General features: G+C 45.2%; 2 protein-coding genes across 2 annotated transcripts in view; both read left to right on the forward strand.

The window, feature by feature from the left end:
* Nucleotides 1–16,756: 16,756 nt before the first annotated feature.
* On the forward strand, nucleotides 16,757–45,094 carry gfap (glial fibrillary acidic protein). Its single transcript, XM_059955600.1, has 10 exons — nucleotides 16,757–16,854; nucleotides 30,837–31,235; nucleotides 31,751–31,811; nucleotides 33,922–34,017; nucleotides 34,142–34,303; nucleotides 37,566–37,691; nucleotides 41,084–41,304; nucleotides 42,440–42,483; nucleotides 44,159–44,244; nucleotides 45,007–45,094. The coding sequence occupies exons 1-10, from the start codon at nucleotides 16,757–16,759 to the stop codon at nucleotides 45,046–45,048; spliced, it is 1,335 nt and encodes a 444-aa protein (XP_059811583.1). The 3' UTR covers nucleotides 45,049–45,094.
* Nucleotides 45,095–64,097: 19,003 nt separating this feature from the next.
* kcnh6a (potassium voltage-gated channel, subfamily H (eag-related), member 6a) overlaps nucleotides 64,098–72,089 on the forward strand; it is a 162,238-nt gene continuing 154,246 nt past the window's right edge. The window contains exon 1 of the mRNA XM_059956717.1: nucleotides 64,098–64,527. Within this exon, the coding sequence (XP_059812700.1) occupies nucleotides 64,452–64,527 (76 nt within the window). The 5' untranslated portion in view covers nucleotides 64,098–64,451. The remainder of the gene's footprint in view (nucleotides 64,528–72,089) is intronic.

Genomic DNA, 72,089 nt, shown 5'->3' on the forward strand with positions numbered 1-72,089 from the left:
CCTCACTCTCAACAATTTCTCCTCCAGCTCCTTTTACTTTCTCCAAACTCAGGGGGTAGCCATGGGCACCCACACGGGTGCTGCATTTTCATTGCTTATGTAGAACAGTCGGTGTTCCAAGTCTTCCCTGGTTAAACTCCCCAACTCTTCCTGCACTACATTGACAACTGCATTTGTGCTTCTTCATGCACCCACGCTGAGCTCGTCAATTTTGTCAACTTTGCTTCCAACTTCCACCCTGCCCTTAAATTCACTTGGTCCACTTCTGACACCTTTCTCCCCCTTTCTCATTCTTTGTCTCCATCTCTGGAGATAAGCTGTCCACTGATATCTTGTGTAAACCTACTGATTCCCATGGCTATCTTGACTATACGTCTTCCCACCCTGTCTCCAGTAACCCAGGGACCCTTTTCTTGGTCCCTTTGTCTCTGCTGCATCTGGTTCCAGGATAAGGCTTCCTTTCAGGACATCAGAGATGTCCTCCTTCAGAGAATGGTGTTTCCCTTCCTCCACCATTGATGCTGCCATCCCCTGCATCTCCTCCATTTCCCTGACATCCGCACTCAGTCCATTTTCCTACTGCCTTAACAGGAATAGAGTTCCTCATCCTCACCTACCGCCCCATGACCCTCCACAACACATCATCCTCCACACCTTCCACCATCTTCAATGGGACCCTACCACAAAACACATCTTTATTCTCCCCCTCCCCCGCTGTTGGCCTTCTGCAAGCATCGATGCCTCCATGATTTCCTTGTCCATTCATCCCTCCCCACTAACCTCCTTCCTGGCAAGTGGCAGAAGCTCTACACCTACCCTTTCACCTCCTCCCTCATCTCCATTCAGAGCCCCAAACATTCTTTCCAGGTGAGGCAACACTTCACCTGTGAATCTGTTGGGGTCATCTGTTGTGCCCGGTGCTCCCAATGTGGCCTCCTCTACATTGGTGAGATCTGTTGTATATTGGAGGACCGCTTTGTCAAATGCCTCCACTCCATCTGCCAAAAGTAGTGTTTCCCGATAGCCAACTATTTAAGTTCCTATCCCCATTCCTGTGCCAACATGTCTGTCCATGGCCTCCTCTTCTGCCACAATGAGGCCACTCTCAGGGTGGAGGGACAACACCTCATATTCCGGCTAGGTAGCTTCCCACCAGATGGCATGAACATCAATTTCTCCTCCCCCTTTCCTCTTCTTCTATTCCACACTCTGGTCTCTTACCTCTTCTCATCACTTGCCTATCACCTCCTCCTGGGTCCCCTTCTCCTCTGGTCTGCTCATCTCCTATCAGATTCCTTCCTCTCTAGCCCTTGATCTTTCCCACCCACTTGCCTTTGCCTATTACCTTCTTGATAATCTTCCTACTCCTCCCTCCACCCACACCTTTTCATTCTGGTGTCTTCCCCCTTCCTTTCCAGTCCTGAAGAAGAGACTTGGCCCAAAACATCAACTGTTTATTTATTTCTATAGAGGTTGCCTGACCTGATGAGTTCCTCCAGCATTTTGTATATATCGCTCTGGATTTCCAGCATCTGCAGAATCTCTTGTGTTTATGATCTGAAATATTTTGTTTTGTGGCAGCAGTACTTTGCAAAGTCATAAAAATACTACAATTACAAAAGCAATTAATAGTGCAAAACAAAGGGAATATTGATGTAGTATTCATGGGACCATTCAAAAATCAGATGGCAGAGGGAAAGAAGCTGTTCCTGAATCACTGAGTGTGGGTCTTCAGGCTCCTGTACCTCCTCCCTGATGGTAGTAACAAGGAAGCAAGGACGTTGAGGATGGTGAGGATTGTTAATGATGGATGCCACCTTCTTGAGGCACTTGACGGTGGGGAGGGTGATGTCTGTGCTGGAGCTGGCCAAGTCTACAACCCTCTGCAGCCTGTTGTGATCCCATGCATTGGAGCCTCCATACCAGATGGTGATACAACCAGTCAAAATGCTCTCCATCATACATCTGCAGAAATTAACCTGCTCTCAGATAGATGCAAATCTCCTAATCTTTCCCCTCTCCTGGACCCAGAATGGCCTGATGTACCAACCCGTCCAATCTACCTATGATAATCCAAGAATACAATTCCTGGATAATCTCGGGTATCAGTCCTGCCCTGCTCTTGCCTAAAATACAAAGTCCTCCACAGAAGTAAATAGAGACTGAATGGAAACTTGACCAGCCTTCCACCAGGCCCTGGAATATCAACTTGTCTCCTGTAGTAGTAAACATGTCACTGCTCCAGGCAGCCTGGACAAGAACCACTGAAACTTTCTTAAATTAGAAGGCTGTAACTAAAGTCTGCTTGGCTCACAGAACTTGTTGCAAGTAGTTAGTAACTAACAAGAAAGCTTTTAGGTTGCAAAATGTAGAGTTGTAAGACAAATTAAGCCTGTTATTTTGTTGCTAAAATCAGTGGTGGCAGAAGCTTAAAGGTTTCTACACAGGCAACTTGGAACGGCAAAGGAATTCAGTCAGCATGGGAACATTGGCATGGACCAATCAGGGAACACCGGAAGAGACTGCCAGTTTCAGGGATACAAAGTCAGACTTGTCTTATTGACAATGGCATGGTTTTGAAGAAAGAATCACAGTCCATTTCTGCCAAAAAGAAAGGAACAAAAACTTCCATGAACTCAGGACAACATAAGCAGTTCAAAACTAATAGAAATTGCACTATGGGGATAATGGCGATGTTTTAGTGATGTTGGTTGAAGAATACACACCTTCCAGGGATTCAGGAGGAATTGCTTTGAATAGCAATGTAAGGATTTTTATACTCAAATGAGAGATTAAACTTGGATGAACAATTCTTCTAACAGTGCAGCACTCCCACTGTATCATTTAGTGTCTCTGAGTCAGGAGTGGAGCTTAGGCTTACCAGAGTGGACCACCAACGATACCACATCAACAGTTCATTATTTACCAGGGAGGCAAATGGCAGGTGAATGCTTTGGCAAAGCAACTGTTCCTTTTTGAGAGGGGATGTGCTGATCTCAAAGTAATTTTATAATGTACAAGGACAAAATGGCATTTAATATGTGGGTTCTCTGACTATGAAAGCAACAAAATTATTCTGAATTTGTTAAAAGCAGAGCTGAGGCAACAGTTGAGGTTTAAGTGTACGTCAGCATGGGAAGGAGGTCGGGGGCCTGGGAAGAAACTTCACTAGGTTGACGCCAGTAGTGAATGGTTAGAGTTACAAAAAATGTTCGAACGTTCAGACTTTTCTCATTGAGAAGGAAGGTTAAGAGGATGTTTTAGAAGTGTCAGTATTCTTGAGAGGGTGTATTTCATTGATAGCTTTATCACCTCTGAGACAGAAGCTTGGGCTTGAGTAATCTAGGTTAACCATTAAATGCTCCTGTTTACCTGGTCTGTCTGTTCACATTGGATACGAAGCATTTCATACAATCATAGATTGTCAAGAGTGCTGAGTTCTTGGATACCTCCTCATACCTACCCTTTGACCATGAGCCCACAAATAATTATTAGTAATATTATTACTGTCTCCCTTCCCATCACGCACCTCGTCACTTCAGGAGATCTTCCCTCCACAGCCTCACAGTTCCCAACCCCTTAGAGTCTGTTTCTCCTCAACTCCGAATAAAGGTTCTCAATCCAAATGTCAGCTGAAATTTTCTCTCCACGGATGCCGAGTCCCTCCAGTGGAATTTTTAATTAATATTTTAATAATTAAGTTTTTTGCTTAATATTCCTCACTGATTCCTTAAATATAGGTATTTCTACAGGGCCATTCTCCGAGCTCACCAACAGATCTCAGGTGACTGGCCTCTGAATTGCCATTTCACTGCATAATTCCTCCCTTTTATGTGCACGCTGCCTCATACGTCATTCCTGCTGCTACAATGTGTGGTAGGGAGTGCTCTCCTGTCTAGTCAGATTGCAAGCCCGCAATTATGAGCTGAATATGAAGTCCTAATAAGTGTGCCTAGTTGTGGGTGTAAGATGCACAAGAACCCAGTTGTTAGGGTTACTTTGAGATGGTAAAAGCTTCCGTCATCACAGAGGGCTGCATAGAGATGAGCTGCTCAGGAGATCACCATGACAACAATCTTTATCTTGCCAAATGATTAAGAGTGCTCAGAATTGTAGACTGGTGGCAGTGCATACCTAAACAGTTGGTAGGTGTTGGAGCAACAAACAAGGCACTCAGCAGGTCAGGCAGCATTATGGAGGCAAACGGACAGTTGAGGTTTTGAGTCAAGACCCTCCATTTGGACTGGGGTTGTCTATATAGTTTATCTATCTATTTTCAAACATCTATTAATATGTTTTCACTATTCTTAGTACCAAGAGGAAAATAATATCTCAAAAGAATGTCATCAGATTCTGTGATGGGGTCAGAGGGCATCGTCTGGTTCTGTGTTGGAGGTCAGAGGACACATCTCCAGTTCTGTGATGACACCAAATCCTGAACCATTTGGGGCAGAGGTGTAATTAGCTGATGTGAGATGCAGCAACAATGAGGATGGTAAAGTTGGGCTTGTCTTTCTTGTGATATGGCACAGGAAGCTGTGAACTGTGCAGGGAAGGGACATAGTGAATCCTTGTCGAGTTCAGAGTTCCAGTGAAGCCTCTCTGGGATTGTCTTACTGTAAGAATGTCAATGCTTCAGCTGGGGTCTGTCATTTTCCTGACCAGCAGGTAAGGGCAACTTATTTACTCTGGGGTTCTCCTGTCCACTGCTACCAACCTCATAGTTCATTCACCCTGCACCTCCCATTTCTACCTCCTACCCAAGGTCCATAAACCTGCCTGTCCAGATAGACCCATTGTTTCTGTCCTACTGAACTTATATCTGCATCCCTCGACTTAGTTTTATCCCCCCTGGTTCAGTCCCTTCCTACCTACATCCGTGACACTTCACACACTCTGAATCTTTTCAATGACTTCAGGTTCCCTGGTCCTCAATCATCTCATTTTCACTCTGGATGTCCAGCCCCCTTCAGGAGGGCCTTAAAGCTCTCTGCTGCTTTCTAGATAACAGACCCACGCAACCTGTTCCCCTCCTCCACCACTCTCATCTGTCTGGCAAAACTTGTCCTCACCCTTAATAATTTCTTCTTTTGCTCCTCCCACTTCCTCCAAACAAAAGGTGTAGCCATGGGCACTCGCATGGGTCCCAGCTATGCCTGCCTTTTTGTTGGCCATGTGGAACAGTCCACGTTCCAAGCCTACACTGGTGTCACTGCCCAACTTCGCTACGGTACATCGACGACTGCATCGGTCTGCTTCCTGCACCTATGCCGAGCTTGTCGATTTCATCAACCTTGCCTCCAACATCCACCCTGCCCTCAAATTTACCCAGTCCATTTCCGACACCTCCCTCCCCTTTCTCGATATCTCTGCAGGCAACTTATGTACTAAATCTTTTACAAACCCACTGATTTTTACAGCTACCTGGAGTATGTTTCTTTCCACCCTGTCACTTGTAAAAATGCCATCCCCTTCTCTCAGTTCCTCCGTCTCTGCCACATCTGCTCTCAGGATGAGGCTTTCCATTCTAGAACGAAGGAGATGTCCTCCTTTCTTCAAAGAAAGGGGCTTTCCTTCCTCCACTATCAATGCTGCCCTCACCCACAACTCTTCCATTTCACACACACCTGTCTTCATCCCATCCTCCCGCCACCCTACCAGAAATAGGATTCTTCTTGTCCTCACCTACCACCCCAGAGCCTCTGCAACCAGCACATAATTCTCCAAAGCTTCCACCATCTCCAACAGGATCCCACCACTAAGTACATTTTTCCCTCCCCCCACTTTCCTTTGTGCAGGGATCGCTCCCTACACAACTCCCCTGTCTATTCAGCCCCCCCCCCCCATTGATATCCCTCTTGGTACTTATACTTGCAAGCAGAACAAGTGCTATACCTGCCCCTGCAGATTTCCAGTGTCTGCACACTTGTACACCTTGTTCATGCAAATATCTAATCAGCTGGTCATGTGGTAGCAACTCAATGCATGCAGACATGGTCAACAGCTTCATCTGTTGTTCAGATCAAACATCAGAAAGGGGAAGAAATGTGATCTGAGTGACTTTGACTATAGAATGATTGTTGTTGCCAGACAGGGTGGTTTGAGTATCTTAGAAGCTGCCGATCTCCTGGGATTTTCACGCACAACAGTCTCTAGAGTTTACAGAGAATGGTACGAGAAACCAAAAAAAAATCCAGTAAGTGGCAGTTCTGAGGGTGAAAACCCCTTGTTAATGAGAGAGGTCAGAGGAGAATGGCCTGACTGGTCCATAAGACAGAATTAGGAGCCGAATTAGGCCATTCTGCCCATCGAGTCTGCTCCACCATTCCATCATGGCTGATTTATTATCCTTCTCAACCTCTTTCTCCTGCCTCCTCCCCATACCTTTGACAGAACCTATCAACCTCAGCTTGAAATACACCCAATAACTTGGCCTCCACAGCTATCTGTGGTAGTGAATTGCACAGATTCACCATCCTCTGGGTACACCCAATAACTTTGTTTTAAAGGGATGCCCTTGTATTCTGATGTTGTGCCCTCTGGTCCTGGACTCCCCCACAACAAAAAACATCGATTCCACATCCACTTTCAACATTCGATAGGTTACAGTGGGATCCCTACTCATTCTTCTAAACTGTATCAAGTACAGGCCCAGAGCCATCAAATGCTCCTCATATGTTAACCCCTTCATTCCTGGGATCAATGTTGTGAACTTCCACTGGACCCACTTTAATGCCTGCACATCCTTTCTTAAGTAAGGGCCACAAAACTGCTCACAATACTCCACATGGGTCTGACCAATGCCTTACAAAGCCTCAGCATTACATCCTTGCTTTTATATTCTAGTCCTCTCAAAACGATTGCTAACATTGCATTTTCAACCTGACAGGAAGGTGACAATAATTCAACTAACCATGCATTAAACCATGCTGTAAACACACAACACATCAAACCTTGAAATGGATGGGCTACAGCAGTAGAAAACCATGAACATACACTCAGAGGCTACTCCTGTACCTAATAAAGTGGCCACTGAGTGTTCTGTATACACCACACAACAGTTCCCAGCATTGATTTCTGCACAACATCACTATTGACAGATCTCCAGCCAAAATAACACGAATCTGAATGATGCACAAGATCGTTCTGAATTCAATAAACCAAGTCACCATGGTAAATCTTAATCTTAATCTTCCTGATCAACCTACCATGAGGAACCTTGTCAAATGCCTTACTAGAGTCTGTGTAAATGACATTTACTGCCATATCCTTGTCAAACTGAGCAGTTTGCCAGCTTGGAATCTGTTACCAAGCTCCTCACAACTTCCCTAAATTTTCTGAATTTTACCATTGTGACGGAGAGCACTCAGTAAATTCACTCCTTACTCTCTCTCTCTCACACACACACACACACACACACACACACACACACACACACACACACACACACTCACACTCACACACACACACACAAGCCCTTTTTGCACTGAGTACACACACTTCATTGTCTTCCCTGGTATCTTCTCATAATGGGTCCTAAACCGAGGGTTGGCTTTATGGTGCCTTTACAGCCATACGCGGCACAATATTCCTTTTCTTTAGTAATGGAGATGTGTAACCTTGAATAATGTTGTTTGCATACTGTATTGAAGGCAGATACTTCTGTTTATTTTGTAATATTATTGTAACTACATTGTGGGATGCATCATATTCTGATTCATGTGCAGTCTTAAGTTAACTTTGCAGATATTTAAAGATGGTATGTCCTGGTGCTGAATAAAAGGGAGCTGATCACCTTCAGTAGGGGAGAGAGATGAGGGCTGCGAGGAGTTCACATTGGACAAAAATAGTATGGAGTTATTATTGTATTTTGTAAATATTGGCAGTTTTCTTTTCACTGATATTTTTATGTTTAATTTTGACATACCTAATAAACACCCTTGCATTAAAGTGTTAAGCGATTCCAGCCATTTTTCCTTTGATCATAACCCACATATCTAACAACCATTATTTTAAAATGTAAAGACTACTCTTTGTGAGTAAGTCCAAATCATTGAAATTTATCAAAATAGCCATGGTGCAAATACCAGTTTCTAGAAAGACACTTCAGTCCACACTGATCACTGCCACACTCTGCTCTTCAATCGTCAGCCAATGATAAATCCACATTGTTTTTCTCTTTTGCTGTTAGTTGATCATGCATTACTTTCTCAGACCCCTTTTGTGACAGTCCGTATGTCCAAATACACCCATCAACCTGGCTTCATCAAAGTGCACAAGCAAGTCAGTAAAACTTGAACTCTCTTTTCTCAAATCCAGCTGAGCTGAGATTTATTAAGCCAAAGCCTTGTAATGGCCAATTAATTTTGTCTCAGATTATTGTCTCAAAAAGTTTCCCACCACTGGTTTTGACTGAACACTGTGGCTGGCAGGTTTACCTCTTCCCTTATAATGGGATAGAGCATTTCTAATCCTCTTGTGGACTGGCACTGCTCCCATTTCCAAGAATGACAGTAAAAGAGTGACCTAGGATCGCCGTACGTCAAAATAAACAATGACTTGCATTGATAGTTCACTGGAGCCTCTTTAAACTCCAATTAGATCATATCAGCTAGAATTTGTCAGGGATTCATTGAACAGGGAAAGGCTACTCGGCCCATCATGACTGTCGAGGACACGATCCCTGACCTAACTCCACCTCCCAGATCTAGCCCTGTAGCTTTGTGGGTCATGCTCTTCAAGTAGTGTTTAAGTGTGGTGAGGTGTTAGGCAGTGAGTCCCAGACACTCACTTCCACTGGGTTAAGAATCCTCTTCTTCTCTCCAATTTTCTCTACCAATCACTAGCTTCTGAACCTTCCACTGAGGGATACTATTTCAACAACCAAAGCCCCTCATAGTTTTAGATCGCTCTCATCCTCCTCTAAAGAAAGCAACCCCAGCCCATCCAATCTTCCCACTCAGCTATAACCATCCCATTGGTGCATATCCTCTGCATCTTCTCCAATTCAGCCACATCCCTAATATTGTGACCAGGGCAAAGTACAGCAGTCAGACCATGTCCTAGATAATAATGTACACAGTTCTTGTAAAAACCATACTTTTTCTATGCTGTGCTCCTGTGGCCATGGAAAGCATCCCACAAATTTGCAAAGCTGCACAGAAGAGGCCAAGGTTGGAACTTGATATTAGCCTGCTAGGGAGTTAGCAAAAATATAACGGGCCAAATGTTCTATAACCAAGCTTTGAGTCTGGGTGGCATCCCTGATGGCCCTCTGCCTGAACCTTGAATAGGCACTTGGCCAGGCCCAAATTCAGACCAACGAGAAGGTGCACCAGCCACACCAGATGCCCAAAGATCAAGAGCATGGGGTGAAGTGCAGCCGAGTAGGGATCAGCCCAGTCAGAATCACCCCACATTTATGTACCCTCTCAACACTCATTGCGACAGGTCGGCTGGAGGCTTCAGCTCCTCCACCGTCTGATCTGTCCCTTTATCCAGCCACTCTTTCAGACAGAACAATTCCCTCCACTGGTGGGGGAGCACTCTGACTAGAGCCAAACACGTCCCAGGCTCTGAGAAGCTCCCAGTTAAATACAGGTAACTCCCACAGAGCAGGGTGCTCACCAGGACAATGGCATCATCCTGAAGACAGTGCTCCAGGAGAACCAGGGAAGCCTGTCTGCTAGGATACTCAATGTACAGGTGTCTCTGAAGGGTCTGCTAGGACCAAGGTCCAGACACCTACCAGTGACTGGCCTTCTTCCTCAATCAGGAGACTCAGAACCACAACTCGGTGCTCCCATGTGGAAGTTGTGGCCAGCAGATACCAGCTGGCATGCATTCATCCTCTGCAGGAGAACAGTCTCTGTGTCTCCACCTGTTGTCAACGGCTGGAGCAGACAGTGGAGGGAAGAGCAGAAGCTGTGGTGGGGTAGAATGCCTGACTCTACAGGGAGTTTCCATTGTTGAGCTGGTTCAGCCCCTCCCCACTCCTAGTGCTTGGTGCAGATCCACAGGAGCTGCCTGACAGAAGAACGTTTCACACCTCAGACTTCAGTAAGGGCAGCCCCTCTGTTGACCTGGGTGAAGATACTTCTCACTGCCAAACAACCAGCCACAACATGGTGTTTTACCATCAGAAGCAGGGTCATCATCCTTGGTTTTTCCCTCCCTACCCCTACCCTTAAATTTTCCCGCTTCCTATAAGCTAGGTTGGGTGTGGCCCTATGATCCCACCCAGGAGCACTCTCTCATCACTGGTGGGGTCTCCCACAGTGCCACTGCTCTGGCAGTCGTGGCCACTCCTGTGGCCCTCCCATTCTTTAGACGATGAATGGGGTGAGGGCTTCTGTTCATCCTGGTATTGGAGGCCTATATCTGTCTCGGAGCAGAGCCTTCACTGTGGTGTGGATAGAGGGATGGGGTCACCATGGCAACGGCTGTACTTTCCTGTATCCTGCCCTTTACTCCTGGTGATCTCCTCCTTCCTCCCAGCACAACCTATGTAAGCTGAGGTCAGGAGCATAGTGCCATGCCTGCAAGGAAGTGGGACACACTCAGAACAGTCCCAACCTCTAGGCAGTCAGTTCCAACGCAGGGTTCCACGGAGAGACAGGCCCTTTCCCTGCCACCCCATGCCTGAAATAATGGGTCTAGGAGGCTGGCAGTGAGAGAGAGGACCATCCATGAGAAAGGAAGATGCCGAGGAATTCCAAGCACCTTATGATGCATCAAATGGCACCGCTGGGTGGGTTCCCTACTCCCTGCTCAGTCCTGGCTGCAGGTCCGGTGGGGGGGGGAGGCATTTTCTCCTGCGGAGAAGGGGAGGGGTAATATCCTGTAATGCCTCCTGTTGTGAGTCCCGTGATACCCACAGATACAATGTTGGAAAGTGCAGGGTCATGCACTTTGGTGGAAGAAATAAACAGGCAGACTATTATTTAGATGGGGAGAGAATTCAAAATGCAGAGATGCAAAGGGACTTGGGAGTCCTTGTGCAGGAGATCCTAAAGGTTAACCTCCAGGATGAGTCGGTGGTGAAGAAGGTGAATGCAATGTTGGCATTCATTTCTAGAGGTATAGAATGTATGAACAGGGATGTGATGTTGAGGCTCTATAAGGCACTCATGAGACCACACTTGGAGTATTGTGTGCAGTTTTAGGCTCCTTATTTTAGAAAGGATATACTGACATTGGAGGGGGTTGAATGGTGGAACAGACTCAATGGGCCAAATGGCCTACTTCTGCTCCTATATCTTATGGTCTTATGCAGGAATCTGAACAACACACTGAGTCCAGCGTCCTGAGTGAGGGGAGATGTGCAGCATAGAATCTATTGGGGAGAAAGAAATTGTCAATGTCTCTTATATAGAGAAATCTCAGTGGGACCAATTCTTCGCACACAAACCCACTGTTGAATGAGAGAGTAGACAGCCTTTGCTTGTCTAGACAGCAGACGAGGGTGAGGAAGAGGGAGAGTGCAGTAGCAGCCCATACAGGAAATGCCTTCTTACAACATAGAAGGGCATGGAGACCATTTCCAACACACACCTGTTATTGTGCGGGATTGGCTCCACCATCCACTCCGTCCCTTTGTCTGGCCACTCTGCAGCAAGAACACCTCCCTTCGCAGCAGGGGAGTGCCCTGACCTAAGGCGACCGCATCCCAGACTCTGAAAAGAAGCCGGTGAAAGGTAGACACCTTCCGCAGAGCAGCGTACTGATTCTTGCCATTTGGAGTTGTGTAAAGGAAGAATTAATGCAGAGTCTGAAGTTGGAGACACGCCAGCAACTGACCACTGTCCTTTTATGGGAGACTTAAAACTCAGCTGATACTCAGTTCTCCTTCTTGTCCCAGATGAAATCCATCAGCTTCTTCTGGATCATTACAAAATGGTGGAGTGTGGAATCAAAGTGACCAACCAGCACTACCCCTGGGGGTGATCAGTTGGTTTATGGTCAGTGCTTGGGCCCTTTAAGAGACTCAGAGCAGTCCTGTCCAGCACTCTATCTGGGTGGTAACTTTCACGCCCAGCTCCTGCCAGGTTCTTCTGCAGATATCAGGTAGCCTTCCATATAGAGGAGGTGTGTGGTGCACTACACACACTGGAGTCAGAGGTCCTGGGGGAATTTGCTTACACCCTCTGCTCGTACTCCCAGAATTCAAACAACAATCACATTAAAAGTAACTTCACTATTCAAGGCTTGTACACTGGGGGAAGTTGGCTCCCATTACAGTGGTAAACAATGCTGTTCCACAAATCATTCCCATGAAGAAAGCCACTGATTAAGGCAGGTTGCCCATACTGAGTCAGCCAGGGCATGACGGGTGGGTAACTAACTGTTGTGGGACTTCCTAAAATAACCCAGAAAGTGACACTTTCAATTTCAGTGACACTGCCAGGAGATTTTAAGAAAAGATTTTTGTTTTCATTTCCAGCCCAACTCTGAGAATAAAGGCATTGTTTACATCTTGGGTACAGAGGTTGCTGCACAGTCTTCACTTCCAAAGCAATGGAAATAATTCACAGACTAAATCTAAGGAGACAGAAGTCCAAGCAGCCTGTTGTACAGGGAGCTGTGTTCATGATCCCATATTTTCACCACTCCCAAGGTTTAGGATCATTATCTCTGATAGATACAGTGAAAACCCCCTTATAGGTATGCCTACTGCTTCACTAGAAGCAAGATGTCATTGAGCTAGAAAAATTACAGAGAAGATTTATAGGGATGTTACTGGAACTTGGGGTTCTGGGTCATAGAGAAATGCTGAGCAGGTTCGGACTGTCTTCATTGGAGAGGAAGAGAATGAGGGATGCGGAAGATCATGAGAGACATAGTCAACACACGCGTTTTTTTCTAGCTTGGGGAATAGAGGGTATAGATTTAAGGTGAGAGTGCCAAGACACAATAGGAACCCGAGGGACAACATTTTCACCTAGTGAGTGGGCAGTGTATGGAACAAGCTGCCAGAGGAAGTGGTTGTGGCAGGTACATTAACAAATTTTAAAAGATACTGGGACAGATTTAGAGAGATGTGGGCATCTTGGTCAGTATGGACCATTTGGGCTGAAGGACCAGTTTCCGTGCTATATGACTCCATGACTCTACGCAGCTTCTCCAACGTATCATCCCAACTTCTACAATCTGTGCCCAGTTTGATGAAGGCCAGCATGCTACGAACCTTCCCCACCCTGCCTACCTGTAACTGCACTCTGATCTACTCAACTCTCCCAGTACTAAAAGCCACCCTTTTGGATACGGATTCACACCTTCCCCTTGTTATGCACATTGTCCCTCTATTGGACATGAACAGTGCACCTCGCTTAGAAAATTCCTCTTGATTACATATGTCAATGCCCCTTTGTTGGATGCAGCCAAAGGTTCACTGTTGGATTTATCTAACTGTCAATGTTCCTCATTAGAGATACTAATCCCTCCTTAGAAGACAAAGTCAATACTCTGCTGTTATTTTCTGTTCATTAGGTCTCTGTTAGATGTGGTCAGCGCAGGGGGTGCTTGGTGGGTTTAATGGGTGATCAGTTTGTGCAGTGGATCACTCCTTCTGCCTCTGTGTGTGTCCAGTGCAAAGGCTCGCAGTTCCCAGTCTCATCCCAAAAGCTCTTGAAGAAAAGAAAAGCTTACAAAAGGTTCAGAGAGCTAGCTAATGTTGGAGATCTAGAAGACTATAAGGATAACAGGAAGGAGCTTAAGAAGGAAATTAGGAGAGCCAGAAGGGACCATGAGAAGGCCTTGGCGGACAGGATTAAGGAAAACCCCAAGGCATTCTACAAGTACGTGAAGAGCAGGAGGATAAAACGTGAAAGAATAGGACCTATCAAGTGTGACAGTGGGGGAGTGTGTATAGAACCGGAGGAAATAGCAGAGGTACTTAATGAATACTTTACTTCAGTACTCACTATGGAAAAGGCTCTTGATGATAATAGTGACAACTTGAAACAGATTGAAAAGCTTGAGCATGTAAATATTAAGGAAGAGGATGTGCTGGAGCTTTTGGAAAGCATCAAGTTGGATAAGTCACTGGGCCCAGGTGAGATGTACCCCAGGCTACTGTGGGAGGTGAGGGAGGAGATTGCTGAGCCTCTGGTGATGATTTTTGCATCATCAATAGGGACAGGAGAGGTTCCAGAGGATTGGAGGGTTGCGAATGTTGTTTCTTTATTCAAGAAAGGGAGTAGAGATAGACCAGGAAATTATAGACCAGTGAGTCTTACTTCAGTGGTTGGTAAGTTGACGGAGAAGATCCTGAGAGACAGGAGTTATGAACATTTGGAGAGGTATAAAACAATTAGGAATAGTCAGCACGGCTTTGTCAAGGGCAGGTCGTGCCTTAGGAGTCTGATTTAATTTTTTGAGGATGTGGATTTCAGCAAGGCATTTGATAAGGTACCCCATGCAATGATTATTGAGAAAGTAAGGAGGCATGAGATCCAAGGGGACATTGCTTTGTGGATCCAGAACTGGCTTGCCCACAGAAGGCAAAGAGTGGTTGTAGACAGGTCATATTCTGCATGGAGGTCAATCACCAGTGGAGTGCCTCAGGGATCTGTTCTGGGACCCCTACTCTTTGTGATTTTTATAAATGACCTGGATGAAGAAGTGGAGGGATGGATTAGTAAGTTTGCTGATGACACAAAGGTTGGGGGTGTGGTGGATAGTGTGGAGGGCTGTCAGAGGTTACAGCGTGACATTGATAGGATGCAAAACTGGGCTGAGAAGTGGCAGATGGAGTTCAACCCAGATAAGTGTGAAGTGATTCATCTTGGTCGGTCAAATATGATGGCAGTATATAGTATTAATGGTAAGACTCTTGGCAGTGTGGAGAATCAGAGGGATCTTGGGGTCTGAGTCCATAGGACGCTCAAAGCTGCTGCACAGGCTGACTCTGTGGTTAAGAAGGCATACGGTGTATTGGCCTTTATTAATTGTGGAATTGTATTTAGGAGCTGAGAGGTAATGTTGCAGCTACATAGGACCCTGGTCAGACCCCACTTGGAGTACTGTGCTCAGTTCTGGCTGCCTCACTATAGGAAGGATGTAGAAACTATAGAAAGGGTGCAGAGGAGAATTACAAGGATGTTGCCTGGATTGGGGAGCATGCCTTGTGAGAATAGGTTGAGTGAACTCAGCCTTTTCTCCTTGGAGCAATGGAGGATGAGAGGTGACCTGATAGAGGTGTATAAGATGATGAGAGGTATTGATCGTGTGGATAGTCAGAGGCTTTTTCCCAGGACTGAAATGGTTGCCACAAGAGGACACAGGTTTAAGGTGCTGGGGAGTAGGTACAGAGGAGATGTCAGGGGTAATTTTTTTACTCAGAGAGTGGTGAGTGCGTGGAATGGTCTGCGGGCTGCGGTGGTGGAGGCGGATACGATAGGGTCTTTTAAGAGACTCCTGGATAGGTACACGGAGCTTAGAAAAATAGAGGGCTATAGGTAAGCCTAGTAATTTCTAAGGGAAGGACATGCTCAGCACAGCATTGTGGGCTGAAGGGCCTGTATTATGCTGTGGGTTTTCTGTGTTTCTATGCTTCTCCACTTTGATAGTCATGGGCCTTTCTCCAGGTGCTCTGGTTTCCTCCTACAGTCCAAAGACATACTGGTAGGTTAATTGCTCATTGTTAATTGCTCCAAGGTTAGGCTAGGGTTAAATTGGGAGATTGCTGGGCAACACAGCTCAAAAGGCCAGAAGGGCCTGTTCCACACTGTATCTCAATAAAATAAAAAAGAATCCCCAGGGATCTGTAGCGATGTTGTATTTCATCAAGGAGAATTTGGGAACTCCCTTGAACATCCTCCTCTATCCTTGGAGAGTTCAGAATGGACTGTTTGTTTTGGGTGTCTGGTGTTGGATGTGTGACTTGGTCTGCACAGTCCCCATATATATGGAGAGTCACCCCTTGACAAAGGTGCACATCAATGAAGAAATTCATCCTCAGCTCCAGTGCACCAGAACCTCCTTTGGACAGCTGAGGAAAAAGAGATCAAGCCCTCAGACCTAGCATGATGTACCGGGCATGGCAATCCCTACCCACCTGAACTACAGCTGAAAGTGTGGAAGAGATCTCACCAACACCAACTCTTCAAAACCTCAAAATACACTGACAGGACAAATGAACCAATGTTCAGGGTCTCCCAGCCCAACATCCTAATCATACTGAATCTGGGATTCTATTATCATAGTCATAGAGTGATAGTAAGTCATTGAAAAGTACAGCTAGACCCATTTGCCCGTGTTTGGTCCATATCCCTCTAAGATCCTCTTTTTCGATCAGGGTTATTTACATCAAGGGGTTCCTTTATTGGTGGCTGGGTTTCAATATCCGTAGGTTGCTATATCAGGGGGTCCTTTATTAAAGAGATTCCTAAATTAGGGGTGCCTATATCAGTGTGTTCTTTTATTACATTTTCTCTCAAAGAACTGACCTGTTGCCAAACGTGCACCCTCTGCTCAATCCATACATACACGTAATCAAAACCAAACTCAATCCATTTAACCGTAATGAGCTTCTCTCTGTAATTCTAGGATCAGATGTAATTGTAAAATATTAATATTTTAACATACTGTGTTAATGGGAGGGGGTCTGGCGGACATATGACCACGTGACTAGAGGAGGCGCTAGGACCCTGGGCACTGCCCGCCCGCCAACCTGAGTCCCGGCCGGACTTTCTATATAAGCCGCTGCCTCACGCTGAGTGTCAATCTGTCCCGCAGTTACACACCGGGCTCAAAGATGAATACGAGCTTCGAATCCACTCAGACCTCGTCTTACAGAAGGAGATTTGGAACTGCCGGCACAGCTCCTGGGAGCAGATACAGCTTCACCAAGAGGTACTTAGTAATGTCACCCACCCCTACTGCCAGTCTGTAACCCACCGCTCAGACAGCGGAGGCAGGGAACGGACCTGCTGGGGTTTGGTCTGGTTCAGCCCGTCTGGTGTGCTCTGGGTCGAGACTGGAGGAGCTCTCCCAGAGAGTAAAGTCCTGATGTTTTTTCAGTACCTAAATTTCATCGCTGCTCTGGCAGACCTGTCCCGGTATCCTGCGGGCGGTGCAGCTGTTGAATATTAAACTGTTCATTCCATCTTCGTTTCTATTAATTTAGTGTTGGATGTTCTAACCGGCAGTCTCAACTCGGCCAGTGGAGATTAGAGAAAGAGAAGGGCGAAGGGGTTACTGTGCGGAGAAAATGCAAGGAGAGGGTGGGTGATCTCGGGAGAGAGGGCGGTGTCAGGGGAGGGGAAGACTGAGTGGTCAGGATTGTGTGGAGAGTGAGGTATGAAAGGAGGAAAGAAGTGTGAGATGGGGAAGAGGGGTCTGGTTACTGAGGCTCAACATCGGGAAGACAGCGTGATCGATGCTGCGCTGGGAGATCCTGTTTGTGGGGAGGGTGGGACTGAGGCTGGAAGGAGAGGAGTCTTGGTACGGAGACATGAAGTGAGTGAGACTGCGGGAGGGGAGAAGGAAAAGGTGGTGGGTCTTCCAGCTGAAAGAGAGGTCTCGCTGTGAGGGGGGGAAGTGCTATTTCACGTTGAGCTGATCCGCTGATCTAACCATTTGCCGGAGGGATCCCGTCTGTTCCATGTCAGGAGACTAATTTTAAGGAAATGGCACAACCTAGTGGTGTGGGAATTGTAGAGCAGAGAACCTTTCAACGGTGTGTCAACCGATTCACTGTAAACACGAGTGTTTACCAAATGTTTACTGATCAGTGAACTTTGGGGGTGGGGAGGAGGGCAAAATTAAGATGGGAATAAGGGATGACAGTAATTAAAAGGCTCACAGACAGGATGAAAGATGATAGGGACTGAGGAGAGTGTGACAGTGTGACAAAGGGTGAATAAAAGAGGAAACAAATGAGATGGGGAGGGGAGAGAAAATCCAGAGGGGAGATCATGGGAGAGAGATCTTGGGGAGCCAGTCCCCTGGGGCTGGGCTTAACGCAGAGGACTGACCATTCTCTGTCTCAAAATACACCAAGCAATGAGTGTACTGGCAACACTGGCAAGGGGGGGTGGGGGGGTAAGATCTGAACAGATGAGAGCACAACTGCCTGAGGAATGCTGGACCTGGGGTCAGCGTGACAGCAGGAATCAGAGCAGAGGGGAGGAGGGATTTCTTAACTCAGTGGGTGGGGAATTTCTGGAGATCTTTGCTTGGAAGGATGTGGAGTTTTGGGAACAGTTCCGGGGTAGACAATTAGCTGTGAATAGTGGAGCAGGCTCAAAAGATGAGAAGACTCCTCTGACTCCAATTTCTGGTGACCTTGTGTTGTTCAGCACAATTTCAGGTCATCTAATCATCTAGACATTGTCACGTTGCTACCGACAGGAACTTGCTGAGCACACACTGACCTGCAAGTTTCCATTGATAGTACGTTGGTACTTCCTAAAATGCGTGTAGTGACCGACAATGAAAATGCTGATTTCTGTCTTCACGCTCTCCCGGGCATAGAGTTTCATGTTTGGCAAAGAATAAGTGGGCAAACCTTTTGACATTGCCCTGGTGCGGTTGGTAAAATATGATTGCACACAGGGCAGAGAGACATTGGATTGACCAGACAGTCCCAGTCACACTAGTTCACAAGATTTTTGATTGAATAATAAATTAGGAAATATGGACTAAATTGCATTGTCAATTATCCACTGAGCAAATCAAAAGGAGGGAGGCAGGGGCAGGGCTGTCGCTAAGTTAATCAGACAGATGGTCCAGACTCCAGCTCTGGATTTTCCCTCGGGGTTCACTCCCAAAGCCCTCCGCATGAGTGGATGTAGCCACAAAGCAGCGGAGGTTTGAGATCAGAGTTTTCCTTCTAGTTGAGCTGTCAACCACGGCTGATAAGCCCCATCTGTCCAAAGCAACTAGATTTAAGATGCCAGTAACCCACCTTTGCCCCTTCTCCTGTCAGTAGAAATGGTTCTGCTAGGCTTAATGGCTAAGCCACACATAAAGGCCAGGAACTGGACTTGGTTGTCAGAGGCTATTTGAAACACAAGCCATTGTGAGCATTTAATAGGTAGCGAGAGTTTGTCCCTATTACCATCCCCAGCTGTAAACACCTAAAAGAACCTTGAGGGGTATAGATAGGGTAAATGCAAGCAGGCTTTTTCCACTGAGGTTGAATGGGACTACAACCAGAAGTCATGGGTTAAGGGTGAAAGGTGAAAAGATTAAGGGGAACGTGAAGGGAAACTTCTTCACTCAGAGGGTCGTGAGAGTGTGGAATAAGCTACCAGCACATGTGGTACATATGAGCATGATTTCAATGTTTAAGAGAAGTTTAGATAGGTACAGGATGGTAGAGGTATGGAGGACTATGGTCTCGGTACAGGTCGATAGGAGTAGGTGGTTTAAATGGTTTGGCATGGACTAGATGGCCTGTTTCTGTGCTGTACTTTTCTATGACTCTAGCATCCTAGTGAATCTCCTCTACACCCCCTCCAGGGCAATCATGTCCTTCCTATGGTGTAGCAACCAGAACTACATGCAATACTCCAGCAATTGTTACTCAAAGTTTCATAAAGTTGTATCAAGACCTCCCCGCTCTAGTGCCCAGCTAATGAAGGCAATTGGGTGGCAAGTGGAGATAAGTCTCTACTATAGGAGGTGTAAGGTGCTCCTTCCCTCTGCTAGCTTGGGCAAGCTGCTTAGCACCCCACCCCCCCCCCCCCACCTGATCAGGGTCACATGAAGACACTGGGTGGGCATATGAGCAGCTGGTGCATATCGCAAGTCCTGGTTCTGTGATCACTGACACCGGGCAGACAATCTCTGAAGAGTATTGATAATGGCTGGGGTCACTCGTCTTGTAAAGACACTGTCTAGAAGAAGGCAATGGCAAACCACTTCTGTAGAAAGATTTGCCAAGGACAATCAATGGAAAGACCGTGATTGCCCACCCGCGTCATACAACACAAATGAACGAATGAAGGCAAATGCCCAGTATCCCTTCTTTCCCACGCTACCTCTCTGTGTTGCTACATTAAGGGATCTGTGAGCTAATATACCAACGTTCCTCAATACTCCCTGGTAACCTACAATTCAGTGTATATGTTCTGCCCTTATTGGACCTCACATTTAGCAACATGAAGTTGCATCTGCCATTGCTCTGCTCAATTTACTGGGTCGTCAATGTCATCCTCACTGTCAATAACACTGACTGATTATGTCTTCCCCACTCGTCTCAGAATAAGTGATGTAATAACAAATGGCAAGAGTCCTAAGACCAAACTCTGGTCATTGGCTTCCTGTTTCAAATTCCTGACCTGGTTTGATTATTTTTTCTTGCCATTCATTTTGAATAAAGGTACCTATTTACTGTCCTGGAGTCATCTGGCCCTTCACTGGCAGCCAGTGAAGATGTAAACATCTCCATTCGGACTCTTTGGGCAACCGTATATGCACCACCTTATATGAGCCAATCATGTTGCCAAATTAAACAAATCCTATCTGCCTGCAAGTAGTCCATATCCCTCCATTCCCTGCCTGGTTATCTGTCTGTCTAATACCACTTAGACATGGCTATCATGCTCCAGGCACCTGCCAGTCTCTTGTATGTGTTTAAAAAGACAAAACTCTCATGTTGGAAATCATACTTAAACTTTCCCCCTCTCACCTGAAACCCACACCCTCTAGTATTTCCCACTCTGGGAAACAGTCTCTATCTGCAACATGACTTCCTGACTTTTATATTCAATGCCCCAATGATGAAGCCAAGCATGCTGGTCACCTTCTTTACCACCCTGTGTATTAATGCTCCAATGTGTCCTGACATTTATTGTGTAACTTACTCTTGCACTTGTTCTCTTATAAAGTACCTCCTCACACTTGTCTGGATTAAACTCTATCTGCCATTTCTCTGTCCATATTTCTAATTTACCATATATCCTGCTGCATCTATTGACAAACTTTTTTGCCGTCTTACATTTTCATCCAGATCATTTACATATATTACAAAAAGTAGAGGTCCCAGCACTGGTTTGTGCAGAACACAACTGGTCACAGACCTCCAGTTAAAAAAGACATTACCCTCTGCCTTCTTTGGCCAAGCCGACCTATAACTTGATCTTCTGGACAGGTCTACCATGGGGGACCTTGACAAAAGCTTTACTAAAGCCCATGTAGACAATGTCCACTCCTTGACCCTCATCAATCACCTTTGTCACTTCAATAAACTCAATTATATTTGTGAGTCAGGACCTCCCCATATTCATTCATGCTGACTCTCTTTAATACCTTTCTAGTTGCAAGTAAATCCTGTCCTTAAGAATCCTTTCCAATAACTCCTACCACTGATGTAAGGCTTACCAGTCTATTGTTTCTAGGTCTATTTGTCCCCGTTGCCCTTCTTGGACAACTAGAGCTATTTATCAACCTTCTAGGGCTAATGAGGACACAAAGATCTGAGTCAACGCCCTAGTTGTTCTCTTCACTTGTATTCTTCAGTATCTTGGGTTAAGTCCTATCAGGCTCTAGGGACTTGTCTATCTTCATATTTTTCAAGACACTGAACATCTCTCCTCCTTAATATTGACATGATCTACAACATCACCATACCTCTCTCTAATCACACCATCATCTGTATCCTTCTACTTGGTGAGTAACAATATGAAGTACTCCTGTAGGATTTTGTCCACTTTCTCTGGATCCAGGCATAAATTCTACCTTTGTCCTTGCTCATAATGTATGTATAATATTCTCCTTAATCATGCCCCTTTTTAGCCCTCCTAATTTCTTAAGTTTTTCACTTTATACTCTTCAAAGCCCTTGATTGATTTTAGCTTCCCAAGACTCTTGAATATTTCCTTTCCCTTTTTAACTAAATTTACAACTCTCTTGTCATCTAAGGTTCCCTCCAAATTAATCATCTCTCTATGTTCATCTGCCTTACTAAACAGACTTTTTATCTGAAAATGTCTGGTGACAGAACAACTCTCAGAGCAGCCAGAAGAAACCTCATCTTAGACATCAAGAGGGCAAAGATCGCCTACGCACAAAACATTCAGGAGCACCAGCCTGATAACAATCCCCAGTGTAAGTGGCTGAGCATCAGGGGTATTGCTGACTGCATAAGGAAGAACTGTACCAGTGGCGCCACCTCCCCAATGCTCTAGGCAGGCAACGCGATGTGAACCACAAAAGCTAACCCCCTTCCTGGTGCGAAGCCAGTAACGTCTCTACAGAGAGGCAACCCCTGTAAAGCTGCCAGGCCAGATAACAACTCAGGCCGAGTACTCGGAGTGTGCATGCCAGCACGCCAGCCTGAATGTATCTGGGGATGTCAGGGGTTGGTTCTTTACAGAGAGGTGGGTGCTAGGAAGGTCCTGCCCGACATGGTGGCAGAGGCAGATACATTAGGGACATGTAAGAAACTCTTGGACAGGAACAGGGATGAAAAGAAAATGGAGGACTATGTGGGAGGGAAGGGTTAGATTGATCTTAGAGCAGGTTGAAAGGTCGGCACAGCATCATGGGCCGAAGGGTCTGAACTGTGCTGTAATGTTCTCCTCCCCTGCTGGTCCGTCAGTAGCCACAGTTGGGCAAGCTTCCTGCACATATGGCTACTGGGGCCACTGGGAGTCTCCCTGGCCTCCACACTGCAGCAGGAGCACACCAAGGGCCCACGTTCTCCTGCTGTGGTTGACACTTGAATTACCTTAGCACACTAAATTCAGGAAGTGACAAAAACCCCCGGGAAGGAAATTCCACTTGAAGCACGGCATTCTTCAATCCAAAATCCTACCTTGACTTTTACTTCAATGAACAAGAGAAGTAAAGAAAGATAAAACTGCCTAGTTGTTGCTGCTCGTGGTTGCCTACACTCTGACACCACAGCACTCTGTGAGTATTAATTGTTCTTGTGATCTTGAATACAAGAGATTCTGCAGATGCTGGAAATCACACAAATGCTGAAGCAACTTAGCAGGTCAGACAGCACATATGGAGGGGAATAAACAGTCGACATTTTGGGCCAAGGTCCTTCTTCAGGGCTGGAAAGGAAGGGAGCAGAAGCCAGAATAAGAAGGTGGAGGAGGGGAAGGTGATAGGTGAGACTCACTTGAGGGGGAAGGTGGGTGGATGGGAGAGTGGATGAAATAAGAGGCTGGGAGGGGATGGGTTAAAGAGGTAAAGGGGCTGAAGAAGAAGGAATCTAATAGGAGAGAGGAGCATGTGAGAAAGGGAAGGAGGAGGGGAACCATAATGAGGTGATGGGCAGGTGAGGAGAAGAGAAGGGGTAAGAGAGAAACCAGAACTAACCCTCAAAAGAGAAGGAAGGGGGGGAAGAAATTACCAAAAGTTAAAGAAATTGATGTTTATGTCATCAGGTTGGAGGACACCCATATAGACATGAGGCGTTGGTCCTCCGACTTGAGCTTTGGCCTTATCGTAGCGGTAGAGGAGGCCATGGACAGACATGTCAGACCTGGAGTGGGAAGTCAAATTGAAATGGGTGGCCACCAGGAGATCCTGACTTTTGCAATGTACTAAGCAAATGTACTTGACAAGACAGTCTCCCCATCTGCATCGGGTCTTATGCATGTGATCTTAGCAGCTCTGAAACAGGAGAGCCCCTGGTCATCAAAGATCTGTGTATTCCTACTTGATAATGATAAACAAGTTCTGGATACCTGCTGATCCTGGCTGGTCACGTGCCTGTGAGGGATGTTTATCATTGAGACACTGTGATTCCTTCAACAGATTTGTAGCCAAAATGCATTTCTTGATGTCAAACATTTTGGCTAGTAGTGACTCTTTTACAACCGATGGTGGACATTTTTTGTTACTGATCCTGTGCTGGTTGGCTCCTCAGAAGGTGTACGCCACCGAGGGAGTTTGCCACCATACAGCACACATTGTGTTGCGGGGTGGAGATGTGTCTCCACCAAAGGAGGTGTAAGGTGCTCCTTCCCTCCGCTGGCCTACTGGTCACCCTTGGGCGAGGTGTAACACCTGCTTAGCCCCCCCCCCACCCCGATCAGGGTCACGTGAAACCATGGGAGCAGGTTGTACCAGAAGAAAGCAATGAAAAACCACTTCTGTAGAAAGTGTCTTCATGGTCAGTAGAGCATGATCTCTTATGTCATATGACACAGAACATAATGATGATGATGACAACAGCACACATGTCTACACTTTACTGACGAGAAAACATACCACTAGCAGTAGATGTGAGTATATACACTAGCGCAGCCACTTTCTACCATTTTGTGCATTGACACTCCATTGGGGGGCTATTTACTGCAGGTAAGGGATGTGTGAACCGCTTGGGGGCTGAGAGCAAGGTACCATTGGCAGGAAAATGGAAATGACGAGATGAAAGATGGTGGTGTTCATAGGGAGCTGGGTGTTTTTGTACTCAGATCATTGAAAGTCAGAACGTAGCTTCAGCAACTAATTAGGAAGACAGACAGTATGTTGGCCTTGAATACAAGAGGATTTGACGGCAAGAGGTGGGACATTTTGCTGCGATGATAGGAAACCAAACTGAGACCACGCTTGGAATGTTGTGGACACAAGAGATGACCTCCTCTGGAATACTGTGTACTGGTCTGTTTTACTAATATTCCGTTTGGATCTCGCAACCTGCCTATGGGTCAAAAGGGCGCTTTTACGTGTCTTGGGCTCATGAGGCCCGGCGGGCGCCCGTCCCTCTCCAGGCCAGACCACAGCCAATGTCCTCCAACCCGGTGGCTCGCCCTGGTCTTGAGCATGAGGCTGATGTAGTTCTTCAGGGTACTCATCTGCCCTGGCCAGTGACTTTGTTGTTGAGGTCCTTGGCCCAGTGGGGCCATATTAACACCAGCCCCTCACATTGTTTAGCAGTGTGCTGTGATTTGCCACTTGGAGCAGACATGAGAGATTAGGAGATGGATGAGGACCAGTGATGCCCATCCACCCTACGAGGTAGAGTGCAGCTGCCAGACATCAAAGCCCCCTACACCCCATACTAGTGCAGGGATTTCCGATAGAGGAGTATAGCAAACATTTGGCAGCTTTACTCCATGAATCATTGGTCTCTCTTACAAGGAGGGATGAAGCAGAGGGAGCCTGTAGTCACTTGAGATTAGAAAATTGAAGGATGGCCCCATTGAAATGCAGAATCCCTGTTGTTGGGATTTGACGGGAGATCTCTTGAATAGCAAGCCTAGAACCAGGATGAGGACTTGCTGTTCACCCAGAGATTAAAAGGAGAGGTAGGACAAATTTGGGAAAGTTTAAAGGAGATGTGCGGGGAAAAGTTTATTTGACACAAATTGGTGGGGGTCTGGAACATGCTCCAAGGGTGGTGGTGGAAATAGATATGATAGTGGCAAACAAGAGGCTTTTAGACAGACACATGTACATGCAGGGCATGGTGGGATATGGATCATGTGCAGGCAGGAGGGATTAGTTCAATTGGCAATTATTCTCGGCATAAGCATTGTGGCGCGGAGTTCTATGTTCCATATACGGTGCAGTGATCCATAGATTTTTGGATACTGATAAATTAAGGGATATGATCGGTTATTGGTTGGCAGAGTGGAGATGACAGCTTAGATGGCCAAACCTGCTCCTGTTTGTCATTGGTGCTCGAAGTTTGAGGAGTGGGCCTGAGGCACCTGTGCATCATGATGAGTTAATCTTGAAGCAAACGCCTCTGTCTTTACCTGACACTGCTGTCTGGTCCGTGCAGTAGACAGCGAAGCCCTCAGGCTGGAGCACTGAGTTCTGGGGTAAAGAACTCCAGTTGTCCCCAGTGTTTTAAAGATTTTGCCTTTATTTGCCACACGTACGTCAAAACATACGGTGAAAAGTGTTGTTTTGTGTTAGCAGTCTGAGATGCGTTGGGCACAGCCCGCAAGTCTCACCATGCTTCTGTCGCCAGCATAGTTGGCTTATGACTTACTAACCCTAATTCGTACAGGAGTACCCGGAGGAAACCCATGTGGTCACAAACTTCTTCCAGACGGTTGCAGGAGTTGAAACGTCGATGCTGTAAAGCTTTATGCTAACCACTATGCTCCTGTGCCACCCCTCGGGCGTCTTTCTAGTACTGCAGCCTGCTCCAAGATCTTCAATTTTATTTTCCGGTGGGTGTACAACTGTACCATCCAAATGGGGCACTTACTGAGGTAAAATGGGTATAATCCAATGGGTCAGTAATTTCATTATAAAGACTATATATCACTGGGGGTGGGGGGGTTAATCATGGTAGTGAAGTGTGTATCACCACTTGGGGGCATTTGTACAAGGTGCGTGCACATTCCATGGGGCGGGGGTGGGGGGGGAATGTTGTAATCACTGTAGAACACAGTGAAGCATCTACTGCACTGTAATGAATAAGCCCACTATTGGGAATGTTTGCTCACCACAGTAAATGTATTTGCTGCAGCACAGTGAGTACAAGCTAAACCAGAGCATTTTCTGCAAAGAAACTGTAATTCAAATGTCTGCAATTAAATAAACTGCAATGCAACAGTTACTGCACTGAAGTTAGTAGAACTTACTGGAGTCATTTAATTTAGTACTGGCAGTATGCATTCTGGTTCAAAGAGCACAGCCACAGAAACTGCTGTTATGCCTATCAAACAAACACACATTAATACCGGAAAATAGGAACAGGAGTAGGTCGCCAGGCCCCTGCGACAGTCGCCCAGGAGAGAGGCGTCGCAGTCGGTGTGCTCCACCGGGGGGCGGTGTGGTACAATGTTCAAGCTGGAGTCGGTGCTGCTCCCAATGTTCGCTCAGCAGAAGACAAGCCGTATTGTGTTTACTACAGATTCCTGGAAACATTCATGGACTCGGGGTCGTGGATTCTGTTTTTTTTTTGTGTGTGACTGTATTTTACTGATACCTTATATGTGCTTTGTGCTGTGTGTGACTGTTGGTACTGTGTTTTATACCTTGGCCCTAGAGAAGCACTGTTTTGTTTAACTGTATTCATGAATGGTTGAATGACAATTACACTCGGCTGATCCATATTTGCCTCAACTCCGCATTGCAACTAATATACTGTGCAACAAGAACAGAACCCAATGAGTGTATTTGCGACACAGTCAGCATAAGCCTCATGGATTTATAGCACAGAATGAAAGCAGTCCCTTTGGCCCAACGGTGGCCCATCTGAACTAGAGCCATTTGCCTATGCTTTGCCTATATCCTCTTCGTGTTTATTTTCACAAATGAGGTTTAATCATGATAATTACTATCCCTGCCTCGACAGCTTCATCTGGCAGTTTATTCCATATACCACCACTGTCTATATGAGAAAAGGAACAACATTAGCCAGCTTTCAGTCTTCCAGCATCTCACCCTTGTTTAAGGAAGATACAATTTATTATGCTTAGGTCCCAGCATTTCTTCCCTTACTACCCACAATGCCCAAGGTGCACCTGATCAGGTTTTGGGTATTTATCCACCTTTACATCCTACCAAGCCACCAATAACTCCTTCTCTGTAATGTCAATCAGTTGCAGGAATCGCTGTTCTCTTCCCTAAAGTCACTTACTTCCATGTCCACACAAGAATACAGATGAGAAAATTTCCATTTAAAACCTTGCCCATTCCCTGTAGCTCCACACTGATCCTAAGGGCCCATATTCTCTCCTTGCCACTTAGAGAATCTTTCAATATTCTCCATTGCCTGACCAGGCAGGGACATCCTATGTCCTCTCCTTGTTTTCTGATTTTCTTTTTAAGTGTCTTATCCTCCTCAAATAACTTTGCACTTTTGGTCAACCTCAACATTTGATTCCAGCTGCCTTGCTGGCTCCTCAAAATCCATTGTCATTCAAGTTTCTCTACGCCATCCAGTCTTACCCTTCACTCTGATGTGATACATTAGACCTGAACTCTCCCCATCTCACTTTAAAAAGCCTTTACCTGCTGACAATCCCTCCCACTCAACCTTTGACAGTTCCTGTCTAATGTCATCAAAATTAGCCATGATTCAATTTAGGACATTAACTTGTCGCCAAGCTCTACCATTTTCCATGGCTACTTTGAATCTTAGACTGTAGGACATAGGAGGAGAATTCAGCCATCTGGCCCATTGAGTCTGCCCTGCCATTCCATCATGGCTGATCGTTTTTCTCTACCTCCTCCTCAACCCCAGTTCCCGGCTTTCTCACCATAACCTTTGATGCCGTGTCCAATCAAGAATCTTATGTAGTTATAGTCACTGGTCCCAAAGTGCTTCCTCACTGACACCTCAGTCACTTGCGGAAAGTTGTGGACACGGCTCAGCAGAGAAACCAGCTCCCCTCCACAGGCTCTGTCTGCACTTCTCCAAAGTTCAAGGTAAATTTTAATTATCTAAGTATGTATACATCACCATATACACCCCTGAGATTCATTTTCTTGTGGGCATACTCAGTAAATCCATAATAGAGTCAAAGAAAGACCAGCCAACGAGGGTGTTCAACCAGAGTGCAGAAGACAACAAACTGCAAATACAAAAATAAATCAATAATAAATAAATAGATAGATAGATAAATAAATAAATAAATAAATAAATGGATGGGTGGATGGATAAATGAATGAATAAATAAATAGATAAATAAATAATATTGAGAACCTGAGATGAAAGGTCTTTGATAGTGAGTCACTAGGTTGTGGGAACTTTTCAGTGATGGGGCAAGTGAAGTTATCTCCTCTGGTTCAAGAGCCTGAAGGTTGAGGAGTAATAACTGTTCCTGAACCTGGTGGTGTGAGTCCTCAGGTTCCTGCACCTTCTTCCTGTTGGCAACAGCAAGAAGAGAGCATGACCTTGGTGGTGGGGGTTCCCTGGTGATGGATGCTGCTTTCCTGTGACAATGGTCCATGTATATGTGCTCAATGGCAGGGAGGGCTGTATCCAGTACTTCTTGCTGCCTTGGTGAAACCCCAGCATAATCCTGGACCTTCTCTCTTTTCTCTTGCCCCATCAGGCATAAGATATAAAAACCTAAGAACACGACCCAGATTCCACTCCAGTGTTATAAGATGATGGAACGGTGCCCTGGTTCAATAAGATGGACTCTTGAACTCACAGTCCATCTCATCATGGCCTTGCTCCTTATTGTCACCCTACACTACACTTTCTCTGTAACTGTGCCACTTTATTCTGCATTCTGTTATTGTTTTACCATGTTGCACCTCAATGCACTGTGTAATGATCTGATCTGTATGAACAGAATGCAAGACAAGCTTCTCACTGTATCTTGGTACATGAGACAATAATAAGCCAATTTCAATTCTAATTCCCTGCCTCGTTTCCCAAGAGGAGGTGAAGTGTAGCCCCCCCTCATCCCCCACTCTAGTAGGGCCATTACTGGTGGCTCTCACCATGCAGAAGTAAGTCATGAAGTGCAGAGAATATGCACCAAAGTGTAGCAGTTATGGGAGTACAGATTGTGGATACCCCACTGGTGGTATTATAGTGAAAATCTACCATTACTGAGGGCAGCTACTGAGTTACAGGGAGTGAGTATCGACTCAGTTACCGCATTATGGTCGGTATACATCCGGCTAGGGGCATTTACCGCTGCAGAGTGGATGTACTCCTTCCCCGTCAGGACAGACAGTGCATATTGCACTGAATATTTCTCCCTCTTCTGAGTTTATCACTGCAGTACTCTGGTGACTGATTTGCTTCAAGCTTGCCTGCTGAGTTCAACATCTGCAGGTCTATCTAATTTATTGCGCTGTGATTTATGATGTGACTTTGAGAGTGCTGATTGACTAAAACTGGCAGCCACCACTGTGTCTGTGGGAGCAGAGGTAATGCAAGAATCGAGGCCCTACTGCCTCCCGTACCCTTCCCCCTCGCCCTCACCACATGTCTCTGAAATTCTCACTATGACAATTCATGAACCCCTGCCAACAATGAACTCCCATGAACTTTAATTTTTGGCAATTCTCCTTGCTGTAAAGAATGAAGGAAATATTACACCTTGTTGGGTGATGTATGATCGAGCTGTAAGCGGTCGTGCTTGAGGATCAACTAGTACATCTTCTTTCTACAGCTCGAGTGAACCACATTGAATCTTGCCTTTCAGGGCTGTCCGTGTGGAATCTGCAGCTTGATTCTTGTTACTTTTTTTGTTCGATTGTGGACACTTGCAGCAGAACCATGAGAACTTTGCAGATACGTTGACTTAGAAATTCTACTTCACCCAAAGAGGTGCACAGGAGAATCTGGCAGGTGTTGTGCCACCCTTCAGAAGGTGCTGGGTACAATCTGTCACCTGGGCCAGGGCCCAGGACCTGGTGAACGGGCTGGATGGCTGGCAGACATTGTTCTTTGGGTGGTACCTTGGAGAGTGGTTCAATTGACAACAGGAAGAATCACAGACTCTGGGTTGTGATTCACCATTATCAAATAGTGTGCAGGCAGGGAGGTCACAGGGCAAAGTTATTCACAGTCTGGAAGACCTCTGGAATGCTCAAGAAAATGAGGTGGGAATAAAGGTATTTTAACTGGAAAAGCTCAGGTGTGAATCCAGTCTTGACCCAAAGTATTGTCTCCACAGTGCTGCCTGCTTTAGCCCAAAATGGTGACTGTTCATTTTCCCCCACAGATGCTGCCTGACCTGTTGAATTCCTCCAGAGTTTGCTCTTTTCCCTCCAGATTGCTGCATCCTGTCCCCTCCCACGCACAAACAGTCTTGTTGAGGCATTGCCCTTTGAAAGTGTCCCGGATGCTGGGGAGGCTAGTGCCCGTGATGGAGCTGACTGAGCTGGAAACTTTCTGCAGCTTCTTCTGATCCTGCGCAGTGACCCCTCCGTACCAGATGGTGATGTTCTCCATGGTACAAACCTTTATTGCCTGGTAATTTTATCTTCCTGCACAGGTCTGTTTTGCCAGTCTCCTCCAGAAGCTCTGTAGTTCAAATGAAACACGTTAACTACCCAACTAAAGTGATGTACCAGGAGAGGCTCAACTTCACCCTGTCAAATGCCCTCAATGCAGAGTTCAAGGAGACTCGAACTAATGAGAAGTTTGAGATGATGGAGCTCAACGATCGCTTTGCCAGTTACATTGAGAAGGTGCGCTTCCTGGAGAACCAGAATAAAGTCCTGGCCACTGAGCTTAACCAGATCAAGGGGAAGGAGCCCAGCCGGCTGGGGGATATGTACTTGGACGAGATCCGGGAACTGCGGCAGCAGATGGACCAGCTGAACAGTTCCAAGGCTCGCCTGGAAATCGAGAGGGACAACATGCTGGAGGACCACACCAACCTGAAACAAAGGTATGAGCCCATGTTTTCTGGGAGGGAGATGCCCTGCTGAGGGAGAGTGGAGTCCCCCCCAGGAAGGGCTGGGTTCACACAGCTAGATACTCCAACACGCCACGTTAACACCCTGACACACCCACCAACCTTAGAATCACTATTTGATCCATCCATCTATTTCTTCCTTCTTGACAGTGATCAGTATGAGGAACAAAATATGTGAGGAGCATTTGTAAAGACGTGATCTGATTGACTCTCATTTTCTAATTAACATCTCCCGTGCATTAATGCATGAGCAGGAGATGGATTTGAGAAGGAATTTGAGAACAAGTCACACACAAGTAGGTGCTGATTCATTCTGGGTAGTATTCTTAGAAGGGAGCTGAGACAAGAATTGTGTGCCCGGTTAGAAATGTGTGGGGTCTGTCGCATACTTTGTGATTTAGAACTTTTGACTTTGCAAGCAAGAACTGTGGCAATTACTGCTGAGCACCTTGCTCTTTAACTGCACTCCACTAAATTCTGTTCCACAGGTTACAGGATGAGATCAATCTGCATACAGAAATTGAGAGCAACTTGGCCACGTACAAACAGGTGAGAAACTGGGTAAGAGATCCAAGCTCTGGCAGGAGCTGGCAGGGATAAAACACATCAGGCATAATGGGTCAATGCCTCAGTCTTTCTTGGTGCAGTGTAGTATGAGCTGAAAGCTCTGTACCCAAACACCACACTACCCTCTGACAATAAAGGTTCACACCCTGGGAAAATTTGGACCACTCTCAGGAGCCACATCCCAGCGAAGGAGGACATCAAGGAAGAAAATTAGCATCACTGACAATGTACCAGCACAGCTTTTGGTCACTTGAGAAAAAAGGACATTTGAAGGTGGTGACCTCAGACTGGCACAAATCCCATGGTCTACTAGTCAGCAGTGATCCGTGCGCTCCTGTGTGCTCCTGAGAGCCAAACTACCTGCAGAAGGCATCTTGTGGCATTGGGAAATGCACTACCCACCAACAGTATTTCTGAAAAATCCCCAAAAATTCAAGAGAAGGAAGAGCAAATTAACATCAGTCTTCCAGCAGGCCAACATTCCTTGCCTAGCAGCCCTGCTCTCTCTCAGTCCGCTACAAACCCCCCTCCTCCCCGACACCAGACTTCCAGAGCCGTCGTTCTAGTCCACACTCTGTCATAAGTGAAAATTACCAGGCAGACAGAAGGAAAGCTTCAAAGAAGTGCTCAAATCTGCTTTGAAGTTTAACATCCCCACCAACACCCAGGTACCTTTGACCTACAGGCATTTAAATTTAAGAAGGCTTATTTGGGATGACGCTGTTTACTTCAAGCCCACACATCGGTCAGCCACTTCCTGCCCCATTCGTGGAGGAGCCTAGGGTTTCACAACAGATGCCCCTGAATCCACAAAATCTGAGTGGAGGAATGCTTGAAAGTGGCAGCACAGATGGATAAGGTGGTAAAGAAGGCACACATTGATCAGGGAACTGAGGGTAAAAGTAGGGATGTCGCAATGCCCGAAACGTCGACAGTGCTTCTCCTTCTAGGTGCTGCCTGGCCTGCTGTGTTCCACCAGCATTTTGTGTGTGTTGTGTAAAAAACTAGTTTGCATTTGGAGTATTGTGTGCCATTCTGGTCACTACATTACAGGAAGGATATGAATGCTTTGGAATGTGTGAAGCAGACACAAAAGTGATAATTAAGAAACAATTAAACAGGCAGGGATTGGGGGGATCTAGACCATGTGCAGGCAGGTGGGATCAGTCCAGTCTGACATCCTGGTGAGCCCAGACATCATGGACCTGAAGGGCCTGTTACCGTTCTGCGTTCCACGTTGGATCCTGGGACTGCCCAATAAGCTGAGCAATGAATGGAGGGTTAGATTGAGATTGACGCCGGGTTTAACTTTGGATTGATCTTCTGAAATATTGGAACAACTTGATGGGCCTAAAAGCCCCCATGTACTTTTATTAAATTTGGGTCCCATGTATCTCTAAAGAATGTAAAGAAAACCTCAGGGAGCAGACTAGTGATCCTTCAGGGGCAAGCCCTTCCCTCTCCCCATCCAGTGCACCCAAGGGTGGCATGAGAGATGTGTGACTGACATGACTGAATGAAATGGATCCCCTCTTAGAGGTGCAGACAAGGTTAACCAGGGTGTTGACAGGATTAGAGATTACAGGCTTCTACAGGGAGGAATGGGACTCTGGGTGACACCCCCTGCTCCATTCACAAGGGGAAAATGAATTACAAGGTTACCAGCAGCAACCAAGGAATACGGAGACTCTCTTTGCTTCAGTGGAGGGTGCTCGGGGTTGCTTCTTAGACCTGGAGACCCTGGTCGGACTCCAGGGCACAAAATCATTCTGCGACCATTCTCTTGTAAAATACAAGCACCTCTGTCATGGGGAAGAATGGTCTAGACCAATCCTAAGCCACCAGCTAAGGTTTGGGTGAAATGGGAGTGTCAAACCTGATTGGGTGTTAGTCAGCAAATGACTGGCAATGGTTAAGGGGAAACCCTGTCTTCACTAAACTCTCTGATGTCCTCTTGCTTATTTCAGGATTCTCTCTTTCCCTGAAACATCTGGGTGTGGGAAGCCCCAGCAAAAATCAAATCCTGGCGGGTACTTTAACTGATGACCCTGTGGTGTACCTAACCCTGTCCTTTCTATTCTCCTGTCCCCAGGACCTTGATGATGCTGCTTTGGTTCGGGTTGATCTGGAGCGGAAGATCAATTCCTTGCAGGACGAGATTGACTTCCTGAGGAAAGTCCATGATGAGGTAAGGTGACTTGACCTACTGTGGCCAAGGATGGGCTTCGAGTGGCCAGGACTGTGATCTGGGTAGAGGTGCTTATGAGAGACATGATAACAGGCCGCTGAACTGTCTCTTCTTGGGCCGTCAGGAAATTCGGGAACTGCACGTGCAGCTGCAGTTGCAGCAGGTCCATGTTGAGGTAGATGTCTCCAAGCCTGACCTCACAGCTGCCCTGAAGGACATCCGCACTCAATACGAATCTGTGGCCAGCAAGAACCTGCAGGAGGCTGAGGAGTGGTACAAGGCCAAGGTGAGCACGTTCCACACCCAGCAGTCTCCCCTCTGAAAAGAGGACAGCATTTATAATGACATTTTTTTTGGAGGGGGAGGTTTAATACACAACTACAGCTGAGCTGTGTCAGCTGGAATCCCACAGCAGTGCCTGAAGCTTCAGGTGAGGTGCCATGGTAGTGTAGCGGTTAGTGCGATGCTATTACATCTCAGAGCATCAGAGTTCAGAGTTCAATTCCGTAAGAAAGTTTGTATCTTCTTCCCGCGTGCGTGGGTTTCGTCCGGGTGCTCTGCTTTCCTCCCACAGACCGAAGGCGTACCGTTTAGTAGGTTAATTGGTCGTCATAAATGGTCTTGTTATTAGGTTGAAGATGTGGGTTGCCGGGTGCTGCGACTCACTGGGCTGGAAGAGCCTGCTCTGCACTGTATCTGTAAATAAATAAACTGGATAAATGACCACGCAAACAGCACACCGGAACAACCACCACCATTTTCTGCTATAACGAAAGGAAAAGCTCAAACAGAAATGTTGGTTTTCAGTGGTTTGGCTGAGGGAACAGTCCCGGTGATGGATCTCCACCCGAAATGTTGACTGTTTACTCTGTGCCTGACCTGTTCAGTTCCTGAGTGTGTTGCTGAGGGAACAATGTAATGTTTCCAAGTTTGCTGGGCTGTTAGTACTAACCTAGGTGAGTACAAAGGGGGTGATGGAGTGATGAACCAGCTGAAGTGAACACGACAGGGAGCGTACAGGCACTGAAGGTTGTCCACTTTGGTGCACAATATAGACAATAGACAATAGGTGCAGAAGTAGACCATTCAGCCCTTCGAGCCTGCACCGCCATTCTGAGATCATGGCTGATCATCTACTATCAATACCCGGTCCCTGCCTTGTCCCCATATCCCTTGATTCCCCTATCCATAAGATACCTATCTAGCTCCTTCTTGAAAGCATCCAGAGAATTGGCCTCCACTGCCTTCCAAGGCAGTGCATTCCAGACCCCCACAACTCTCTGGGAGAAGAAGTTCTTCCATAACTCTGTCCTAAATGACCTACCCCTTATTCTCAAACCATGCCCTCTGGTACTGGAGTCTCCCAGCATCTGGAACATATTTCCTGCCTCTATCTTGTCCAATCCCTTAATAATCTTATATGTTGCAATCAGATCCCCTCTCAATCTCCTTAATTCCTGCATGTGCAAGCCCAGTCTCTCTAACCTCTCTGCGTAAGACAGTCCAGACATCCCAGGAATTAACCTTGTGAATCCACGCTGCACTTCCTCTACAGCCAGGATGTCCTTCCTTAACCCTGGAGGCCAAAACTGTACACAATACTCCAGGTGTGGTCTCACCAGGGCTCTGTACAAATGCAAGAGGAACTGCATTTGTTAAATGGTGAGAAATTGGGTAGAGTTGATTTTCAGAGGGACCCAGGTGTCTTTATAAACTGAAGGCCAGCATGCAGGTGGAGGAAGTTGTTACAAGGACAAGTAGAATGTCAACTCTTTATTATAATAAGTCTGATGGGAGTGAGAAACTCTTACTACAGGACCTTGGTAAGTCTGCACCTGGGGCATTGTCTATGGTTTCAGTCCTATTTCAGAAAGGATGTATTTGCCAGTGGGAGTACAGTGAAGATTCAACAGACCTATTCCAGGAATAGTGAGTTTGCCATATGAGGGGAGATTGAGAAGGCATGGACTCCATTCTTTTAAACTCCAAAGAATGGAGACCATGCCTATTCAATCTCTTCTCATATGGCAAACTCTATTCCTGGAACCAGTCTGGTGAATCTTCGCTGCACTCCCCACCAGCAATATATCCTCAGAGACTGAGGGCTGGGCACAGGAAAGATGTTTGCCCTGACTGAGGAGTCTAGGACCAGGGCACAGTTTGAAAATGAGGGGTAGGCTGTTTAGAACATAGAAGAGGAAAACGTCCTTCACTTGTAAGGTAATGAATCTTCTGCAATAGTTGCTTTTACTTTTAAAATCATAATTTTATTTTGACTGTGGGACAAGTAGAAGTGTGACCCCCCCCCCCACCCTAGCATCCAGTGCGGATGGGAATGTGACCTTGAATTTGTTTCCATGAGGTCACTGTCTGTACTTGGACAGGTATTCAGACACTTCAGTTCTGATTGTAAATTAGTTATCAACTTTACCGAATGCTGGCTGAATTCCAAACGCCAGGAAGCCAAATGAGAACTCAATAACAGACACTTTGGGAATTAACGTTCCAAACACAAACAAATATTAAACTGGGAATAATTTGTAGGTGTGTTTGAATTCTGCACAGGAGCAGGAACTGGCCATTTTACCCCTCTACAAACAAGAGACAATCTGCAGACGCTGGAAATCCGAGCAACACACACAAAATGCTGGAGGAACTCAGCAGGTCAGGCAGCATCTACAGAAAAGAGTACAGTCGACGTTTTGGGCTGAGACCCTTTGGCAGGACTGGAGAAAAGAAGCTGAGGAGCAGATTTAAAAGGCGAGGGGAGGGGAGAGAGAAACACAAGGTGAAACCCGGTGGGGGAGGGATGAAGTAAAGAGCTGGGAACTTGATTTTACCCCTCCATCCTGCTCCATAACACCATAAGATTTATAAGATTATTAAGGGATTGGACACACTAGAGGCAGGAAACATGTTCCCGATGTTGGGGTAGTCCAGGACCAGAGGCCACAGTTTAAGAATAAGGGGTAGACCATTTAGAACAGAGTTGAGGAAAAACTTTTTCACCCAGAGAGTTGTGGATCTGTGGAATGCTCTGCCTCAGAAGGCAGTGGAGGCCATGTCTCTGGATGCATTCAAGAGAGAGTTAGATAGAGCTCTTATAGATAGCGGGGTCAAGGGATATGGGGAGAGGGCAGGAACGGGGTACTGATTGTGTATGATCAGCCATGATCACAGTGAATGGCGGTGCTGGCTAGAAGGGCCGAATGGCCTACTCCTGCACCTATTGTCTATAAGATCAGGGTGGGTGTGATCTTGCCCTCTGCCCCACTTTCCTGCCTGTTCCCCATTACACCCAAGTCCCTAAGGATTCAAATACTTCAGAGATTTAAAATTCAAATGTACTTTGAATCTTGAAACTGTCCAACGACCTACCTCAGTGTTGAACACATTCAATGCCTGCACTTACACCTGTTGACTTCCCTTTGTGTAATGTGTGAGGTTTGCTATTGTCCAGCTCTGGCTGATAGAAGTAGCCTGGGCCCCTGTCTTCACCCTCTGGTACCCAATGTGCTGTTTGTGTAACCTTGACTTTCTATGTGCAGTTCTGCGATCTGACCGACGCTGCCTCGCGCCAGTCTGAAGTTCTGCGTCAGGCCAAGCAGGAGGTGAATGACTCTCGCAGGCAGATCCAGTCCCTGACATGTGACCTGGAAGGTCTGAAGGGCACGGTGAGTTCTCCCTGGAAACTAGGCAGGGCTGACCAGGGTCGTTCTGTGGAAATCCAAAAAACTGAACATGTACTTTTAAATGGAAGTTCACTTCCAATCAGAAAGAATGACACCCATGAGCAATTAAATCAGCATGACATGTATCTGTCAGTGTTGTTTGCCGGTACGCCTGCCCCTACATGTTTACTTCCACAGTAGAAGATACTGAAGCAAGGACAACTAGCAGCCAATTATTCTATCCTGTAATTAGCTCTGCCAACTGGAGACTCATTTTTTCCCCCATTTCCTTTGAGTACTAATTGTCATTTTGAACACTTCTAATTAAAGTTTAGCACAGACCAGGCATGGTGTAAAAGGTTTTTAGATGGCAGTCATGTGATGCCATATTAAAGGAGTATTGCTCTATACCTAACCTAGCAGTACCAGTTCAGGGGAAGCCAGGTTAGGGTGGAGGGTGAGCTTTACAGTGTACCTGACATCTTACTTCATGTTGTGTTGCAAAAAAAAGCATGGGGGGAAATCACTGTAACACACTTGATCTATCATCAGTCTTTCAGAATCAATTCATTTGGAATGCGTATGAAATATAATCATTAAGACACAGGAGGCTGTCAGCTCTTTGAGGATTCATCTATTTGGCCTCATTGTCAGCTTTCCCCAGAGGCCTACAAATTATTTACTTCAAATACCTTACCAATTCCTGTATGCCTCTTTTTCCTGTGTGACTCTGTTGCAGCTGGTATTCCAAGCTTATTCAGGGTTTTTTTTTCCTCTTTAATTAACTGTTTTCCTGGCATCCTATCTGCATATTTTGCCATTCATTTCATACTTCCTGGCCCTTGAACCATTTCCCGTGGGAACAGCTTCCCTCTCTTTGCCCTATCCGCCACCTTGTACACATCTATCAAATCTTCAGAATCAGAATCAGGTTTATTATCACCAGCATTTCTCGTGAAATTTGTTAACCTAGCAGCAGCAGTTCAATGCAGTACATAATATTGAAGAAGAAAAATAATAAACAATAAATAAATAAGTAAACCTTATTCAGTATACTTCATACAGTGTACATTGAATAGATTAAAAATCGTGCAAAAATAGAAATACTATATATTAAAAAAGTGAGGTAATGTCCAAGGGTTCAATGTCCATTTAGGAATTGGATGGCGGAGGGGAAGAAGCTGTTCCTGATTTGCTGAGTGTGTACCTTCAGGCTTCTGTACCTCCTACCTGATGGTAACAGTGAGAAAAGGACATGTCCTGGGTGCTGGAGGTCCTTAATAATGGACACTGCCTTTCTGAGACATCACTCCTTGAAAATGTCCTAATACCCAAGATGGAGCTGACTAAATTTACAACCCTCTGCAGCTTCTTTCAGTCCTGTGCAGTAGCCCCCCACCCCCCATACCAGACAGTGATGCAGCCTGTCAGAATGCTCTCGTACAACCATAGAAGTTTTTGAGTGTATTCGTTGACATGCCAAATCTCTTCAAACTCCTAATGAAGTATAGTCGCTGTCTTGCCTTCTTTATAACTATATTGATATGCTGGGACCAGGTTAGATCCTCAGAGATCTTGACACCCAGGAACTTGAAACTGCTCACTCTCTTCACTTCTGATCTCCCCATGAGGATTGGTATGTGTTCATTCGTCTTACCCTTCCTGAAGTCCACAATCAGCTCTTTTGTCTTACTGACGTTGAGTGCCAGGTTGTTACTGCGGCACTACTCCACTAGTTGGCATATCTCTCTCCTGTACGCCCTCTCGTCACCATCTGAGATTCTACCAACAACGGTTGTGTTATCAGCAAATTTGTAGATGGTATTTGAGCTATGCCTAGCCACACAGTCATGTGCATACAGAGAGTAGAGCAGTGGGCTAAGCACACACCCCTGAGGTGCGCCAGTGTTGATCGTCAGTGAGGAGGAGATGTTATCACCAGTCCGCACAGACTGTGGTCTTTCAGTTAGGAAGTCGAGGATCCAATTGCAGAAGGAGATACAGAAACCCAGGTTCTGTAACTTCTCAATCAGGATTGTAGGAATGATGGTATTGAATATTGAGCTATAGTCGATGAACAGCATCCTGACGTAGGTGTTTGTGTTGTCCAGGTGGTCTAAAGCCGTGTGGAGAGCCATTGAGATTGCATCTACCATTGACCTGTTGTGGCGATAGGCAAATTGCAATGGGTCCAGGTCCTTGCTGAGACAGGAGTTCAGTTTAGTCATGACCAACCTCTCAAGACATTTCATCACTGTCGATGTGAGTGCTACCGGGTGACAGCCATTAAGGCAGCTCACGTTATTCTTCTTAGGCACTGGTGTAATTGTTGCCTTTTTGAAGCAAGTGGGAACTTCTGCCTGTAGCAGTGAGAGGTTGAAAACGTCCTTGAATACTTCCGCTAGTTGGTTGGCACAGGTTTTCAGAGCCTTACCAGGTACTCCATTGGGACCTTCTGCCTTGCAAGGGTTCACTCTCTTTAAAGACAGGCTAACATCAGCCTCTGAGATGGAGATCACAGGGTATCAGGTGCAGCAGGGATCTTATCAGCTGTAGTTGTATTCTCCCTTTCAAATCTCCTAACATTCATTGCATCAACAATAGCTGCACTCCTCCTTCCCTGGGGCCATTAGTAAAACCTCCTTTGCACCCTGTCCACAGTCTTTACAGCCTTTCTAATGGGTCAGAATTCAATGCATTAATCAGAAGTGACTTAACCAGTGTTTGGTGTTGGTCCAACAAAACCACCAAGTTTATGTTGTCCATGACACTAATTATGAATCCCAGGATCCCAGCTGTTTTACTAACTTCTCTGCCACTTCAGAGATTTCTGCACAAATACACATTGGACCCTTGATTACTTTTGAAGGTGCAGAACAACATGCCTTTCATTCACAAGTTCACATGACAGGATCAACCATAGAACATCTGATGTTTGAGGACTGTAGAGACCCCTGAGTAATGTGGGCTGGTGTGTGCTCCAAGCCTAGGGCAAGCTCCCCTTATCCCTGTCCTACTGGCTGAGTCTGCACAGCTCTGCCTATCACAGGCTCCATGAACCAGACTAAGCAGAATACATTCTCTGACCAGGGCTATAGAAAATGCACCCCTGCTCCTGGGAATTACAAGTCTGGACACAGGCATGTGTGGGATTAAGCTCATGCCCAGTGCCTCCAACAATTACATCTTGGGTTAACAGTTTCAGAATGATCTCCCGTTGAATGCCTTTGACACAGCATTTGCTTGAAATTTGCAGAGAGATGGGGAAAAGGTAGGGTCATGGTGGCTAAAGTGGTTATATATTAGTAACTCCAGCGCTGGGAGCTGGGATCGGGACTGTGTCGTTGGGTTTTGGATGTGATTTTTGGTCCTGACCTGGTTTTGGTTTTTGACAGAACGAGTCATTGGAACGCCAGTTGCGTGAGATGGAGGAACGCTTCCGTTTTGAGACCAGTAGTTACCAGGACACCATCAGCCACATGGAGACCGACATCCAGAACCTGAAGGAGGAGATGGCACGTCACCTACAGGCATATCAGGACCTGCTCAATGTCAAACTGGCGCTGGACATTGAAATTGCCACCTACAGAAAGCTGCTGGAAGGCGAGGAGAACCGGTAAGGCTATGCGAGACGCACCTTCCTACACTTCCCATTCATTCAGCCAGCAAGCACCTCTGTGCCTCCTTCCTCCTACCTCTGCCAGGTCTCTGGCTCCTGCTTTTTCCCTTCTTCTTGAGTGTAGATTTAAGAGCCAAATTTTGTTTTTCTTACCTGTTGTTTTGCTTACAGGTAAGCATCAAACGGCCCCACACCACCCCCCCCCCCCCCCCCACAGTCACTGTCTCGTCAACCCTAATCCATCCCATGTTGCATTACTCTGGATTGTTGATCATTACTAAAACATCACAGATTTACCATTCTCAGAAAATACAATATCCACCACTCTTTCAGTCTTCCCCCACCCCCTCTGATGGAGACAGCCAGGCCAGAAAGACCAGGTGGGAGATATTGATCAGTACCCTGGACAGGACAGGCCTCTGCACTTTGACAGTACAGTGACACAGACAAACCAACTGGTCTTGTTAGAGTCCTGTCCTCTCCAGCCACTTGAGATCAGAGACACATACCATCTATCGTTTCTGAAGAATGAATTACAATATATTAATTGAACACCATATTAAATATAACCAAGTAATTAAAATGTAAATTAACATAATTTATTTTTAAAATTAGATAGCTCTCCATTTTTCTTTCATCCATGTGCCTATGTGGGAGGGAAGGGTCGGATTGATCTTGGAGTGGGCCGAAGGGCCTGTAATGTACTGTAGTGTTCTATATTCTAAAACAGCAAGCCACTGCTCTGTCTAGTGAGAGCAGATGCCCCAGTTTACTGTGCACTGTGGCTGGTGTATACATCTCATATTCAGAACTATCTGAGATCACCGATGTGTCAGGAACAGACTGAAAGACACTCTGTGATCTAGCCTGACAGTGTTTTGACACCTTGGCATATATGATCCACCTGCTGGTGGTTCTGGGTGGATCTGTGAACGTGATCCAGTCCAATATGATCACCAGATGTTTAAGGCGGAGATTAACACTTGTGTTCCTGGGCTGTTAGTCCAATGACTGCTCTTGGCTGTCAGCTCCTGCCGCACTCTCCTCAGTACTAAACCCCAACAGACACCCCTCAGTATGAAGGAAGTGTCCTTCAGTCTATTTGAAAGCTCCGTGTTCCTTTTGTTTGCAGAATTTCGATGCCTGTTCAGAGTTTCTCCACTCTCCACATACGAGGTAAGTGTGCACAACAACACCTTGTATTTGTACAGCTCAGTAGGATCAGCTGATTTGATATTGGTGTCACTCTGCAGTTTTCTGAATTACTTTCCATCCCAGAGCAGGTAACACATGGATTAGACAGGGTAAATCTGCCTCTGCGCCTTCCCAGGAGAGGCACGGGAATAAAAGAGATAACGTGTGTGTCCAAGCTGAAGGTGAAGGGAGGAGAGTGAGGTTCTAGAGGGATACGCTCACACACAGGAACATGTCAATACTGGGGAAGTGGCAGTGTTAGATATCTCAGGAGGCATAAGAGAGGATAAATCCCAGAGCCAGGTAAGATCTATCCCAGGATGCTGTGGGAAGCAAGGAAGGAGATTTCTGGGGCCTTGATGGAGATTTTTAAAACTTCATTAGCCACAGACAAAGTGACAGAAGATTGAAGGATAACTGATGTATATATAACTCACATATGCATACAACACCTAAAAAATAAATTAGCAAATAGTAAGGTGCATTTACAACACAAATTAAAAAGTAAACACCATAACACTACTGATGCTTCATAAATGATGAAAGCTGGCTGGTGACAGGGAGCTCAGTTGTCTCACGGCCTGAGGAGAGAAGCTGTTTCCCTTCCTGACAGTTCTTGTTCTAATGCCTTTTATCTGATGGTAGGGAGTCAATGAGATTCTGGGACAGATGGGAGGGATCATTTACAATGCTAAAGGCCCTGCGTATGTCGTGCTCCTGATAAATATACCTAATTGGTGGAAGAGAGACCCCAATGATCCTCTCAGGAGTCCTCATAATTCTTTGTAGGAACTTGTAGTCAGATGCCTTGCAATTCCCATACTGCCAGATGGTGATGCAGCTGGTCAGGACACTCTCAATGGTGCTCCTGTAAAAATTGGTTAAAAAAGTGAAGTGGTGGAGCCTCACTCACCTCAATCACTTCAGGAAGTGGAGATGCTGCTGTGCTTTCTTGACCAAAAAGTGTTGAGGGACCATTTGAGGTCGTCCATTATGTGCTCTCCCAGAAACTTGGTGCTCCTAGCTCTCCCCATGGAGGAGCCCTTTATGCACAGGGAGAATAGCCTACACCTTCCTAAAATCCACAATCCTCTCTTTGGTCTTATCCACATTGAGACTCTAGTTTGGCTCACACCATTCTACCAGCCATTCTAGCTCCTCTCTGTACGCTGTCTCATCATCATTGTTGATGAGGCCAACCACTGTTGTATCATCAGCGAACTTGAGGATCCAGTTTAAGCTGGATCTAGCAATGCAGTCATGCATCAGTAGTGGGAACAGCAATGGGGGGCTGTGGAGTATGATGTGTTGAGTGTTGAGTATGATGGAGCTAGAGCTGTTTCTGCCAACACAGAATATATTGTGCATCTTGATCTGGAGGAACGTTGTTTTGTTTGGTGGTATCAACATGAATGACAATAAACTGAGCTTGAACTTGAACTTGCTAAGCCAAGGCAGGAGTACCAGTTGGACTTGGAGTAAAACTCCTTTATTCTGAAAATCAGGTTGTCTCTTTCTCTTGCCCTCAGCAGACCCCTGGTGTATGTCCATTCTCTCTCCCTAGGCTTGTGTATTGAGGAAGACCCCCAGTATATGCTTTTTCTCTCTCCCTGGGCTCTTGGACTGACATTTCATTATCTATGCTTTGTTACTATAGAGACGAGTCTGGAATCTAAAGGTTCCACTGACATTCAAGCAAGAAGGAATATTGTGATAAAAACTGTGGAGACCCATGATGGACAGGTGAGTGGACAAACCAGGTGATCCCAGATGGAGTAAGGAGTTGCCAAAGTGTTACCCTTATCTCCCCAACCCTGCCCAGTGCTGTCCTCTGTCCTAATGTTGCTTGCCCCCTGTCTCACTGGTGCCAAGGTGTGGGCTTGGCACTGCCTGGTGGTGATTCCCACTCTGCTATAGGCTTTGTACTTGGCCTGTGTTAAACTGAGGAGAGCAGATACAGCTCATTTTTGTTGGGCATAGTAAATCTCCCAGGATTACGTAAAAAGGAAGGAGTTGTATCTTTCTTTTCACTCAGATTTCCCAAATTTTGCACAGACATCGAAGTACTTTCACAATGTTGTTCTGTGCAACTATTCCCATTTGAGATCATGGGTAATTATTTTTTGACATTGGCTGTGGATTAAATATTTCACCAGCAAGTACCCAAATCCGGGCCATGGAACCCATAGCACAGCACCAAGAGAGCCAATGAGCCCTTGAAACCTCACCTGAAAGAGAGCACTTCAGACATTGCTGGACTCCCTCAGTGTAACCTGGAGCGAGATGGATGGGGCTGGTAACGCTGTGGTGACATGACTTTGTGTTTAAGAGCTGATCAATAGTTATCATATGGTTAGATCATGCTTGTTGTGTTGGACATTACGGCATCACCATGAAGTTTTATAAAAATACGTCTTTCTGTCCCCCAATGCCACAACTCATCAAGTTTCAGCAAACTGATCCTGCACATTTAGTCTGACTCTCATTTCTCTTCTCTGCCCACAGATAATTAATGAATCCAGTGCAGAACACAAGGAAGTGGTGTAACTAAATGTTCCAGCCCAGTGGAACAAGGGATAAGCGTGGAAACCCCACAGTAGTTCGCTTGCAAATCTAGAGTAACCTTGTGTAGCCACCATTGGAGCAGGATAGGAGATAAAGGAAAAGGAAGTGGAATCCTGAGGTTGTGTGACACATCAACACATACCAATGGTACATGTATGCAGGCAGAGGCATCATCTCCACCCCCCCCCCCCCCCGGTCCCTGCATACAGGGCAGGGCAGTATCTCTTCGCCACCAGTATACACATTAAGGGGCTGTGTCCCATTGATGCCACTGGGAATCCTCAACAGGGTTTTGTTTTTTGACTTTCATGCTTCTGGTGAACATCACTGACCTGAAACCCCAGCCCTGGCCTGCTGTGCACCGACAGAATGTTGTACTTTACGTTTAGATTTCCAAAAAAAAAGCAGTGTTTTTAGTTCATTAATGTCCTTCCCAAGCTGTCTGCAAAGAAATGTCCTTGATGCAGTTTTTAAGATGGAGCCTGAGGCAATACCCTGTACATGGGGAATAACGCAGCGAGTGTGCTACATCCCTCCCCTGTGCCCACAAGGAGACATCCTAACACTGCCGCTGTCTCTAAACCCCAGATACCAGGTTGCTACCTAGTACTGGTGGGACTAAAGCGTTCAGTGGCACAGTGGCACAGTGCTGTCTCCAGAAATAGAAGAGAGCTGATGAAAGCAGCAGTGAATACTGTTTGGACAGATTAAACTCTGAATGTGGCAGCACTTCTTCTAACCATAACAGAAAGTTTGAACTTATCTGTATCTTCAGACATCCTAACAATTTCTGGTATTAACTCCTCGTTACTGTTCTTTATCCACATCCTAAAGTCTGATTGCTTTTCCAATGCAAGTGTAACAATAAAATAAAGTGAAATCAGCAGACTGGGTGTGTGTGGATCTAAGGCAGTGTGATCACCCTAACGGTGAGATTTAATGAAAGAATTGTTTTCACTGATTTTGTGACCCAGGAAGGGATGTGAGCTTTGGGCTACCAACAGCAATTTTCACCTATCCAACTCCAGGGCACCCTCACTGACAGCCGGCCTTTTCATCTAAATCTCCCAGCCCAATGTTGTAGGCAATGTTCCCTCTAATTTGTAATGACCAGTTTGCGCAAAGATCTTGTTCTGTGCAATTTTTTTCCCCCAGTGACAACACGTGCGCACTGAATTTTATATTCATTTGAACAGCTAGCGAAACACTGTCAATAAGAACCTTGATCTCCTCTGGGTTTGATCATCTTTGCTCTCAGTCATCTGCACTCTCACAAAACATACGTAGCAGACCTGTAGCGGGTAATGAAGGATTTTCTCACCAGAGCTTTTGCTCATCATCTGAATGTGATTTGCTTGCTAAATGACATATTAAAAAGTCAAGTTTCCAAATATTACTCCACTTCTTCCCACTTGCAAATTCTCCATCAATATTTGCATCATGACAATAAACACAGGTAACGCCGGTTTCTGCATTGTACATAAATATTTGTCGTAGCTGCACGCTCCTGACCTCATGAGGCTTTGGTACAGCAATTTCTATTGTTTCATTAAGCCATTTCGCTTCAAATGAACGAGCAGTTCTTTTGTGCTTCACACCCTTTGCTTCGTTGGAATTCAACATAGTGAATCAATAATTTCTTCAATGAAAACAGTATAAATAAGCCAGTCTAAAATCTGCAGAAAAATCATGGCAAACTCCATGTTGTGAACACCGTCTGCATCAGAAACCAGAAAAGGAAATGTGTTCGTGTATGATCGTGAAATATACTTAACATGCTGATGAAGTCGAGAGTGACAACCTTTGTGCACAGTTTCAATTCCTTTGTGCGCACAGACCTTTGAGGGAACGTTGCTCCCAATGCAGCCTGTTCTACACTGGTGAGACCTGATGTAGATTGGGGTACTGTTTTGTCAAGCACCTTCACTCCATCTGCAAAAAGCAGGATTTAGAGGGAACTTTGGTGGGGGGGGTTCAATATATTGGCTGGATTAGCCCACATCTCTGGATTACTTGCTTACTTGGGTCCTTAGCATAGGCCATCGATGACCTCTCCCTGAAGTCAATGATATGTTTGGAGTTCATCAATGCTCCTGCAATCCATCATATCCACTTTTACCGGCCATACCTGTTTCCACCTCTCACAACAGGGACCTAGGGTTGGTCTTTGAGAGACTCTCTGGATTACATCCAGCAATTTATCCCCCAGGTGGATGTCCTACTTGCCTGATTAAAATCACTATGTGCATTGCTGTCTAAAATGTAGCTCAAAGACTGACAACACACAGTACTTGTGTGTGTTGTGAAAGTGGCCTCTGGCTTCTCTTGTCTTTGAGGTGGTCTCTCCGATCTTTATGCAGATGAGGATTAGTATAGATAATTTATCTCATCAATAAATGCTTCCATGAATGGACTGAGTTGCCTCACTGATGTTAAGGTGCTGATAGAGCAATCAGTGAGGCTCGGACAGGGTGATGTGTTCATCCCACTCTGCTACACTCCAGCAACATTTTGGAGTTTTGAATCACTTTTGTGCTTGAGTCACATTGCACAATGAATGATACAGCACAGGACAGGCTCTTCAGCCCGCAATGCAGTGTCTGTGCCAAATTAAGTTAATACTATCTGTCTGCACAGGCTCCCCATGCCACTATCCTCCCCCCCCTCCCGCCCCATTCCAAGCATGTTGATATGCCTGCCTAAAAGCCTCTTAAACACTGCTATCATGTCTATCTCCATCACCACCCTCGGCAGCCTCTTCCAGGCACCTACTGTTCTCTGCTTTAAAAACTTGCTTTGCTCATCTCCTTTAAACTCCTCCCCCCTCACACCTTAAAGCTTTGCCCTTTAGAATTTGACTTTTCTGTCCTGGGAAAAAGACTACCCTGTCTGTGCCTCTCATCATATAAACTTCTAGCTGCTCCCTCCTCAGCCTCTGATGCTCCAGAGGGAGAAAAAAACGCCTACCTGACCTAATTCTAATTGCCTGTGTTAGGCACATATTTCTCTAAACCAGGGATTCTCAGCCCTTTTAATACCATGGACCCTACCATTAACCAGGGGATCCGTTGACCCAGGTTGGAAACCCTTTCCTTCCTACGATTCAGCCTTCCAAATCAAATGTGAAACCAGTCAGAGTAGTGGCCTGCAAGCCATTGCCATCGGATCCTGGGTAGAAAGGGTTTGGAGAACCCTTCCCAACTCTCTGGGGTACTAACTGTGGAGTACATAGTGGCCACTTTACTGTCAATTCCATCCAACCCACACACACCAAGCCCACCGTCCCTATTCCCCCTCTTATTTCCATGTACTCTTCCAACTTGTGCTCTTGCATGCCCACTGACTTCTCTTTTTTGTCACCTACCTACACTAATGGGTAATTTACCATTAACCATTTACCATTAACCTACCAGCACAACTTAGAACGTGAAGTAAAACCAAAGGACCAGGGAGAAACCCACACATCATTGCGAGAACCTGCAAACTCCACAAAGACAGTGTCACAAGTCAGACACAAGAATGGGACTCTGGACCAAGGGGGCAGCAGGCACAGTGCTGCACTGGCACTGGGCAAGTGGCATGAAGCTACATTGAGATTAAGGGAGCAGAGCTAAGGAGGAACAGACCCAGGTACTAGTGGGAGAAAATAGGAGTGGGCAGCAGGTGCAACAGAAATTTTTCTATCTGCTCTGCCACTTCCATTAACTTGAGCACCCTTAACCCTGGTCCTTCTGCTCCTAAACCCATTTTGCAACTATACCCTATATTACACATAGCCCCTCCTCATTGTCTGTAACCGAGAGCATCGCCCCCATGTTTCTCCATATTAAACTTCATCAGCCATGGATCTGCCCACCTAATCAGTTTGTTTATATCTTGTAACTCTCACCTTCTTGCAGTTCACAATGCTGACAAGTTTTGTGTCATTCACAAATTTGGAAATTGTGCTTTGCATCCCAAATCTGGGTCATTAATACAGATCAAAATAGCAGCAGCCCCAGCACTGATCCCTGGGGAATGCCACTCTTCACCTCCTTCCTGTCAGGAAACAATCATTCACTGTCTCACCTGTTACTGGGCCAATTTTTTATCCACACCATCAATGTCCCCTTTATAATCACATTTTCTTATGACGCTAAAGAAATCCATTTGGCTCATCAAGGCTATGCCAGTTCATTTTGAAATTCTGTCAATTACATTGCCCAGTTTATTTCCCTGTAACCTATTCTTTCTGGCATCCCTCAGCTAGCCGCAATTCTACCCCTTTTCTGCACACCAGGGGAATTCTAGAGTGGCTGACCTGTGCGTTTTTCAGAGGTGAGAGGAAACCCACACAGTCATGGTGAGAACTTGCAAACTCCACACAGATAGAAGGAGCAACACCCACAAAATGCTGGTGGAACTCAGCAGGCCAGGCAGCATCTCTGGAAAAAAGTACAGCAGACATTTTGGGCCGTTACCCTTCGGCAGGACTGGAGTGCAGGAGGTTGGGAGTGAACCTTGGCTGCTAGAACTGTGAGCACTACCTGCTGCATCACTGTGCTAGCTCTCCTCTCCTCTCCCCACCCACCCCCTGCCCCCCATATGTTTGAACTTTAATACAGATCATCCCTAAGGATGTGAATGCCCAACCTTTGGCTACCCCATACCTACAGACGAGCATTTGGGAGGCTGGTGGGATGGATTTGTCAGCTCACTCAGTGAGTTATCCCACGCCTGCTCACTCTCCTCTTACAGATGTTCTTCTTCATTTCTGACTTACATCTGTTCACACTATGGACAGTTTTCAGGAATGAAATTCTGTCATCAACTCTGTTACTTCATCAAATAATTCTTAGTTGGCTGAACATGATTTGCCCATGTCCTCCCTGGCATTTTCCTCCAGGTGACTATGAATCCTGTTTCTGAAAACTTTCCCATTGCTGAGGTTAAACCGTGGTCACTGAGATTATTCTTATTTCCATTTTTGACCAAGGAAATAATAACTGCCACTCTCAGTTCTGGCATCATCCCAGTATCAATAGAGCATTCTGATAGCAACAGCCTCAAACTCAAGCATGTTCTCCCTTTCAGAAATTACATTCGCAATGCCAGTCCTGTTACTGTTTTCTCAGTGCCCAGCTAATTTATAAATTCCAACATTTCCCCAAACACAGATCTCAAACTAACAGGCCTATGATTCCCCTTTTCTCTCTCCCACTTTTATGAACAACTTTAACCCATTTGAAATGATCTGCATTAATTACTCTGGACGTAAGCTGAATATGTCTGAGGTATAGGGTTAAATGTTTATTTTGTCCTCACAAGTTTTTATTTATTGTCTGTGGTGCTAATAATAAGCCCCGCTGTTAGTTGAGGCATGACCTTCCCTTCTCAGACCTGTCCATGTTGTTCTGTACTGTCCTCCTTTGAGATCTCAACAATATTGTTTTCCCTCAAGAGCATCTCCTGCCCACCAAGTACCATTGTATCTGTCTGGGGCTCCCAACCTCAATAGCTTAATGCTTTGTTACTTCCCCACCATCAATACCCAATCCTTATTGCCAATGTAACGATCACACATTGCTATTCAGTAAGGCAAGGTAACAAGGACTGACCTTGTAATCAAACATCCTAAACAATCATTCTGGACCAGGCTGCCAGCGTCATTTACTGTGCCCTGTGCCTCCCCTACATCAGTGTGACCTTACACAGATTAGGGGATCAAACACCTTCACTCTACCTTCCATAAGAGCCAGGAACTCCCGGTGGCCACCAATTTCCTCACTGATATGTCTGTCCAAGGCATTCTCTACTGCCAAATTGAAGCTACACACATATCAGAGGAACATATTCCATCTTGAAAGTCTCTAAATAGAGTATCAACATCAACTTTGCTAACTTCTGAATCCTACTCCCTTTTTGTTTTCCCCTTAACCCTCCGGCCCTTTCGACCTTCTGTTTCCCCTCCCTCACAAACTTTACCTGCACATCACCCACACCTTTCTCCCTCTGACTCCCCACCTCCTTCCCTTCATTCCATGGTCTATTGTCCTCTCCTACCAGATTCCATCTTGTTCAGCCCTTTGCCTCTTCCATCTATCACATCCCAGCTTCTCACATCATTCCCTTTTCTCCCCTCTCACCCACCCACCTCCTATCCCTCACCTGGATTTACCCATTGTTTCCCCGTTCCCCCTATCCTTTTATTCTGGCTCCTGTCCCCTTCCTTTCCAGTCCAGATGAAAGGTCTTAGCCCGAAATGCTGCCTGTTTATCACCCCCCCATAAATACTGCCTGATTTGCTGAGTTCCTCCAGCAGTTTGTGTGTTGATCCATATTTGTGGCATCTGCAGAATCTCTTGTGTCATCCTTCACTGAAGGCATACAAAACTCAATTTACACGTAGGCCCTTTTATATTAAAAAAAAACTCGTATTAACCCTGCCAAGCCTATCAGAGTTTTATAACTTCCAGAGACTGTAGACCCATTCTACTCAATTAACTGGTTTTGTGAACCTTTACTATATTCCTTCTAAGGAGAGTGTGTCACTCTTTGGTTATGGAGATAGTCATTGTCTGTACTCCAGGTGAGTTCACCAAAGCCCGATTTGATTGTAGACTTCCGTATTGCATCCCTTTGCCATGCCACACCATTCACCTTCCTACACTTTTGTTCTTCCTGCATGCTAATTTTCTATATCTCTCTACTTTCATTTACTTTGCACTGAATTTGATTCTCACTATTGAAAATGTTCTGGTTTCCCATTCACTGGATCACTTCCCTGCACTGCCTCCACTGCCAGTATGTCTCACTTAAACAAGGCCATTAGCAGTCTAGGTGTATTTTCACCAATACCCTGAAGTAAGATTTCCTAATCTTTGTATTACACCCGAATGACAATGAAGTCAACATTCTATTTCCGTGAGCTTTACGTGTTTCATGTGTGAGGACACACAAACCTGTACAGCCATTTCTTTAGCCTCAGTTTTTTTCCAGACTTATTAAAGATTGAATGTTAACTGCTCATTCCAACAACATGCCTGTCTTCAAGCCTTTCACAAACACTTGCTATCTTTCAACCTACAGTTCGGTCAATGACAAATATTGAGGGTGGGTTTCTGATCCCAGCATTTAAATTATCTCTGTACGCAGTAAACCAATCTTTGAAACAGAGTACCATCATGCTGAAGCATTCCATAGTCTGAGTAGACCCCATCCCCTCCCCAACTCGTTCTGTGCATCGCCCTATATTCTGCACACCCCATTACAATCTTCTTTTGTCACTTACCCTTTGTTTGAAGCAAGCAAAGTGTGAAACATTGCTTTGATTTCCTTTCAAATATCTCAATGTACTCTAAGCATTTTAAACATTCACATTGGCCATTCCAAGTTCACATGTGTATATAAAAATGCTCACTTAACACTTCAGCTATGGACAACAAATATAGACATTAGCTTGTCCAGTCCAAAGATATCTTTAGTCCCATGCCTGGGCATTGTGTTCAGTTCCGCATCACAATCTTCCTGGGATGTCAGAGGCAAGTTTTTCACACGGAGAGTGGTGGGTGCATGGAATGCACTTCTGGTGATGATGGTCGAGGTGAATACAATAGGGTCTTTTAAGAGACTCTTAAATATGTACATGGAGCTTAGAAAAATAGGGGGCTATGTGGTAGGGAAATCCTAGGCAGTCTCTAGAGCAGGTTATATGGTCGGCACAACATTGTGGGCCGAAGGGCCTGTAATGTGCTGTAGATTTCTCTGTTCAATGCGGGACTGGCTCCGTTAAACAATTAGGTCAGCATTGGACTGAAGGGTTGTTTCCATGCTGTATAGCTCCATGATTCTACTTAATTCTGATCAACGTGCTGCTCTTTTACCCTCAGCAGGATTAATCTGCACTCGCCCCACTAGCTCCTACCAGTATGCTCATAAATAATCTCTGTCTACTGTTGACCTTCAACTCTACTGCAATGATGAGGCAGAATCTTCCACACTGAAAGTTGTTTATCTTTTCACTAAGCTGGGTGAAGAAAGGAAGATATTGTCAAGAGTATCTCTTTATGATAATACTGGAACATAGCAAAAGGTCAGAGTAGAGTAACTGTGCAGTTACTAACAGCAAGGAGATAAAGAAAGAGAAAGACAACTAATTTTGTTCCAGCTTATTCAAAAATAGCCTGTGCAACATCAGAGAGAAATAACTGCTATTCAGACATACTCCCTTTGAAGTATACACCATAGCACCAATGTTACTGATTCCTGTATTCATTGATAGGCTGGTTTGATTAATACATTGCTGAATTGATAGTAGAATGGATAGATTATTGGAATGAATGATAAACTATCTATGTTTAAGGTACTTAGACCTGCACATGAACTGGCAGTAAAGAAAGGGATATAGACTGTGACCAGGTAGATTGTCATCATAGACATAATGGGCTGTTCCTGTGCTGTACTGTTTGGTGCTCTAACCAACTGATTGACTGGTAAATTAGTGATTGGATTAATTAATTAAATGGAGCAGTGAACAATGTAGTTGAGCTGATCTATATATTGACTGACTGGGAGACCTGTTGATGAACTTGATGCCTGATGGACTGAGGTCCATTTCCCTGCCCAGAGGTGAGACTTGGTCTGGGGGCAGCCCACCAGTTGCCATTGCCAAGGGACTTCAGGTGCTGGGTGTGGGGCAGTTCTCTCCCCATCTTATTTTCCACTCATCGAGCTGTGGGCCAATGTCTTGCCTCTGCAAAACACAAGGTGACATTTTGCTGGACTTCTCCTTGCACTCATGGTGGGGTAGGGGGGCACAGAGTGACCAGTCAAAGCACCTGCTTCCAGCGTGGGGATTAAGAGATGGGGAAGGGAAGGGATGAGGCAAAAGGGCGTTGAGGGAGGGGGAGGGTGAAATCAGGTAATGGGGGAGGGTTTGAGTAAGGGGAGTGAGAAGAGGGTTCAGGTAAGTGGGTGTTGGGGATAGGGGTTGGGGAGGGGCTGTTGGGGGAAGGGTTAAATGAGGGTGTTGGAGAGGGGGAAGAATTAGAGGATAGGTCCAGACTCGATTCTATACAGCCACTCTCCTCACTCATCACATTTGGCCTCCATTGTACGACACTTGGATTGACTGTTGGTCTTGCTGGGGTCTCCAAAAGAGCCAGTAGGACCACTGGTTTATTGTCCTGAACCGTCGTAGGACCCTGACTCCCGCCCCAAACCTACACTGTTCCCTCAGGTCATCAGCCGCCTGTGACCCAGTGCTAGTGGACTGTTCCCAGCTCTGGTCTGCAGGGTAATAGCGGGGGGCCTCCATCAGACGTTGGCTGGTGACAGCATCTCCTGTCATGGTCTCCCCCGCGGAGCAGACAGTTATAGCAGTTCCATTTTTAGCCCAGCATAGGCAATATTACCAAGTCAGGTGTGCTCCCTTGCACCTTCGTGCTGCTTTATGTTATGGGTTCAGGGCGGGGCTGTCACAACAGTTTAACAAATAACTGCCATGCTTTTGTAGACAGGACACATGACAGAATGGTAGAGGAATGAGTGTTTAGGATTAACAAGCAATCTACTGGAGGAACTCAGCAGGTCGAGCAGCACCTGTGGAAGAAAGGAATTGTGAACATTCTGGGTTGAAACTCTGTATCAGGTCAAGTTTGGCTGAACTTTTTCTTATCCTGAAAAACTCTTCCGAATCTACTAATTTCCTACAAGTCAAAGGTGTAACCCTTGGTATTCCTGGCTCTTTGTTGGCTACATAGAGCGGTCCCTGTTCCAATTCTTCTCCAGGTCCACTCCCCAACTTTTTCTCTGCACCCATGCAGAACTCCAAAAGAGCCAGTACCTTCCCCACCAACTTCCACCCTACTCTCAAATTCATATGGACCATTTCAACATTTCTTTCCCTTCAATGGATCTCCATGTTTCTATCTCAGGAGACAAACTATCCACTGATATTTGCTATAAATCCACCCACTCCCACAGCTACTTAGACTGCACCTCTTCCCACCCTGTCTGCTGTCAGGATGCAGTTCTTTTCTTCTCGCTTCTCCATTTCCAATGTATCTGTTTCAGGACATCTGAACTATCCTCCTTTTTCAAGAAGTGTGACTTCCCTTCTGTAGCGGTTGGTGGAGCCCAATCTCACATCTCCTCTGTTCTCCTACTCTCACCCCACCTCCGTCCTGATAGAAAAGAGACAAAGTTATCCTAGTGCTCACCTTTCCCCCACCGACCTCCACAACCAGCACATCATCCTTTGTCATTTCCACCAGCTGCAATGTGATCCCACCTCCAACCATATCTTCCCCTCCCATCCTGTTCCACCTCCCACAGGGATCACTCCCTCTGGACATCCTGGTCCCCACCCACCCATCCCTGACTCCCCCGAACTTTCCCCTGCCCTTACAGGAGCCATAAAAACTTGTTCTCACCCGTCCTCCCTCACCATCAACCTGGGACCAAACAGCCCTCACAGGTAAGGCAAACCTTCACATACATTTTTAAAAATTTGAGTCTTGATGCAGAACTTCAATGTAAAATGTCAACAATTCCTTTCTTCCCATGGATGCTGTTCAACCCGTTGAGTTCCTCCAGCAGATGATCTGTTGCTCCAGATTCCAGCTCTGCAGTTTCTGGTGTCTCTAATATTTGGGCTTTGTGGATGGTAAAAAGGCTTTGCAGTGTCAAGTGGTGAGTCACACGCTACAGAATATCAAACCTTTGACAGAATTTATATAGCCCGTTGAGCTTTTGACCAATCACAATGACTGAGATGTTGATAACGGGGTACTCTGATGGTAATGCTATTGTATATAAAGGGAAGATGGCGGGATTCTTTGTTAGTGATGTTCATTGTCTGATGTTAAAAAGCACAGAGCAACCCATGTCTAAATGTTGCTCCATATTCCAGCATTTGCAGCCTCTTGTATCTCCATATCGCAATGTTTTTAGGAATGGGTGCTTTCTTTGTTCATGATTGGCTATGTGCAATTCTCCCCACTTCTGACCTAATGATGGAGGAAAGCAGCTGAGGAATTCCTGCAGTGAAGTCTCAAGGCTGGGATGATGGATTTCCAACATCCACCGCTAAAATCTTTTATGAGAGATGTGATTCATTATTGTGTATGAAAAGAATTAATTAAAGATCTGGTAGTCAAGGGGCCTATAGCAACCAGTGATCAGAATATGATGGAATTTTAATAAGATTTAAAATTACTTTGTTCACACTGTAGCCAGCTTCTTGAATCTAATTAAAACAGCCCTATAGGAAACTACTTCAAAAGGCATGAAACAATAAAGCAATGGCTAATTTTGAAAGATTCAATCATAGTTTCCAAGTAAATATCCCATATAGGGAAAAATAAAAAGAGAATGAATCACCCGTGGCTATTTAAGAGTAGCTAAACCAAGTTAGATCGAAGACAAAGATGCCAAAAAAAATAGTAAGCTTGAAAATTGGTAAATTTCATGATTCAGCAACGGAAAACCAAAGCAATGATAGAGGAATAGAAAAGTGAGAACAGAGAAAGCAAGCAACAAAAACAAACTTAAAATATGCCTTTAGCTGTTGAGAGTTTCTCTTTCTTCTTCTTCAACCCATCATCCCTTCTGGGGCACAGGCAGCCAACAGCAGCTCAACAAAGTCCTTTGTCCTAGGCCTATAGAAGGGTGAATGGCCCTGTGGCTTCCACTTCCACCACATGACTTCCTAGGTCTTCGAGGCAAAGATCCTTCCCCTTCAGGGATGTGGTCTTTCGAGCTTCTGTTGGCATTTCTGTAGCACTGGGATTTTTTGGGATGGGGTTGCTAGCCCCATGCCTGACCCAACTCCTTTCATAGCAAGAGTTCTGTGGAAAGTTTAGTGAGAGCTATCGTGGGTCCCTCAGAATAAGGCAGGAGAAATTGTATTAGAAAATATGGAAATGGCAAAGAAATGAAACATCTGTGTCCATCTCCATGGAAGAATCAGAATAAGGTTTATTATCACCGGCATGTAATGTGAAATTTGTTAACTTAGCAGCAGCAGTTCAATATGATACATAATCTAGAAGAGAAAAAGTAAAATAATAACAAATAAATCTTATTCAATATACTTTATACATTATACATATACCAAATAGATTAAAATCGTGCAAAAAACAGAAATACTATATATTTTAAAAAAGTGAGTTAGTGTCCAAGGGTTTAACGTCCCTTTAGGAATTAGATGGCAGAGGGGAAGAGGCTGTTCGTGAATCACTGAGTGTGTGCCTTCAGGCTTCTGTACCTCCTACCTGATGGTAACAGTGAGAGAAGGGCATGCCCTGGGTGCTGAAGGTCCTTAATAATGGACGCTGCCTTTCTGAGACACCACCCCTTGAAGATGTCCTGGGTACTTTGTAGGCTAGTACCCAAGATGGAGCTGACTAGATTTACAACCTTCTGCAGCTTCTTTCGGTCCTGTGCAGTAGCCCCCTCCATACCAGACAGTGATGCAGCCTGTCAGAATGCTCTCCATGGTACAACTATAGAGGTTTTTGAGTGTATTTGTTGACATGCCAAATCTCTTCAAACTCCTAGTAACGTATAGCCAGTGTCTTGCCTTCTTTATGACTACATCATTATGTTGGGACCAGGTTAGATCCTCAGAGATCTTGACACCCAGGAACTTGAAGCTGCTCACTTCTGATCCTTGGTAAGTCTTACCCAGACTGAAAGCTTTCAGAAAACAGTGAAGGCCTTTGGCTTTAGAGTGAATAAGAACATTTTTTTTTAAATAGCTGCACACTTGTATTAAAACAGTGGTCTAACCAACATTTTATACAGTTGCACTGTAACCTTCCAGCCTTTCCCTTCATTACCCAGGGCTCAAAATATCAGTATCCCATATGCTGTCTTCAGTAGGCTGAGTGGCCTAATTCTGCTCCTATGTCTTATGGTCTTCGCCATCTCATCAACCTAAGCTGCCACCTTCATGGATCTTGGACATACTCTAAGCACTCCTGCTTCTCAATATTCCCTAGGGCCCTGCCATTCACTGTTTGCCTGCCCAATCCTTTCACTCAGCAGAATTACATTCCATCTAGCATTGCTCTGCACTCTTACCAACTGATCAATATTATTCTATACCATGCAACTATCCTCTGTATCAACAACACCATGCTATTCTCCAATTTGCTTTGGATCCTATGGGATCTAACATTTTGGATCAGTCTCCCAAAAGAGACCTTTCAAAAGCATTATATCCATAAAGACTACACCACACACTGTCGTCTTCAATATATTTTCAAAGTTCAAAGTAAACTTATCACCAAAGTACATTTACAACATCATACACAACCTGAGATTAATTTTCATCACACAGATGGTTCCTCCATGTTTTAATCTGGATCACATGGTTAATGATCTACAGGTTCCTCAGAGCCTGAAATCATTGGATCATTGGGGGCTGTGGGAGTTTGTGATATGTGTTCATTTTTTGTTCCTACTTTGAAAAATTCGAATTGATCAGACAGGAGTTTCTTCAGCACGACACCACCACCACCCTCTTGCAAACCTCTGCTGACAACTTTTGACCAAACTACCTTTCTAAGCATAGGTTAATCTTGTCCTTCAGTTTCTCCCCTAAGTTCCCCTCACTGACATTAGACTCAACTGTAATTACTGGTTCATCCCTGCTGCCTGTTCTTGAATAATTTTATCATATTTGTTGTTGTCCAGTCACTGGCACCTCACCAAGGGCCAGCAGAAATTTTAAAAAATCTTCATCGGGGCCCCAGCAACCTCTTCCCTTGCCCCCCTCCCATAATAGCCTGGGATACATTTTATCAGACTCTGTGGATTTATCCATCTTTAAGCCTGAAATTACATCTAAAATATACTCTTATTACAGTAATTATATTCCGATTTCACTGTCTTTCCCCATCCCCAGTCACACCTCTGAATTCAACTACAATGCCCTCCACTTACATGGACAGAGTACTCCCTGTGCTCCTTGTTCCCTAATGAACTCTACTCTTTCCCTAATGTACTAGGGGGAATGCTTGGTGATTTTCAGTAATCTTCTTTGCCAGCAATATTTTAAGTACCCTCTGGCCTCCTAATTTTTAAATTCTACACACTCCCCCCCCCCCGCCCATTTCCTGAAACCTCTTTCCCCCATTTTCCATTTTCTATCATAAGCTTCCTGATCTAACTCTCTGTTCCCTGGCATCCAGGGGTCCATGGATATCCCTAAATTTCACCCTTGGAGGAACATTTGTCTTGAACTCCTATTATTTAACATTTGTGTAACTCCCACATGCAACTTTTTCCAGTTTACTTTTGTCAGGTCCTGTCTTGCGATATTTTGAAATTGACCTCTTTTCCGCCCACCATGCCCCTCAAACCCAAACACCAGATCCTCTTTATCCCTTTCTTAAACTACTTTGAATTTCAATGTGTGGTCATTGTCATCAAAAGTGACACTTTGATCACTTGCCCAGTTATATTCCCCAAGATGAGGTCCAGCACTACTTATAGGATGATCTGTGTGTTCAAAAAGCTCTCATAGTCAAGTCAAGTCAAGTTCAAGTTTATTGTCATTTCAACCACAAACTGCTGGTACAGCACACAGTAAAAATGAAACAACGTTCCTCCAGGACCCTGGTGCTACATGAAACAACACAAAACTACACTAGACAATGTGAGACAGCACAAGGCTACACTAGACTATGTAAAACAACATAAAAACTGCACTAGACTACAGACCTGCACAGGACTACATAAAATGCACAAAACAGTGCAGGGCAGTACAATAATTAATAAACAAGATGCAGTTCCATTTGATTCTTTCACACTAAGATGTTCCTACATAATTTTGGGGGAGTTGAAATCCTTTTGCTCTGTAATTATCTCTCTGCGATATGTCCATGTATCTGTTCTTCTATCTCCCACTGATTTGGGTATGTAGTATGCCCCCAGTAAAGTGATCACTTTTTTTAAACTCCTCTATTTGTGCAGTCTATGCTGGTGGTGTAGTGGAACAAGTGGTCCCAGGTTCGAATCCGGCCATCTTCTTTCATACTTTCCATCCGTACTGGGTTGAGGGTCCAGCTAGCACCTTGGCCTTGTAAAACAAACAACCACCAAAGAAACGGCAAGGTTGCTGCCAGACAAAGTGCGGGGAGGAACTCATGCAGTCGTTTGAATAATCTTATGGGGAGTCCTCCATTGCTGCCGTGATGTTCTCCTAATTTGTGCAATGTCCCCTCTTTTACAAGCACACCATACTCCCGGTCATGGCTGAAGATTTTGTACCCTGTATGCTGAGTTGCCAGTCCTGCCCTTCTTTAAACCATGTCTCTCTGATTGTAACAGTATCATATTTGCATCTGCTGATCAATGCTCTTAAGTTCATCTGCCATATTTGTCAGATACATTTGCATTAAAATAGAAGCATTTCAGCTTTCCATTCCTCCTGTGTGCTAAATCATGCTTGTCTGCTCTGTCTACTGCACTGACTTAGTTTTCCTTCTATATCTGACTGCTCCTTCTCCCAACTGCATCTACTGTGTCCCATTCTTTTCCAAATTAGTTCAAACTCTCCTAACAGTACAGGCAAGCTCTGCAAGGATGAAGCATTTGCTTCAGTTCAGGTGCAAAGCTTACAGCTTGTACAGATCCCACTCTCCCCAGAAGCTGGCCCATGATCCCGAAATCTAAAGACCTCCCTCTTGTGCCATCCAGAGCCACTCAGTCATCGGACTGATACTCCCATGACAATGCACACTAGCACATCTGCAGAGATTACATCCTTCAGGTCCTGTTCCTTCATCTGTAGCTTTGCTCCCTAAATTCACCTTTTCCTCCTTTTTACCCATGTTATTCAATAACATCACGGCACCTCCTGCAACTGGCCTGTGACATTCTTGACCCTGGCACCATCATCCTGGATTCATACCTATAGGTGCAGAAGAATGTTCTCCGCACCAACGAGTCTCCCGCCCTTCAACAAGAAAGCACAGCAGCACCTCAATTTCCTTCGGTGGTTATGACATTTAGAATGTCCTTGATGACCCTCACTAATCTTTATAGATGCACCATAGAGAGCATTCTATCTGGACATAATAGCAGCTTCACGTAGCAACTAATCTGCCCAATATTGCAGACAGCTGTGAACACAGAAACTGGTCTCCCCATTACATGTCCTGCTGCCTTGGCAACATAATCAAAAACCCTTCCCACCCTGTCATTCTCTCTTCTACTCTCCACTTCCATAAATATAAAAGCTTGAAAATGAGTCTCAACAGGCTTCAGTTCCAATCTTATATGTCTAATGAACAGATCTTGTGTATGTAAAAGATGAACTCTTGATATCTCTGTCTACGTCCTCATGCCCTCTGCTGCTTATTTTTCAGTCTGCACTGCACTTTCTCTGTAACTGTAACAGTATTTTCTGCGTTCTGTTATTGTGTTTTCCTTTGCACTACCAGGATGTATTAATGTATGGAACAATTCATCTGGATGGCATGCAGACAAAGCACCAATTAACTACAACACACACAAATTGCTGGTCAGGCAGCATCCATGGAAAGGAACAAGCAGTTGACATTTTGGGCTGAGACCCTTCATCAGTCCCCCTCTTTGTGATGCAAATTTTTACAACTGGATTCAACTAAGTTCAGCTGAACTGGAGTCTGAGAGGCTATAAAAGGTGGAGTGAGGAAAGTTGAGAAAACTGAAGTCTTTGGGCTTCAGAGATGAGGCTTTGTGGGATCTTCCCAACATTGACTATGTGTTATTGATACCAGTCAATTAGTGAACTTTTCGCTTTTTACTCAACTCATGTGGAATCATGGATTCCAAAGGTATGGAGTTAAATGGGCCTGGTGTAACCTAAACTGAGTGATGATGTGTTGGCTATTGGCGAGTGGTGCTGCTTGAAAGCACTGTTGATGATGGATTATATCACTTGGATGCACATAATTGAATGTTTTGCTGATAACACACCTTGGGATTTTGTCAACAAGGCCTTTTACTGTTTCATTAATGCAATGAAAAACATCACACCTTTACAAAATTGACACTCCTGTTTTGGTTTTGCATACTAGCAGGCTATATTGAGTCACTTGGCAAAAGAGTTAATTTTTCCCTTTATGGCAAGCCAAGTATAATACTCAGAATAAAGGATGAGCTGTCAGCAATGACTGTAGAGAAGTGTCGTGTGGAGGTGGTACCGGTTGGGCTCTGTCGCTGGTCTCCTGCTGAATACCCTACTTCCAAGCTACAACCATTGCTTTCTGATCGTCTGCATCACCAATTGATGATAGCTAGAATATTCACAATCTCCCAAACTCCAGAAACTGCTGTATTTGTTCTGTCATTTTGTTTGCCCTTTTAGGGGATAGAGGAATGAAGCCACACTTGTCCTGGGAACACTGAGACAGTTGAGATCAAGGTGAGAAATGAAAGTGTTTCCATAATATTACAAGCTGTTGGTTTTGGCTCAGCAGGTGGAATTCTAGCTCCAAGTCAGAAGATTCTGGGTCCAGGGCTACAACAGTTGTGTGAGCAAAATGTTTTAGGTAATACACTGTTAAGGGAATACTGCTTTGTCTGTGGTGCTAGACTTCTGTAAAATGACCTCGGTGCTCGAGTGACAAAATGCTTCAGAGGTATTTAATTCACTGTTAAAGGTCATGAGAAGTGCTAAATAATGCAAGTCCTTGTTTTTCATTCTCAACTTTCTAGGTTGCTCAGAGGGGTTTGAAGATTAACCTTTAGTTCAGAGGTTTCCAGTCAGTGTGAGGAAGGGATCGCTTGATATGAGCTATTGAAAAGCATTTTATCATGATGTACAAGATTCTGGGAAGGACTTCCTCCTGTGGAGCAGGCTGGTGATATTGTGGATGCCCAGGCAGTTCTCCATTAAGGAGAAGGCAAAGGGATCTCAAAATGAGAGCAGTTCGAAGATTTGTATTTTCAAGGAGATGACACAATAGCTCAAAGAAAAGGCACTAGCAAACACTGGGATTTTATGGTCACATATTTGAAGGGAGGCTTGAATGCAAAATCTTCTCTTGAATTGAAATGCTGCCAGCTGAGCCAAAGCTGACAATTACTGCAAAATATTTAGTCAAGATTGAACCTTTGTAGGATGTGATCCTTGAAGCACGCTGCCACCTGCCATTAGCTTCCTATCTGACCGCACTTACTAAGACATTAACCAGATATTAGGACCAGAATTCTGAGGAGTTGTGTGGAAGATACCCAAGCTGTGATATGCGCTGGTAGTTTGATGCAGCTTTTCACTCTGAAACCCTAGACTATATTTACTCCGTTTTGCAACAGCATTAGGGACTTTTACGATCTGTATGCAATCCATACAATGTCCTATTTGCGAGAGTATGTTTGCCGAAAGAACTCGTTTTATTCCGCATCTAACCCGAGGAGTGTTTGACGACAATAGAATGGAACTTGATTCAGCGTTACCACCTCTGGGGAGCATTTGATAAGAAAGTCTTTACTGTTTATAATCCTTGTAAATGCCCTGACTGTTTGATGTGGCATTGTAAAGGGACCTGAATACTACGGGAGGCCGCCTGTACCTGTCCTCACAGTTTGAGCTGGCATTGTTCAGGAATTTGACACTGTGACTAGTCTGTCGCATCTCGCGTCTGATCTGTCACTGCAGAGGAGCTGGGAAGCGTTCCACTCCTCAGCATCCCTGTCTCAAGAGCACAACACGCAGTGGAGCATTTTATTTTTAAACATGTGTAAATTTAGACACGTTCCAACCTCCCTCTTAAAAATGGTCGTTTGGAAAAAATTTAAAGTGGAGCTGCCCTCATCAACAGTTCTGGGTGAAGGAATGCCTTCATCAGCGCTGTGGCAACGATGTAATGCCCATTTAACAACCGTTGTATGTTTGCAAACTTGTCCAAAGGGTTACACGTTACTCGCCAGGTGGGCTGCTCCCCTTTAAGCTCATTGCAGGAGTTGGTGTGACCTCCGCCTGACCCACATCCAGCATTCTGTGGAGATCATGTACTCGGAATTCAGCACGAGTTTCACAAGTAATCTATCTGCATTCGTCACGGAACTTCCTCCCTGGCCGATCAATCGCACCCGCGACAGCGGGCGGGCGGGTCCAGCAGCCGATGTGTGAGCACAGCTCAGTCTTACCGCTGCATCCCAGGCACTGTTCACCCACCTACGGAACGCCGAGTGCCCGCGGACTGCCCCCCAGCCCCCGGCACTGATTGCGGGGCAGACCCCGCTCGCGGCACCAGACGGGTGATGCTGCTGGGATTTCCCGGGAGTCCGGTGCCGTGGTGACGGAGTCAGAGGGAGGGGGAGAGGGGGCGTGCCGTGGGCGGCGGCGATGGAGCTGCAGGAGGAGGTCGGTTCTCTAGAGTGAAATCAGAGGCCGGTTCGCCGACACCATGCCGGTCCGCCGGGGCCACGTCGCGCCTCAGAACACTTACCTGGACACCATCATCCGCAAGTTCGAGGTCCAGAGTGAGTGGAGATGGGTGGGGAGGGTCAGTCCGGAGAGAGGGGCAGCAGGGGACGGTGCAACAAAGCGCCCGGCACAGTTGTCTGGGTGCGGGGTTTATCAGTGGGCCGATCATGGGGTGCGCGTGTGTGTGGTGGTGGTCGTGGGGACGAACAAGTGGAGGATCCGAGGATTGTGTGTGTCCCGCCGCCGGTAGGTGTAGAGACTGGCGGCCGCCGCTACCCCACTCTATTGTTCCTCTGTAGTGTCGCGGCGGGGAATCGAACCTTTCCTTCGCCCGCTCCTCTTCCTCCCCCCACTTCTCTCGCACCGCAGTAAAGATGGGTGGGAAATCGGGTACTAAATCCGCACCCATATACAGGGCCTCCAAAACTCGCTGTATTTTGTCACCAAACACCGACTATCAGCGGTGAATAGGAGCAGTCTGTCTCGTACCAAGTGGGGCTCAGCGGTCGTGGTGCTGATATCTGTTTAGATTTTATGAACGAGCCTCTTTGTATAGTACTTATCTCCACCTGAAGCGTCAGAAAGTGCTCGATAGACAGTGAACACTATCATGTAAAAATGCAGTCAGAAAGCGCAATAACATTTCGCAAGCATTGTGCTAATGGGCAGATAATTAGTTTTAATGTTTTGATTGAGAGGGAACTGTTTGGCTGAGGATGTGTGGGAAGAACTCCCTCTGCTTTGTAAGGAATTTGTCAGTTTGAGGCCTTGGTTTAATATCTCAAATGAAACAGACGAACACAGCAACACAGCTCTGGTCGGTCCTGAGTTCTGGACCAGTGATCAGTCAAGTTGGCAATTTAAATTCAAGTGATAGAATCTGGAATTTAAAAAAAAACAGCTGGTTTCTACTGTATGCTGAATATGATTGCACAGTTATGCTGGTATTGCTGCCTCACAGCTCCTCAAGAGTTGTCTGTGTAGAGTTTGCATGCTCTCCCTCCAATTTCCACTGTTTCCTCCTCCATCCCAAAGATGTGCAGGTCGATAGGTCAATTTGGTTGCTGGAAATTGTCCCTACTGTGTGGAAGTGAGAATAAACCAGGATGAAATTGGATGATTGGACAGAGTGAGTGGGGTCGACTGAAAAGCCTATTGCTCCGCTGGGTGACGTAATGACTTTAAAGCATGAGTACTGTATCTGTTTCACAGTGGGAGCAATGTTCAAAGTACATTTATCAGGTATATGTGTCTAAGACTTGCAGAGTACTGTAGTAATCTTGTGTATTGCACTGTACTGCTGCTGCAAAAACAAATTTCATGATGTATGTGAGTGATGATAAACCAGATTCTGATATGGGTCTCTATTGTGGACTGAGAGTGGGAAGAGAGCAGGGAGAGGGGAACCATGGTTGGGAAAGGGGGGAAGGGAGAGCAGAAGCAGCAGGAAGCACCAGAGACACTTTGTAATGATCAATAAAGCAAATGTTTGGAATCAAATGACTTACCTGGTGTCTCAGGGCTGGGTGTGTTTGCACCTCCACCTGCCCCTGGCACTCCACTCCTGCGGCACTTTTACCATTCCCAACATCCTTTGCTCTGGCAGATTTACAAACTCGCTCTCCTCTCCATGTTGACAAATACAGTTCTGTGCAAAAGTCTTAGGCATCCTAGCTCTCTCTCTCTCTCTCTCTCTCTCTCTCTCTCTCTCTCTCTCTCTCTCTATATATATATATATATATATATACACACACACACACACACACACACACACACACACACACACACACACACACACACACACACACACACACACACACACACACACACACACACACACACACACACACCCCCCCCCCCCCCCCTAAGGCTTGCACAGTACTGTAGATGTCACCATATACAATGAGATTTGTTTTCTTGTGGGTGTACTCATAAGTCCAAGAAACATAATAGAATCAATGAAAGACCACACCCAACAGGATGGACAAACAAGCAATGTGAAAAAGACAAACTGTGCAAGTGCTAAAAGAAAATAATAATAAATAAACTATAAACATCAAGAACATGAGATGAAGAGTTTTTGAAAGTGAGTCCATAGGTTGTGGAATATTTCAATGATGGGGTGAGTGAAATGATCCCCTCTGGTTCAAGAGCCTGAAGTTTGAGGGCTAATAACTGTTCCTGAACCTTGTGAGAGTCCTGAGGCTCCTGTACCTTCTCCCTGATGACAGCAAAGAATAATTCCAGTCCTCTACTTATTTCAACCGGTTCTCTCAAAATCATCATCTTGTTCCCAATTCTACTATCATCCATCTAAACCAGAGATTCCCAACCTTTTTTATGCTAATGAGCCTTACCATTAACTGAGAACCCCTGATGCATACCGAGGTATCAAATTAACCTAAAAACCAGTACATATTTGGCACTTGAAGGAGGAAACTTCAACACCAGGAGAAACCTCTATAGTCTCAGGAAGAATGTGCAAACTCCACACAGGTTGGGGTCTATCTCGGGTGCCTGGAGCTGAGAGGCACATCTCACTCATAGATAAATGTTGTTAAAGAAAATGACTATCATATTGAACTAAGGAGTGTGATGGAGATAGTTTGCTGCCACTATCACTCATGGCCTAATGTCCGAGGTTTCCCAAACCTTTTTATGCCATGGACCAATACCATTAGGCAAGGGTTGGAAACCCCTGACCTGTGATCCCATACCCATGTGGCTGAGTATAAGGAACAGAAGCAGTCAGTTCCTCAAATGTGTTCCACAATTTAGTGGTCATCATTGATATGGTCTTTCCCTCAATACAATGTTGCTGTCCTCTCACCATATCCCTTGACTTTGTAGAAATGCTCATAATTTCCTTGAGTATATTCACTGTCTTCATCTCCCCTTTTTGGGTGTGTAAATTCAGAAATCCACAACCTGCTGAGAAGATTCCTCCTCCTCTTTCCTAAATCAAGTGACGCCCCCCCCCCCAAACTCTTATTAGTACTATTGACCTCCCCTCCCCCAATTAGGGAAAATAGCCATGCAACATTCCCCAATCACCTTTCTTATTTCAGTGCTTCTGTAAGTATAAATTCACCTTTCACATATCAATCCTTTCATCCTTGAGTCAACCTGGTGACCCTCCAATGCAAGTACTGTATATCTTTTAACATGTTTGCCAAAGATGTGCATAGGATTCCAGATGCAATTTCATCAGCATTCTGTAAAGTGGAATCAAAATTTCACCACTCTTAAATTCCAGGCCCCTTACAATAAAGGCCTGAATTCCAAAAACCTTCTCGGTTCTTCCTTGCTGTCCTCTTGTACTTCTTGCTTGATGATCCCCAGATGCCCTTGTATTGTGACATTTTGTAGTCTCACTCCATTTAAATTTGCATTTAACACTTTCTTCAAAAATGGGTTTCCTCTATTTCAGACATATCACTGTCTTTGCCATCTTGTTCACTTAATTTGTCCATCCAGAGTTTTCTGGTCTCTTTCTGAGCTCAGCTTGTTAGTCAACCTATCGTTTACCATCAGTAAATTTGGCCACACTCCTTTGAGTTATCACTATTGGTTGCATACAGTTGAGAGTCAAAGGCACATGTTTATGGCATCACCCCCTTGTGATAGATTAAAAGCTCAATGTCTCATTTATTCTCCATGTCAATATATAACCTTATTTTCAATGACACCCATATCCTGTGAATGAGTTTTAAAAATAAATTGAATTGTCAAAGTGGAAATGCTTCTCACAACTCCTGATGTGGGACTATGTTGTCACTGTGCCTTGGCAAACACATTCACTGGAGCTCTGGGTCCCAGATTAAAGGGCTGCAAGTACTTCCACATTTCAAACGGCCAAAATCAGATGCATTATCACTCATTTAAGACTTGAACTTGTTGCTTTGCAGCAGCAGCACAGTGCGACCACAATTATTAAAGATTGCAGAAATCTGCACCACCTCCTCTGCGATAGTAATGCAAAGAGGGATGTGATGCAGATGGTGAAACTCCTTGGTGATGGACACTGCCTTCTCGAGGCACCGCTTCTTCTGTGAAGGGCTGTGCCTGTGATGAAGCTGAGTCTAGAACCCTCTGCAGCCTCTTGCAATCTATTGCTTCAGACCAGTCTGTGATGTAATTAGGCAGAATGCTCACCATTCTACAACTGAAGAAGTCTAAGTCTTTTGTGATGTATTGACAAATGCCTAACAAATTAGAGCCATTGGTGTGCCTTTACATCAATATGTTGGGCCCTGGAGCTTGGTCAAAAGTGAGAGCAGTACAGTGTTGAAGTGTTCTACTACAGCCACCAGCTGTAGCCTCTCTGATTAGTCCCAAAATTACTGATGGATTCTAGGATACAGCATTTCCCTCTGGGATATCAGCCAAGCATCGTTTGATGTGAGATGGTAGAAGCCAGGCTTCAGGATATGTGGGGCTGATATCAGCAACAGGCTCTGAATAGTGGTTTGACAGAGAATTGGGCTATCTTCTCTTCTGCCTGCACAAGTTCAATGGGTCTGATATAAACCAGCTTCTGTGTGCAAATGGAATGCATCTGCATTCTCCCAGGCTCGTGTAGTATCACAGCATTTCCCAGTGGTCCTGGTGACTGAGCTCTATTTACATAATTGGTATTTGAAATAGTATTTTTAATAAATATTATTGACTTAATGTGTCTATTCGTATGTTGGGAATGTTGTATAATTTTTGTTCAAACAAATAATTATTTTGCATTGCTTCTGCTCTCAGAAGCATCTATCCAGTTTGTGATCAGTGTTATTCAGTGATAGACATGCCAACCAGGTATCAGTTATTCCTTTTATGCACTTTTGTAATTTCTAGTAATTTTTGTCTTTGCACTGTACCACTACTGCAAAAAAAAATCCCATATGGCAATCATAAATCTGATTGTAATTCTATAGCATCAAGTCTGTAGCTAACCAAACAGGCCCCCACCTCCCAAGCTGTACAATAGCTGACCTGTACCCACCAGTGAAGAATTCTACTGTACAAACCTGTGAATTCCATGGTACACTGTAAAAGATGTCCTTTTCAAGGATGAAGTTGTACAGTAGCATGCCCATACTTGCCAGTGAAGCTGAGGAATAGCTCTCATAATTTAAGGGGACAAAATAGGAAGGCTGCTGTATCTCGGAAGATTAGCAGTTCAAATCATTGTGGTTGGAGAAATTGGATGGATCAAAATAGCATTTGGGCTCCCTTATCAGCAACTGCACAATTGGAAAATGTTTTAATCAGGACCTTGATAAGATACAATTAACAAGCCTGTCTTCATATTTCTAAAAGTTGATCAGTTTTGACAGCTAAGCTTGCATAGACCTTAGTATGTAAAGTTCCAAGGATGTTTTTATTTTCTAAGACAATGCCCACCCTGCTAGAATCCAATGAGAGAGAAAAGAGAGGGGGGTGGGGGGGAGGACCAGTCAGCCTGTCAATAGGTTTCTCTCTGAATCTTGTTTAAATTTGATTACTCCTTGTTCCGGCAAATACAGCATTGTTCTGTTTGATCAGTCTGAATAGAGTTGTTTGCCTTCATTAGAATCAATGAACTGTATGTGTACTGTTGACAGAGAAGAGAGACCTTCCTTGCTAATGGAGATTAAAGTCCCTATACAATAGTTCTCTCCTGTAAAGTTCAGCATGCAATCCTTCCTCAATTTTTGCTGTCCTGTGCACTAATTCATTTCCTATACCCAATTACCACTCTGTTATATATTCCTCCCTATCCTTTTGTGGACTTTTATTGGATGCCCTTGGAAATCTTGGTTCTCATCTGCTAGTTCCTGCTTCTAACTCACTAGTATCAATAAAAAAGACTGATATTTCAAAATTTCTGTTTCATGCATCTGTCTATGTAATGTTTTAAGTGCCCTCTTTCCTGACCCTGACATTTAGCTAACTGGTCAGAAGTCCCATTTCTCCTTTATTAAATACTGATTTTGACCTTTCCAATATCTAGTAACTTTTGGAAGACCATTTGCTATTTCTCCAGCACCCTGCTTTAAAGCCTGAGGGTTCAAGGCATCAGATGGGCTTTCAGTCCCATTAGTTTCACTGGTAATTTTACTAAGAATTAAATTCCTTGTTCACATTAGACCACCAGTATTTACAGTGCATTGTCTTTTACTACTTGCAGCCCGTAATGCCACTGGGGTTTAGAGCAGCAGTGAAGGTCATCCATCTCTGTCGGTGTTCAGGGCTTCCTTCGTCATGTCAGCAGCTTCCTCTCGGTTTCACTACTGTCAGCTATGCAAGTCCCGTGTGGAGACTCAGGAATACTGTCACGCACAGGTGTAGGAGTATTGTTCATTGCTGTGTCTGGAGCAATTTTGTTGTGACCAGTCAGGGTTGTTAGCCCTGAGCTGAGCCACTGAACCTGGAGGACTGGCAGACCACTCTTAGTCTGGCCTCTCCCCTTTGACCTGTTTGGCGTGGGTGACCCTACCAAGAGCCAAAGCAACAAGCCCTGACTCCAGCCAACATGGCTCTCCGGGTCATTGAGGCACGCAAGCCTCCAAACCACGACAAGGTTGTGGTCCTCTTGGAGAGTGTCTGAGATAAAAACATTTTTATCTGTATTTCATTATTCCATCTCTTTGAGACGATCGTTACTTTAGTTTTTAACATTAGTGTCTCCTGTCTAAGTATGTTACACTGGTGGATCAGATGTAACCCCATTGTACCCTGTGGAATAAAAACAGAAAATGCTGAAGGAATTCATTTGTCCGTAACACTGTGGAGGAATATTTCTTGCTATATATCGTTACAGAGATATTTGCAAAGTACTGATGGGTTCTGATCCATTACTGCATATATTTGGAGTTTTACCCAATATTATGCAACAGCAACTTGAAGCCCATCCATGCTGTGTAAATCTCTGTAATAATGATAAATATCAGGGTTAACAATGTGGCAGTCACTTCCCCACAACTGGCTCCTCATTAATTGTGATGTCTGCAATCCAGGCAGCATTTCAATGTTTTGCAGTGACAGGCTTCTACCCACCAGTCTCTGATCCCCAGTGTGATCCACTGATGGCCTGCAGCCAATTCTGCATTGCAGTATTTAGTGATACACCTGTACCCACCTTCAGTGCTGAGTTCCAATGTGTGTAGAGGCCAACCTTCCTCATTTCTCCTCTGAGCAATCTTATCATCTGTGCATTAGTTGATTTGTGCTGCACTGCATCTGAGCCAAGTATGTCTTTGTTAGCAAACTGCACACAGTATTTCGGATCTTCCCAGCCATGTCAAACAGAATTTGACTTTGGACAGCATGGTAGCGTAGTGGTTAGCACGATGCTCCACATTACTGGCGACCTGGGTTCAATTCCCACCGCTGTCTGTAAGGAGTTTGTACATTCTTGACTGGGTGTTTTTTATAGACCACCCAGTAGTAATAGGAACATCAAGGAGCAGATAGGGAGACAGATTTTGGAAAGATGTAATAATAACAGGGTTGTCGTGGTGGGAGATTTTAATTTCCCAAATATTGATTGGCATCTCCCTAGAGTGAGGGGTTTAGATGGGGTGGAGTTTGTTAGGTGTGTTCAGGAAGGTTTCTTGACACAATATGTAGATAAGCCTACAAGAGG

Source organism: Hypanus sabinus, chromosome X1 (genome assembly GCF_030144855.1).
Source record: "Hypanus sabinus isolate sHypSab1 chromosome X1, sHypSab1.hap1, whole genome shotgun sequence".
NCBI lineage: Eukaryota > Metazoa > Chordata > Chondrichthyes > Myliobatiformes > Dasyatidae > Hypanus > Hypanus sabinus.

What these genes read in the sequence shown, in the direction of transcription:
- gfap (XM_059955600.1), top strand. Translation starts at nt 16,757, where the DNA reads ATGAATACGAGCTTCGAATCCACTCAGACCTCGTCTTACAGAAGGAGA. An exon ending in TGAGGAAAGTCCATGATGAG is followed by an intron (nt 34,018 to 34,141) that starts GTAAGGTGACTT and finishes TTGGGCCGTCAG; the next exon opens with GAAATTCGGGAACTGCACGT. An exon ending in TGGAAGGTCTGAAGGGCACG is followed by an intron (nt 37,692 to 41,083) that starts GTGAGTTCTCCC and finishes GGTTTTTGACAG; the next exon opens with AACGAGTCATTGGAACGCCA.